This window comes from Mustelus asterias, chromosome 13 (assembly GCF_964213995.1).
Source record: "Mustelus asterias chromosome 13, sMusAst1.hap1.1, whole genome shotgun sequence".
NCBI lineage: Eukaryota > Metazoa > Chordata > Chondrichthyes > Carcharhiniformes > Triakidae > Mustelus > Mustelus asterias.
In genome coordinates this window covers 105,328,224-105,400,312 of record NC_135813.1, presented here as the reverse complement: position 1 = coordinate 105,400,312, position 72,089 = coordinate 105,328,224, and the positions used below count along the sequence as shown (strand labels likewise).

Here is a 72,089-nt window from a genome sequence, read left to right as displayed (position 1 = left end):
CCTGGTTTGGGTCACTGTGGAATTTGCATGTTCTCCCCGTGTCTGCGTGGGTTTCCTCCAGGTGCTCCGGTTTCCTCCCACAGTCCAAAGATGTGCAGGTTAGGTGGATTGGCCATGCTAAATTGCCCCTTAATGTGAGGGGGACTAGCTAGGGTAAATTCATGGGGTTATGGGGATAGGGCCTGGGTGGAATTGTGATCGGTGCAGACTCGATGGGCCAAATGGCCTCTTTCTGTACTGTAGGGATTCTATGATTTTATGAATATTTCATAATGAGTTACAGAAAAATGTTTAATCATTTGTATATTAATAGAACTGTCAATTTCAAGTGGTAAAAGGAAAATATATACTTACACTTGATTGGACACAGAGGGAGTGCCCGGCTCTCACAGTCAATATTGTGAGCAATCAGCACACACCTCACTTCCATCGCCCTTGCTTTGCGTATGTTTCACTCCAGTCATTATTTCCAGGGAAAAAAACTACGCGATGGAAATCAGCGGAATGGAGCAAGTCTGCATGTGGGCAACAGTCAACAAAATGCCTAGTGGGCCACACTCAGAATTCAGATGAGACACATGTGGCCCCTGGGCTGCAGATTGCCCACCTCTGCCTTAGAGAAGAAGTTGAGAGGACATTTGATAAAGGTGTTCAGAATCATGAGGAACTTGGACAGAGTAAATAGGGAGAAGTTGTTCCCATTGGCAGAAGGGTCGAGAACCAGAGGACACCAAATAAAGGCGAACAGTGAAAGAACCAGAGGCAACAAGGAAAATCTGAATGTAGTTAGAATCTGGAATGCGCTGCACGAGAGGATGGTGGATGCAGATTGAAATCATGGCTTTCAAAAGAAAGTTGGATAATTAACTGAAGAGAAAAGACATGTTGGACTGCAGGATGGAGGCAGGGGAGTAGGAGCAGGTGAGTTGCTTTCAGAGCTGGTGTCAACATGATGGACCAAATGGCCTCCTGTGTTGTAACCATTCTATAAATGGAGAGTTGCTTGTCAAAGGTTGTGAGGGCACAAAATTAGGAGGAGCAGCAAGTTGCAAAGAGTCCAAAGTTAAGTGACAGGGCAAAACGCCGGCTAATAGATTTGTGAAGAGATGTAGGCAGATGGAACATGGAGAGGAAGTGGGAACTCTGGAAGAACAAAAATTTGGGTGTCCAGACAACTAAAATGCTAACAGTTACAAAAAGTAATCAGAAACGCTAATTGAATGTAGAATTATCTCAAGGGAGCTGAATTATAAAGGGAAGGAAGTTTTTCTTCAGTTGTACAAGTCCAAAGATGTGCGGGTTAGGTGAATTGACTATACTAATTGCCCCTTAGTGTCCAAAGATGTGAAGGTCAGGGGGATTAGCCATGGCAAATGCGTGGGGTTACAGGAATAGGGCAGAAGGGAGGGCCTGGGTGGGATGTTCTTTCAGAGAGTCAGTGCAGACTTGATGGGCTGGGTGGTCTCTTTCTGTACTGTATGGTTCTATGATTCTAAGAGGCTGGTCAGACACTATCTGGAGTAGTGCATTGTGTTCTGAGCATCACATCTCAGGAAGGATGTATTGACTCGGGCATAGAGTGCAAAATCACCAAAAATCATCCAAGGCTCGAAAGGTTAAATAATGGAGACAGATGTCATTAATATGGCTTACATTGCTTTCAAAAATTGAGGACTCGTTTATTAGAAGTTTAAAATGATCAAAAGGATTTGATAGGATAAAAGAGAAACCCGGAACAAGGAGAAAGTGCAATAATTGAGGGGGGTAATACCAATACTAATAATTATGGAGGAGAATAGTAACCATTGTTAATAACAGTGTTGAGTGAAAGGGTTAAAAGAGATAAACCACAAAAAAAAGCCTGCACATTGTTTAACAGCAGAGCCATGCACATCAGGATAGTAAGCTGCTCATGCCAGACAAAGGTTGACTATCCGAGTACAAGCGTTTCAGATAAGCAGAAAGGGAGGAAGATGTAGAATCCACAGAATCCCTACAGTGCAAAAGGAGGCCATTTGGCCCATCGAGTCTGCACCAACCACAATCCCACGCAGGCCCTATTCCCGTAACCCCACATATTTACCCTGCTAATCCCCCTGATACGAGGGTCAATTTAGCATAGCCAATCCACCTAACCCGCACATCTTTCGACTGTGGGAGGAAACCCACGCAGACATGGGGAGACTGTGCAAACTCCACACAGGCAGTGACCCGAGGCCGGAATTAAACCCAGGTCCCTGGTGCCGTGAGGCAGCAGTGCTAACCACTGTGCTACCGTGCTGCCTAAGATAGTTGGAACAATATCCAACTGATGCAATTAAAACCTCATGCTGATTGGATACTATCATTAAGCAAGCATAAGGTGATTGTGATTGGTTTTAATATCTATACCTAATGAATGATGTAACCTTAATCAATAACTGTGAGTGGATTGGGATAACTCCTGTACCTTGATTGGTATATGCTAATTACTCATAATCAAATTTGAAACTATAACTACTTGTGTATTTCTGAATTCTGTACTCTGACTGGCCTTCCTTTGCTACGACAACGGATGAATGAACACCGCTCAAGCATCACCAGGCAGGAATGTTCTCTTCCTGTCGGGGAACACTTCAGCGGTCACGGGCATTCAGCCTCTGATCTTCGGGTAAGCGTTCTCCAAGGCGGCCTTCACGACACACGACAATGCAGAATCACTGAGCAGAAACTGATAGCCAAGTTCCACACACATGAGGACGGCCTCAACCGGGATCTTGGGTTCATGTCACACTATCTGTAACCCTCACAACTTGCCTGGGCTTGCAAACTCTCACTAACTGCCCTGGCTGGAGACAATACACATCTCTTTAACCTGTGCTTAACCTTCTCTCTACTCACATTGTCTGTACCTTTAAGACTTGATTACCCGTGAAGACTCGCATTCCAACAATTATCTAGTAAATTGAGTTTGTGCCTGTATATGTCCTGTTTGTGAACACAACTCCTCACTCACCTGAAGAAGGAGCGACACTCCAAAAGCTTGTGCTGCCAAATAAACCTGTTGGACTTTAACCTGGCGTTGTGAGACTTCTTACTGTGCTTGATGATCGAAGTCAGAGTCCTATGGCTATAGTCCTTCAATAAATCATTTTGAACCATTCTATATCTGGTTACAAGGGAACGATAGTTATAACTACTTTAATAAGCGCAGCATCAAAGAAGCCCTGCAATGGATAGCACTTCTAACATCAGCAACGACTCAGTCTCCCATTGATTTGGGTAGGTCAGATGCTCCCTATACAAAGGATACCAACATCTTTCCCCATTGGGCAGGGTGAAACAGGACTAGAGAAGGTCATTGCAGGTTCCACAGGATGCCAGGTATCATAGACTGCATTCACATGGCATTGTGTGCACCCCCTTCACCAACCTGGCATCTTTCTAAACCAGAGAACCCATTCCTTCAGCAGCCAGCTTCTGTGCCCATGGGCTGCATTCATAAAGATCTCAGCCAGTCTCTTTGCAGCAATCATTGTTCATTTGTCCTGCAGCAGTTATGTGTTTTATTCCAACCAGGCTCTCAGGTTACCGAGTGGCTACTGGGTCAGATAGACTCCTTAAACAGCACCTTCCAAACCCACGACCACCAACATCTAGAAGGACAAGGGCGGCAGATACATTGGAACACCACCACCTGGAGGCTCCTCTCCAGACATGATGGCACAGTGTTTAGCACTGCTGCCTGACAGCGCCAAGGACCTGGGTTCAATTCCTGGCTTGGGTCACTGTCTGTGTGGAGTCTGCATGTTCTTCCTGTGCCTGCGTGGGTTTCCTCCGGGTGCTCCGGATTCCTCCCACAGTCAGAAAGACGTGCTGGTTAGGTGCACTGGCCGTGCTAAATTCTCTTTCAGTGAACCCGCACAGGCGCCGGAGTGTGGCGACTTGGGGTTTTTCACAGTAACTTCATTGCACTGTTAATGTAAGCCTACTTGTAACACTAATAAATAAACTTAAACTTTAAGTCACTCACCATTATGATTTGGAAATATGTCGCTGTTCCTTCACTGTCGCTGGGTCAAAATCCTGAAACTCCCTAACAGCACTGTGTGTATATCTACATCACATGGACTGCAGCGGTTCAAGAAGGCAGCTCCCCACCACTTTAAAGGGCAATGAGGGATGGGGAATAAATGCTGGCCTTGTTAGTCAAGCCCACATCCCTTGAACTAATACAAAATAGGGCAACAATAGCTATACCCTTTAGATTTGACCCAAGTCCAAGTATAGCTGCAGAGCCAGCCCTAGAAAAAGTCGTATTTAAATATTTCTCAATGGGTGGGGCACAGCGTTGTGTCAGCTTTATTCACTGGTAACATGTTTGTCTTAGTCAAAGGTTCATAGGGTTCAAACCTCACTTCAGGCCTCCAGTGCTTAATATCAGCCAACGCTGTCTTAGCAATTAGCTGTTTCCTACCCTTATTTTATATGCTTTTTCACAATGCCATCCTGCGCCACATTCTAATATACATTGTCAGCATTACAGATTGTCATTTTGATTTGATTTATTATTGTCACATGTTTTAGCAAACAGTGAAAAGTATTGTTTCTTGCGCGCTATACAGACAAAACATACCGTTCATAGAGAAGGAAACGAGAGTGCAGAATGTGATGTTACAGTCATAGCTAGGGTGTAGCGAAAGATCAGCTTAATATAAGGTAGGTCCATTCAAAAGTCTGATGGCAGCAGGGGAGAAACTGTTCTTGAGTCAGTTGGTACGTGCCCTCAGACTTTTGTATCTTTTTCCCGACGGAAGAAGGTGGAAGAAAGAATGTCCGGGGTGCGTGGGGTCCTTAATTGTGCTGGCTGCTTTGCCGAGGCAGCGGGAAGTGTAGGTAGAGTCAATGGATGGGAGGCTGGTTTGCGTGATGGATTGGGCTACATTCATGACATTTTGTCGTTTCTTGCAGTCTTGTGCAGAGCAAGAGCCCAGACCAAGCTGTGATACAACCAGAAAGAATGCTTTCTATGGCACATCTGTAAAAGTTGGCGAGAGTTGTAGCTGACATGCCAAATTTCCTTAGTCTTCTGAAAAAGTAGGGTTGTTGGGTTTTCTTAACTATAGTGTCGGCATGGGGGGACCAGGACAAGTTGTTGGTGATCTGGACACCTAAGAACCTGAAGCTCTCAACCCTTTCTATTTCATCCCCAGTGACGTAGACAGTGACATATTCTCCTCTACGCTTCCTGAAGTTGATGACAATCTCCTTCGTCATTGTTCTGTACATTGTATAATCCTAACCTTGCTAAAATAATCATGAAACAGGAAGCTGGGAAACACCGTGGCTTGTCATGAGGTTTTGTGTGCTGCTGACCTGTCTGATAAAAATAGGAACAGACCATACATTCCCTCGAGCTGTGCCACCATTCGATATTACGGCTTGTCTTTAACTTGAATTCCATTCTATCTCCACATCTCTTGGTATCCAAAAATCATCAGTCGGAATCCTGACTGAGCACCCACAGCCCTCAGGGGTTCAGAATTCCCAAGATTCACAAATCTCAGTGAAGAAATTTCTCCTCAGTCCTCAATATCTGACCTGTATTTCTCGACTCTCCAAAAATGGGAAACAGTCTCTCGGTATTTGACTCCCTGTCAAGCTCTCTAAGAGATCTCTCAATGAGATCACCTCCCACTCATCTCGAAACAAAAGTCCCAGAAGACCATAGGACAATTGGTGGTGATTTAACCTGAGGGTTACCACACTGCAGGCGAGGGACAAGGTTGAGAAGATAATGGATAACCATGGATAACCTCAGCTGGCCCAGGAATTGAACCTGAGCTATTGGTGTCACTCTGCATCATTAACCAGCCTCCAGCCAACTGATCTAACTGATCCCTCTTTTACGATCTGTTTTCATCTTTTTAGCATTTTTCCTCTCATACTCTAAGGGATGGCATGGTGGCACAGTGGTTAGCAGTGCTGCCTCATAGTGCCAGGGACCTGGATTCGATTCCTGGCTTGGGTCACTGTCTGTGCAGAGTCTGCACGTTCTCCCTGTGTCTGCATGGGTTTCCTCTGGGTGCTCCGGTTTCCTCCCATAGTCTGAAAGGCGTGCTAGTTAGGTGCATTGCCATGATAAATTCTCCCTCAGTGTACCCGAACAGGTGCTGGAGTGTGGCAACTAGGGGATTTTCACAGTAACTTCATTACAGTGTTAATGTAATCCTACTTGCGACACTAATAACAAATAAATAACTTTCCCTCCGTTTAGTATTTTAGTCATCCTTTGGCGCTCCTTATATTTTAGAAAATATAAACCAATTGAATAGACATCTGAAAGGAAATTTGCAGGGCTACAGGGAAAAGGAAGGGGGAATTAACTCAGTCACTCCTGCAGAGATCTGGCATGGATATGACTGACCTCCTTGTTCTGTAACCATTCTATAGGTTTCATATTATGGTGAAAGGACAAAAATCTTTTCAAGTCTCCACCTGCAGAACGAGCATGGAATTAAACTCATTGCTCCACATATCGTTGGACTTGAATGTTTTTTGTTTTCTGATAATTACCTGATGGCATGTTCCTTTACAGCATTGAGTTTCAGACCATAATCTATAATTAAAATACACTGAACTAAAGATAGCACAACGGAACACGCAGAGGTTTGTGCCTCGCTTCCCAAATGTCAAATTCTAATCCATGTTGTTAACTTTACCAGCGAGAGGCTGAGAGGGGGTTGGATGACTCCCAACAATGGACACAAAAAGGAACTTAATGATAGGGTAGACCTAACCTGCTCTTACCTCCTCCTACTGGCCATTGTATCGTGCCAACAAACAGGTGTATCTCAGTCAGACATTGCTTGTGGTCTTTGCCTAAGAGTAGGAAAGTAATCACTATCACCAGTGAAAGTAACAACGTAATTGCGGCCAGAGGTATCTGCTTTTAGCAACACTGTGCCAGATCTTTGCAATGCCACGGCTGAGCAGACAGTCCTTTAAGGGTGTATTTGCCCCCAACTTTACCAGGAATGTGAAGCAGAAATCCATTAAGATGTAGATCAGCTGGAGAGGTGAGCAGCACGAGCTGTACTGGCAGGGGAAGGGGACGGGGCTAGCCCACTGCACTTGGGGCATGCTGATGCCTGCAGTGGTGCTTTGCCCAGGCGAGGGTAAGGCTTCAGGTTAGCAAGTTCAATTGTTTCAACACTGCTGAACCGTCCTCCAGTGCTCCCAGGATCAAATGCCACCCCCTTCCTTTCAAATGAGGTTAAAACGAGGCGTCGCCTGATGCAATTTTTCAAAGCCATCTCGGCCTTCAGAGAACCTGGGTAAGATGCTCTATCGGAGTCACTGCAGACTCGATGGGCTGAATGGCCTCTTCTGCACTGCAGGATTATAGATTTGATTTATTATTGTCACATGTATTGACATACAGTGAGAAGTATCATTTCTTGCGCGCTATACAGTCAAAGCATACCATTCATAGAGAAGGAAACGAGAGAGTGCAGAATGTAGTGTTACAGTCATAGCTAGGATGTAGAGAAAGACCAACTTAATGCAAGGGAGGTCCATTCAAAAGTCTGACAGCAGCAGGGAAGAAGCTGTTCTTGAGTCGGTTGGTGCGCGACTTCAGACTTTAGTATCTTTTATTCGATGAAAGTGCTGAAAATACTGAGCAGCAGAGAGACGAAGTTATCTGATGAAAGATCATCAACATGAAACCCTGTTTCTCACTCCCCACAGATGCTGCCTGACCAACTGTGTGGTCCAGCATTTTGGCTCGATTCCCAGCATCTGCAGTCTTGGGGACAGATTTCATATCCGTCTGCAGTAAGTGTGCCATCCTCCAGGAGCCTGGAAGCATTAAATGTGTGTACACTTTTCTATTTTTTAAAGAAATGGACTGATTGAAATTTAATCACCTGTTTACGATATATAGACTGGCTTCTCTCATGGCACCCTCTGCAGCCAATGAGCAGTAGCAGAAAGTCCCTGCCAATTACAACATGTGGAGATGCCGGCATTGGACTGGGGTGAACACAGTAAGAAGTCTCACAACACCAGCTTAAAGTCCAACAGGTTTATTTGGTAGCAAATACCATTAGCTTTCGGAGCGCTGCTCCTTCGTCAGGTAAGTGGGAGTTCTGTTCACAAACAGGGCATATAAAGACACAAACTCAGTTTACAAAATAATGGTTGGAATTACAACATGGCCAGCAGAGGGTGCCTGAGGAACAGGAAGTGAAGGAGAAAAGAACTATCTACCTTTTCAATGTTACAACATCCAGAAGGTGGCAGAGTTATGGAATGGGCAAATACAAGCCCTAGAGAGAGACACCTGCCACATGAAGAAAGGACACACACACCTTTTTTGCATCTTTCTGTTCATGTTTAATTAAGTTAACCCCTTCCCCACATTGCTGGAGAGACTCACTCAAAGGAAAAGTGAGAACTGGCTCAGAGCCAATGAATTACTTGTTCTGAATGTAGCCCTTGTAAACAAATACAGCAGCCAAATAGCAATTGGAGATACGACTAGGAAATCTTTGGTGTTATTTGAGGGACAAAATGTTGGCCAGAACACCAGAAATAATCCCCAGCTCAAAGCGATATTCGGTCTTACAGCTCCTTGGTTCAATGTCTTTGCAAGAATTCTATTAAATGTAAAAGTAATGCTGTGTGTAAAAGCAATATGAAGAGGTTAGGGGAACTGCTAGCGACCAGCATCCGAAGGGTTAATGGACAAACAGTACAATACGTATATTTTAAAGTTTATTTATTTGTCACAAGTAGGCTTACATTCACACTGCAATGGAGTTACTGTGAAAATCCCCTAGTCGCTGTACTCCAGCGCCTGTTCGGGTACACTGAGGGAGAAGTTAGCAGGCCCAAATCACCTAAACAGCATATCTTTGAAACTGTGGGAGGAAACCGGAGCACCCGGAGGAAACTCCACGCAGACACAGGGAGAACGTGTAAACACTACACAGACAGTGACCCAAGCTGGGACTCGAACCCAGGTCCCTGGCGCTGTGAGGCAGCAGCGCTAACCACTGTGCCACCGTGCCCGGGTCCCTGGCGCTGTGAGGCAGCAGTGCCAACCACTGCCACCTGGCACAAACAGTAAAATAATTACAAAGCCCTTTAAGCACATTTAATGATGAGACATTTTAAAATCAATTAATCTAAGAGACTGTGTAATTATGATCAACATCATGAGTCTCGCCTGCAGAGATATCCTTATCTAATAGATAAAAAAATACATCAGTTGACCCCAGGCTAGTATTTGAGAAATAATTACTTCCACAAAAATGTGCAACACGTTTATCTATTCCTTTATTCTGAGAGCTGAACTCTGCAATCAGGTTTTGTAGCTGCGTACTTAATATATATCGTGTTGCATCTTACTACTGCAGCTTTAACATCGATTTGTCCTTGTGCACTGAGATGTTTTTGGTATGAAGTGAGCCCATAGTCTCAGAATCAGGTCAGCGCGTAATCTGAGTGAGGTCAGCATGCGCCAGGTTAGACTCTTAATTAGCCTCACTCCCAAGTACTAACAGTCACTGAGTTAACAACATACTGATAAACACCTGCATTGATGGAAATTCTGCAGGGTTCCAATACATCAATTAAACATTTGGGATGATGGGCCCAGGAGTTAATTAGTACACGGACATCACATCCTGCTCATCTCAAATAAGCAAATACCAAAAATACCTTGCAGTGCCCTTGGAAGAAAACTTAGTGAAGTAACAACAAAAAACCATGAAAGAGACATTCCACAGGTTAAGGTAACAGGCACCTTGGGGACAGCCAATGAGGCAACAGGAAATGACTAACTCAAGAAATCAGAGACTGATCATGTGCTGCCTGAACTAATGAACTCAGAAATACCACTGATGTGTACACGGGCTGGGTCTAAGAGTGTAAAGGAGAACTATTGGGACCATTGACATGTAGCTCAAAGACAACGAGCAGTGTTTTTCCTAAGTGGGAGGTGGTATCAAAAAGCTTAAATCAATAAATTCCAGAAGAACAATTCTCTTCAATGCGAATATTAAGATAACAGCATTCACCATCCTAAAATCAATGAGTCAGCCGACAAGTCAATTGTCAAATATTTAACCTAATGAAGGGGACGTTCAGACCCACGTTTATATTGATACCAACTGGTTAGTGTCCCAACATCGTGCTTTCATTAATCCTGCTTTCACTGTGTATTAAATCATAATGTGGAGAATTGTTAGAAAGGATTGCAAAATCATTCATACAAGCAAATCATGTAGAGAATTCTCATTCACCCAAAGAGCATTAAACCTAAATGTGTCCATTGCACACCAAAAGCCAGGATTCGCTGAAATATAACACTGGAAGTGTAAGTAATTGACTATCAAATGTCACTAACAATTTGAAAAAAAAGTTCTCGATTTCTATTTAAGCCACTCACTCTGGTCATTATGTTCATTTACTTTAAAAAAGTGTAAGTGGAGTTTTTTGAAGAAGTGACTAGAATGGTTGACGAGGGAAGGGCTGTGGATGTTGTCTATATGAACTTTAGTAAAGCGTTTGACAAAGTTCCTCATGGTAGGTTGGTGCAAAAGGCTGGATCTCATGGGATAAAGGGGGAGATGGCTAGATGGGTGGAGAACTGGCTTGCATCTCCACATCTTGGTCACAGAAGACAGAGGGTGGTAGTGGAAGGGTCTTTTTCCGGCTGGATGCCTGTGACTAGTGGTGTTCCGCAGGGCTCTGTATTGGGACCTCTGCTGTTTGTGATTTATATAAACGATCTGGAAGAAGGTGTAACTGAGGTGATCAGTAAGTTTGCGGACGACACGAAAATGGCTGGACTTGCAGATAGTGAGGAACATTGTCAGAGGCTACAGAAGGATATAGATAGACTGGAAATTTGGGCAAAGAAATGGCAGATGGAGTTTAATCCAGATAAATGCGAAGTGATGCATTTTGGTAGAACTAACGTAGGGGGGAGCTATACGATAAATGGCAGAACCATAAAGGGTGTAGATATGCAGAGGGACCTGGGTGTGCAAGTCCACAGATCCTTGAAGGTGACATCACAGGTGGAGAAGGTAGTGAAGAAGGCATATGGCATGCTTGCCTTTATAGGACGGGGCATAGAGTATAAAAGTTGGGGTCTGATGTTGCAGTTGTATAGAACGTTGGTTCGGCCGCATTTGGAATACTGCGCCCAGTTCTGGTCGCCACACTACCAGAAGGACGTGGAGGCTTTAGAGAGAGTGCGGAGGAGGTTTACCAGGATGTTGCCTGGTATGGAAGGGCTTAGTTATGAGGAGAGATTGGGTAAACTGGGGTTGTTCTCACTGGAAAGACGGAGGATGAGGGGTGACCTAATAGAGGTGTATAAAATTATGAAAGGCATAGATAGGGTGAACGGTGGGAAGCTTTTTCCCAGGTCGGTGGTGACATTCATGAGGGGGCATAGGTTCAAGGTGAGGAGGGGGGGGGGGGGGGGGGGGGGGGAGGTTTAACACGGATATCAGAAGGACATATTTTACGCAGAGGGTGGTGGGGGCCTGGAATGCGCTGCCGGGCAAGGTGGTGGAGGCGGAGACACTGGGAACGTTGAAGACTTATCTAGATAGCCACATGAACGGAGTGGGAATGGAGGGATACAAAAGAATGGTCTAATTTGGACCAGGGAGCGACGCGGGCTTGGAGGGCCAAAGGGCCTGTTCCTGTGCTGTATTGTTCTTTGTAACCAACTATGCATTGAAAATCTTTGCAATGATAAATGATTACATGCATTGGATGTGAAGCCAGTGTCTTTCAACATCAGAAAGGTAGATGTTCATCGCAACAGGACCATGGTGAATAGTGACGTCAGTTTCCTGGACTATTGAGCAACAACAGGAAATCTATGAGTAACTGAGGCATACTTAAAGCAATGTCTTTTTTGCATCATGGACAAGGTGTCTGGCAAAGTTTCAGCAGGGAGTGAAGCAAGATCAAGGTACATGGAAAGGGTTAATGACGCAGATGCAATGATGTGCTAACGTGTGACTGAGCAACAGATTTGGATAAAATGCCAACCTCAAAATTCCTAAGATATACATGGAATTGTAACTAAATAGTTGTAACTGCATTCTCAATCAGCTTACTTTGGGAGAATAGACAAATGCCATCCAGATCCTGAACACATGAGAAAGCAGCTCACACACCAGTGAGCATAATTGAAATGTGTTATTTAATATTCATTACTTCGAGTAGAGTCTTGCATGTTTCCCATATCATGCATCTGGTGAATCTTTGGCCTCATTGTCACCCAAATCAAAATCATGAACTCTACAGTGGCTCTACCCACTGTGGCCCTTAGGGGGTGCTGAGGGACACATGGACTGGCAGTTGGAGCCTAGGAGTCAAGAGCAGTCACATTTGTAATTGAGTCAAGCCTCGTTATAAAATGTATAATTATCTGTTGACAAAATACTTTATAGTTCAAGTCACATTGAACTACCCTCTATTACATTGGCAATGAGACAATATCATTTGCAGTGTCCAGTAGGGTTTAAGCTGAAATGGGAGAAAAAGTATGTTTCAACTAGAAGTCACCTTAGGATTCAGGGTTAGCTTTGTAAGGAAGCTAAAAGCCATCAAGGTGGTCCCGTAGCCAAAAGATGTAGCCAAGCCAAAATCATTTCTGGACATGGGGAAAGGCTGAGGGGCTTGAGGCTGTTTTCATTAGAGAGAGAAGAAGGTTAAGAGGTGACTTAGAGGCATACAAGATGATCAGAGGATTAGATAGGGTGGATAGTGAGAGCCTTTTTCCTTGGATGGCGATGGCTAACATGAGGGGACATAGCTTTAAATTGAGGGGTGATAGATATAGGACAGATGTTAGAGGTAGGTTCTTTACTCAGTAGTAAGGGCATGGAATGCCCTGCCTGCAGCAGGAGTGGACTTGTCAACATTAAGAGCATTCAAATGGTTATTGGATAAACATATGATATTGGAATAGTGTAGGCTAGATGGGCTTTAGATTATGTTGCACCAACCAGTGAAACCAGAGGGCTGAAGGACCTGTACTGTAATATTCTATGTTCTATGGGCAATTAACTACCATTTTAGTCCCACTTCAACTGTTTAAAAAAGATGGAAATGGGGAGAAGAACAGGAGGGAGCGGTCAAGACTCTGCAGTTGGCGTATTTTGACTCAGACTTGCAATGCTACATTGCAGTTTGGCTGTGAGCTATGCAGATAAAAAAGTACTGTCAGTACATTATGGCGAACATTTTACAATTGTCTCAGACCACAAGCCATTGTTGGGTCAGAGGACAAACATGCCACTGAACTGAGGCACTTTAAACTGTCAAAGCTCTTCACTGCTTGAACATGTAGTGGCCAGGGCATGTTCTGAGGGCCATGTGATCAGTGAGGGCATGTTCTGAGGGCCATGTGATCAGTGAGGGCATGTTCTGAGGGCCATGTGATCAGTGAGGAGCCTATTGGATCACCCCAGTGAGAAATTGAGCCAATCAGCAGAAGGGTGCAGACCAAGGATGGATTTGCAGTTGGAGTGTGGGAGTCAAAAGGAGCAAGTTGCATCGTAATCTTGTCTAACCTTGTAAATGTATACAATTATTGCTGACAATAAAGCCTTAAAGCTGCATCAAGTCACCCTTGTTTACTACAATCTGCATCAAGAAAAATGCATTTAAATTGATATCAGTAGCTCAAGGCACTACAGACAAAGAGTAAAACAAATGACCAAGTCACAAGGAGATAAAGCATGCAGAAAAAGATGTTTTGGAAAATGTGTTTGTGTTAAGTAGAAAGATGGGTGGGGAAAATAAAGGGGAGTGGGAATTTAAAATAAAAGTAGTCAAATGCCCAGCAATGCAGGGCAGGAGACTTTCAATAACTACAGTATTGTTTTTAATTACACCTCAAGACTTCCAAGGAAGTTCTTGCTCTCCACAGAGAAATCAAGTGACTAGGTCAAAAGTGCAAGAGGAAAGCAAGGGTATGTGATTAAAATCCAGGCACCTGAAGGAATGGCTACTAGGGATGTACAAGGGGAAAAATTAGATGACCACATCTAGGATTGTTGGAAAGATGAGATCAGAGTCCCTGCAGTGCAGATGGCCATTGGCCTATCAAGCCCACACTGAATCCCACTGAGGCTATCCCCATAATCTAATTTACCCTACGAATCCCCTGACACCCAGGAGCAATTTAGCATGGTCAATCAACCCAACCTGCACATTTTTGTACCATGGGAGGAAACTCAGAACGAGCAAACTCCAGTCACCCAAGTTGTGAATTAAACCTGGGTCCCTGGTGCTGTGAGGCAGCAGCACTAACTGCTGCTGTTAAAAGGAAACTGATAAAGGATGAGAATTGGGAGCTAGTATTGGCCAAGCAGCTCAAGGTAGAGGGGAAAACCAGGATATGGTGCAAGTTAACACAGGTGGATGATAGAATGAGATTGAGGGAGAGATTTGGGAAGGATCAAGCCTAGGACTTACAGAAAAGGAGGACTTCCATAATTAACAAATGGAAGTTGGTCAGTTACAGAATTAGAAACAATTTGTTACAGCATTAATGTGGGTGAAAGCTCAGCTTGGTCAAATATGATACAAGGTTACAAACTGGTGGTAACTATTGATAAGCAATTTTGATAGTGGAAGGGAGTCAAAAGAAATAAAATGCAAGTGGATTTTGTCAGTATACTTACCAAAGCTAATATGCTTTCAGATCAGCAAGGAAGGAAAGGGACAAACCTGGGGTACACCAAAGTATAATGCAGGAGGGGAAATCATTTGGTTGTAGTTAGATAATGGAGTCAGGAGGGAGAAACTCTTGTTAATGCCATGGTCTTCTGTAGATTGAGAATAGATTAGTCAGGATGGAAGAATGTGGGTTGTGTAGAAAGACTGGGGTCAAAGCCATTCTAATGTTGTAGACCAATTTGACAGGTTGCTGTTCCATTTGTCACTGGGGACTAAGATGATTGATTTTGGTAATTAATCATCAGGGATTGATGTGGGACATGTCAGAAATAACTGGTTGCCAGAACTTAAGCCCCTATAAACATACAAGAGTGGTTTTGGAAATACATTCAAAAAGTCCACAGCCCCTTCCAAATTTGAAGTATTGGGTCCAATTCTTACATTTCCTCTTCATAACTGGTTCCCTGCATGCCAATATTCAAGGATCAATAATTCCCATTTAAATCATGTGGCCTTGGCAGCTGTTAGCAGCTAAAAGCCTTGCATTCCATACCCGTGTTAGAGATCAGCTAGTGGCATTTCGAGGACCCACCAAGAGTACTACAGAGGACACTAAATATTGGGACTATGCACAAACTTGCAAAATGTAGTTTTATTTGAATAGTTCTGGAGTACATTCAACATCCATTTGCTTCAGTAATTCAACACCTCCAATTTCCTCTTCCCACTAATGTACATGACGACTCTTCCATTTGTACAGGCTGAAGAACAGGATGCCCAAAAAGCAAGCCAGCAGTGGGGTGGCCAAAAGCATTACTCTTTCATTATCTGTGGAAAGGAGAATTAAAGATGTGATAAATGAACAATTCTTGATTAAGAGCACCATAATATAAACAAGAGTTGGGAGCAGGCCACTCAGTTCATTCCAGCCTGTTTTTTTAATTAAGCTTACCTCTGCCTTGAAGACTAGACTTTGATGGGAGCTCCAAAGACTCACTAACCTCAAATCTAGTGTAAATGGGCAGCCCCTTATTTTTTTTTTTAAAAAGTGACTTCTACTTCTAGATTCTCTCCAAAAACATGCTGCCACATCCACCCAGTCAGGAACTTTAAAGGCCAATTGCAATTTTAGCAGCTAGAAACCCAACTTGTTCCATGTTTCCTCAAGACAGCCAACCATTCTGATACTAGTTTTGCAATCTTCTCAACTTCATGTTTTAGATTCTTTGAATGAGGCCAATACTGTACACACCATACTCAGATGTATAGATACACTAGTGCCCTGTATAACAAGCACAACCTACCCACATTTAAACCCCCCCCCCCCCCCCCCCACTGGTTAGGTATGCCTTTTGTCTAGCCAATTTCATATTTCCCATTGCCAGATCTTTGCCCACTTAACCCCGAGGACACCGATCCATGGCACACTTATGTCTGGTTAACCAGAAAACTTATCCACTTATGACTACTCACTTTCCAATTAGCTGCCAATCTTCTCTATCCATACTAATCTGCCACATTTTCTATCAATTCCCCAGACTCACTTATAGGACCAATGTTTACTGACTAGTTTAAAAATCTGGAGAAACTTTGCTTTAAATATTCTGACCCGTTATCCATCTTGTACAATTTTAAGATTTGATATTGTCTAGTTAACCAAAGATGCTGGGTCCTCAATTTCCCTCCACCTGCTCTTATGCATTGTGCAAGGATTTAGTTACTGAAAATATTGGCAATTTCTAGGTTGCATTAGTGAATGAGGTTGGAGATCCAACATGATCCTGGTGCTATATCAATGTAAACCCGCTTGATGTTTTGGGCTCAGGCATTTACTGTTCTCACCTGTTGGATTGAAAGTTCTGGATTCAGACTGAGCACTGTGCACCCTCAATGGACCAACTTTAGTTATGTGAGTAATGCCAGTTTTCAATTCTGAAAAAAATTTGCAAACACAAATTAAGCACAAAAAAGCTCTGATATACATCTATTTAACCATTTGATGGAATTGTACCTCGTTTATGGCGAGATTGAGTAGTCAGGCAGATTGTGTCACAGCAGTCACACAGGGAACTTGGTAATGGGGCATCCAAGAGCTGCCAACTAAAGAACAGAATGATAATCAACATCTCACCATAGGCAAATTCATAATGCATTTAGCTTCATTGAGAAATACAAGGGAATGATTTCTAATGAAGGGATGAAGTCTATGGTAACCAAGTTTGCTGATAAGTTGACATCAGAAGTCTGCACACTGGCAGAAATTTGAACTTGCCCACTGGAAAGGGAAAGATTTTAGAATCTAGAATACTAGACACTCCAAGGATAAAGATTAGAAGTAGCTCAAAAAAAAGGTTTTGATACCTGGGATTGGGTGATTCTGCAAGGATAGGGTTGGACCTGTATCCATTGGATTTAATATGGTGACATTGAAGCATATGAGATCTCAATAGCATTTGAGACTGGATGCTAAAAGGACATTTCCCCTTGGAAAGAAATAGAACCAGCTGACAGAAGAGGGTCATGAATCTTTGGAGCACTTTCCCCAGAAAGGGGAGGTAATTTCAAAAAAGGGGAAGAGGTAGATAGAAGGGGCATAAGATCAGCTATGATTTTATGGTGGAGTATACTTAGAGGCTGAATGGCCTATGTCTTAACATGCAAGCTTGTATGATTGTGGGGAAGCCCAGTTGTCTTCATTCTCTAGAAGGTAAACTAGCTATACATTTGTCAGTTAGGAATCCCAAGTAGATTCATATTAGCAAGTAAATGTTCAAGGTGGTGCAACAATCTCAAATAAATAAGACTGGAGGTGGGTTAGGAACACATGAGCAGGGACAAGTCAGGAAGTGCACTGGACATTGCTATTGTTTTTTGTTCGTGTACAAGAACAATTAATCAGTATTTAAAATCATGACTTGACCAAAGTCCCATTGCTACCCACCTTTCAGTTTGCTGGTCAAAAGAACATGCTTTGAGAGACTGATGTGTATCCCAGTTAGGGTCCCATACTACAACTTTACAGTGTATATATATCTGCAAAAAAACACAAGCTACATTAAAATGCAGTCCATGTTAATACACAATACTGTCATAATTCAAACAATTTACTCATCCTGCAAGCTTAATTGCCAATTGCAAAATTGGCCATGGATGATCATCAAACCTAGTTTAAGTTGGATGATTGAGCTTTTTTGGTATAAATTTCAATTAAAAAAGTGAAGGCAATTTAAAAATCTGTTGCAATTTTATTTAACGACAAGATGAGGGGCCAGAAACCCGTGGAGCAAATGTCAGGTTCACAATTTGAACTTTAATACAGTTCATAATTTTAAGTGAACCAAAGCATGTTAAGGATATGCATGTGGTTTCATCAAGTTAATAACTTCAGACTCACATCAGCACCCTCCAGACTGACAAATTTAAATGCCTGCACAACAAATCGAAGATGTGACTCTTCACTTCTGGGCAAGTACTTGGAATTTCCAGTTTTCCCATCAATAAGACATCTATTAGGAACAGGGGAGAAAGATTAACCCACAACCAAAAGCATCAGTTTTTAAATATCAATATCCTTTCATGATCATACCCATAGTTGTTTATGATGGTATAATTCTCTGGAGATTTGACTAGTGAGCTGGTTGGGGTGGCAATACATTCTTCCATGTATAGGCGGAGGTCTTGATGAAATGTTGCAATGACAGATGCTTCCAAGTTAATGGAAGCTCCCAGGAAGAATACAGAGTCCAGCCTCTCAGCAGTCCAATCATCTACAGCAGAAATTTATATATTACCAGTGTACAAAGGCATCTGTTTTTAAAAACATAAAGGGGCAGTGTAATACTATTGTGTCTATGACTGCTGAAAGGCATGTGATGAATTGTCAGACCTCATGGAATAAAAGGGATAGCAGCAATGACATGGCTATATAATTTAGACAAAGTAGTGGGCAAGTGGTTATTTTTACAGTTGGTGCTTCTCTCTACATAGGTGGATTAGACTTGTGTACAGGGAGGGCAACATTTCAAAATTTACTAGTGACAAAGCACTGTCTTCAAGTTAGTTGAACTTGAAGGGCATACAGGATGTGAAATTGAAGATGCACAAAATGATTGTTAAGAATGCAGCAATAGAGTAACTGGAAAGGGGAAGAAGTGGGATTACAGATCAAAAGTGGCAAGTAAGAGTTTAGAACACATAAAATTCTGGCTTTAAGGGTGTACCAAAGCAAGGAAGTTACAACTGACCTGCATAAAGCACTAGCCAAAAATCAGCAGGCATTAACAAAATTAACCCACAAAACCAAAATAGGCATCTACAAAGTCTATGTAACACACCGAGAAGGCTCAATTGACTCATGTCTTGATGCATCCTTATCACATGGAAAGAATCACCATTAGGTGAAAGATGCTAGTGTTAATCAAAAAACTGGCTTTACTGGCCTGGGCACATGTGCTGGAGCTACATTGGAGGACATACTATAGAGGGAGGTCGCTTGTGCCAAGAGGTTAGCAGGGCATCCAAAACTGATTCAAGGAGGCAGTCAGGAAACAAAAGCTCTTCACATTAATCAATGCGAAACCCTAGCTGACAATAATGCAGATGGTGACACCAGCTGTGGTTAGGAGTTTGCCACCATGACATGTAGCTTCAGAATGAGCAAATTCTAGCCCTGCTGACAAGATTAGTTCAAGGCATACAAGCATCCTTTTGAAATCAAGTCAGCCAATGAGAAACTAATCAGCACATTTTAGATGAAGGACTAAGGACTAACAGCATAAATTAGGGGGCCAATGTATGGAAGGGAGGTGCAGGTACATCTCAGATAGTAAATCTGTCTTTATTGGAGAAAAAAGAAAACTGATAAGCAGAGCACAGATAATTGGAAGTCTGTTAGAAAGGAATTCACAAATGGCAAGTACTCCCATGTGGCAAAGTGCCACAAGATTCATGTAGGGGAAATATCCAACTCATTACAATATAACTACTGCCAAGGAGATAGTGTTCACCAAATCTAGTTGGTGATATTCTTGTTTGTGTCAACACATCACCTCCAGTTACACTTGGACTATAAACCAGAGTCAAACAAAGGTCAGAGATATAAACTGAATTAGAAAATTTTGGGCAAATCAAAAAAGTCAGTGACTTAGAAACATTTAGACATGCGATTTCCCCCAGGCTTTGGAACAATATCCAGAGGATGGGTTACAGGTTACAAGAGTTCATATGGATTGGACACAACTGGTTATCTGCCATTGAAGTGATAAATACCACCCAATCAACTTGAATTCAATGCAGAGATAGGACAAGAAAATTGGTCTCACTGGCTGTTCTATGTGAAAAGCGAGATTCTGATGTTACTGCATAGAGTTCTTCCCTCATTATGGGCAAATAACTTACCATTCATTGTCTTCATAGAAAAGACCAAACTACCATCACCATCCAGATGGTCAACTAGTGGAAATGTTGTTAAAGGCATTGACACATCATCCCTAGGAAGAGAAGGAGAATTATGCATTTGCAGAGGTTCAGCACTGTGCTGGGGCTGTATTTGGACAGAGACTTTTAACCAGTGTTGGGGCAGCAGGTATCAGCCATGGAGCAAGTGACCAAATAGTGATGGCTCCATGGATTTGTGTGACTCGGTCCCATTAGTTAAACTTAAGTTTCCAATGAAGAGTTAAGCGACAAAACAGTAACCAGTATTTAAATATTGGAATGTTGAGACTCCCGCCCCCCAGATGGTCATTTGGCCAGAGCAAGTGGCACGGATGTTAAACAGCGGGGGTTGGGTTAGATTCTTACATAGGATAGCGACATTCCAGTCGGGTGTGGAGCTGGGGCGCCTCCATCGCCGGGGCTGCACTGGCTTGGTATTTCAGGTAATTCCAGTAAATTATTTCTCTGTCGGTCACCTGAGAGAAAGAGCAGCAATTAGGGCAAGACTTAGAGCGAGAGCGAGCAAGGGTGGTAGAGTTTCACCCACCAGTCTGCCAGCCCTACAGTCCAGCAATCCATACTGGAAAGTGAGGACTCGGGGCGAGCGAGAGCTTGGAGGACAGTCTCCCAGCCGGAAAGTTGAGGCATTAAAGCCATTGAAGAAATCCATCGATACACGGACCGTCAGGGTAGCATTGCCGCAGGAGTGAATGATCCCATATGGAAGAACTAAAATAGAGAGAAAGTTAAAACTAGAAAGGAGAGAAACATATCGATTCAAGACCACAAATAAACACACAGGACCTGTTTCTTGACCTCCCAGAGAGGTGAACACCATCAATAACGCTACACTCCAGACCACAATCATCTTTTTTCGCAGTGAACTGGACTCCTAATGCAGCATAGGTAAAGGTGAGCAGTTTTATAACAAGCCCAATGAACCTCTTAACATGCAGCTCATTCAGGATCCCGAGTAACCCATTACTCCCACACTGGATCCAATTTACAAGCCTATTAAAAATCTCGAGACTTATTATTGTGGGTGGTTGGTTGGTTGGTTGAGGCGGGGTGGGGTCATGAAAAGCAGGAGAACGCACATGCAGACCCAAATTCAACTTTATTAGATTGTGAGGAAAATACATTTTAGAAATATCCCCCAAACTATCCAATGTTACAGAAATTTCAGGAGCTGCAATTGTCACAGTTTTGTGAACCTTGAAATGAGACCATCTAGTGCCCATTGGCTTGTTCGGAGAACATTCATTGTCATCAGAATGAGAACAATATTAACAATTATAGCTTTACAAGAATGGTTCCAGGGATGAGAAACTTCAGTTAGGAGGATAGATTGGGACTGTCGTCCTTGGAGAGAAAAAAGGCTAAGAGGAAATTAAAGGTGTTCAAGCTCATGAAGGGGGCTAGACAGATTTGAAAGGGAGAACGTTCCTGCTTGTAATAGGATCAAGAAGGAGAGGACACACATTTAAGATAATTTGCAAAAGAAGCAAATGTGATGTGGTTCGGGTCTGGAATGCACTGCCCAGTAGTGTGGTCGAGGCATTCAGGAGGGCATTAGATGATTATTTGAATGGAAACTGTATGCAGGGATATGAGGAAAAGGCAGGGGAGTGGCATTAAATCATCATGCTCGTTTGAAGAGCCAGTGCCGACATGATGGGCCAAATGCCTCTTCTGCGCCGTAACAATTCTGTGAAATAATTCATGCATGCAACTTTGTGTTAATTATGCCCTGCAGTAGAGTCACACTTGGCGTGGTGACTTAGGGCACACCCAATGTACATACTCAAGCAGAAATAGATCATAGTAACATAGGAAATAGGAACAGGAGTAGGCCATTCAGCCCATCAGTCCCCATTCAAACAGATCTACCTCAACACCATTTTCCCCACATTATCCCCATATCCTTTGATGTAATCTGTATCCAAAAATCTCTCCGTTTCTGTCTTGAACACACTCAATTATTGAGATTCCGCAGCACACTGTGATAGAGAATTCCAAAGATTCATCTCTCTCCGAGTGAAGTAATTCCTCCTCATCCCTGTCAGAAATGGTCTGCCCCTTATTCTGAGAGTGTGTCCCCTGGTTCTAGACTTAACAAGCAGGGGAAACATCATATCCACATTTACCCTGTCATGACCTGTAAGAATTCTGTAAGTTTCAATAAGATCACCTCACATTCTTTGAAATTTGGGGGATACGGGTCCAGTTTCCTCAATCTCTCCTCATCAGACAATCCCGCCATCCCAGGAATTAGTCTAGATAAACTCTGTCGCACTTCCGCTTTGGCAAGTATATCCTTCCTTTGTTAAGGAGACCAAAACTGTGTACAATGCTCCAGGTGTGGTCTTATCAAGGACCTATGCAGTTACACCAAGACATCTTTCCTCCTGTACTCAAATCCCCTTGCAATGAAGGCCAACATACCATTGTCTTCCAAATTGCTTGCTGCACCTGCATGCCAGCTTTTAGTGACAAAGCGGCACGGTAGCACAGTGGTTAGCACTGCTGCTTCACAGCTCCAGGGTCCCGGGTTCGATTCCCGGCTCGGGTCACTGTCTGTGTGGAGTTTGCACATTCTCCTCGTGTCTGTGTGGGTTTCCTCAGGGTGCTCCGGTTTCCTCCCACAGTCCAAAGATGTGCGGGTTAGGTTGATTGGCCAGGTTAAAAATTGCCCCTTAGAGTCCTGAGATGCGTAGGTTAGCGGGATTAGCGGGTAAATATGTGGGGTGGGATTGTGGTCGGTGCAGACTCGATGGGCCGAATGGCCTCCTTCTGCACTGTAGGGTTTCTATGATTTCTATGAACAAGGACACCCAGGTCCCTTTGGACACCAACATTTCCCAATCTTTCACCATTTCAGAAATACCCTGCCTTTCTGTTTTTTCTATCAAAGTGGATAACTTCACACTGTTCACATTCAATAGATCGTGAACAGCTGTGGTTGTGGCTATCAATCCAATCATATTATTATTTTCTAAGTGTCTCGTTATCACATCCTAAAAATAGATTCTAACATTTTCCTTACTACTGATGTCAAGCCAACAGGTCTGTAGCTCTCTGTTTTCTCTCTCTCTTCATTATATAGTGGGGTTGCATTTGCGACTTCCAGTCTGCAGGAACCCTTCCAGAATCTGTAGAAATTTCAAAGATAACCACCACTGCATCCATCATCTCTAAGGACACCTCTTTCAACACTCTGGGATGTAGCTTATCTGGCCCAGGGTATTTATCAACCTACAATCCAATTAATTATTCATGTACTACCTCTTTATTAATACTAATTTCTCTCAGTTCCTCATTTTTACAAATCCCATGGTCTCACCCACATCCGGGATCTTGCAGACTTTTGGCTGACTAGTTGCAACCCCCCATGGCAGGTCCTGCCATAGCGGAGCTGGAAAATCCCAGCCTGGGAGATTTTCTGTAACTTCCTCCGTGAAGACAAACACAAAGCAATTGTTTAGTTTCTTTGCTATTTCCATATGTTCCATCATAAATTCTCCTGTCTCTCTCTGTAATGGACTCACATTTGTCCTTTCTAATCTTTTCCTTTTCACATACCTAACGAAGCTTTTACTCCACCTTTCTGGTTTTTTTTTGCCAGCTTGCATTCATTTTCTCTTGCCTTATCAGCTTCTTGATTCTCCTTTGCTAGATTCTAAATTGCTCCCAATCCTCAGGCTTTCCACTGTACCTGACAACCTTGTAAGCCACTTCCTTTGATCTAAAGCAATCCTTTACTTATTTTCTTAGCCATGGTTGAGTCACTTTTCCTGTTTGGTTTTTGAGTCTTAGGGGAATGTATATTTATTGTAGACCATGTAATATGTCTTTAAATACCAGTCCAGAACCAGGGGTCACAGTCTGAGGATTCAGAGTAGACCATTTAGGACGGAGGTGAGGAGAAATTTCTTCACCCAGAGTGGTGAGTCTGTGGAATTCATTACCACAGGAAGTAGTTGATGCCAAAACATTGAATGTATTCAAGAGGCGGCTGGATGTAGCACTTGGGGCAAATGGGATCAAAGGTTATGGGGAGAAAGCAGGATTAGGCTATTGAGTTGGACAATCAGCTATGATCGTGATGAATGGCGGAGCAGGCTCGAAGGGCCAAATGGCCTCCACTTGCTCCAATCTTCTATGTTTCTATGTTTCTACCATCAAATATTTTAATGAATTTTCCCAAACCACCATAGCCAACCTTCCCCTCATACCTTCATCATTTCCTTTGTTCAGATTGACCGTAATTTCAGAATGAACTATATCACTTCCAAACTTGATGTAAAACTTTATCATATTATGGTCACTATTTCCTAATGGCTCCTTTACAGCAAGGTTATGAATTAGCCCGTTCTCATTAGATAACACTAAATCCTTAGTTGGTTCCTCAACATAATGTTCCAGAAACCGGGCGCTTGAGAGTTACAAGTTAGCCAGGGAGGACCTAAAGAGAGAGCTAAGAAGAGCCAGGAGGGGACATGAGAAGTCTTTGGCAGGTAGGATCAAGGAAAACCCTAAAGCTTTCTATAGGTATGTCAGGAATAAAAGAATGACATGGGTAAGATTAGGGCCAGTCAAGACAGTAGTGGGAAGTTGTGCATGGAGTCCGAAGAGATAGGAGAGGCGCAAAATGAATATTTTTCGTCAGTATTCACACAGGAAAAAGACAATGTTGTCGAGGAGAATACTGAGATACAGGCTATTAGACGAGACGGGATTGAGGTTCATAAGGAGGAGGTGTTAGCAATTCTGGAAAGTGTGAAAATAGATAAGTCCCCTGGGCCAGAGGGGATTTATCCTAGGATTTTCTGGGAGGCTAGGGAGGAGATTGCAGAGTCTTTGGCTTTGATCTTTATGTCGTCAGAAGACTGGAGGATAGCAAATGTTGTCCCCTTGTTCAAGACCAGTGAGTCTTACTTCTGCTGTGGGCAAAGTTTTGGAAAGCATTATAAGAGATAGGATTTATAAGCATCTAGAAAGGAATAATTTGATTAGGGATAGTCAACACGGTTTTGTGAAGGGTAGGTCGTGCCTCACAAACCTTATTGAGTTCTTTGAGAAGGTGACCAAAGAGGTGGATGAGGGTAAAGCAGTTGATGTGGTGTATATGGATTTCAGTAAAGCATTTGATAAGGTTCCCCACGGTAAGCTATTGCAGAAAATACGGACGCATGGGATTGAGGGTGATTTAGCAGTTTGGATCAGAAATTGGCTAGCTGTAAGAAGACAGAGGGTGGTGGTTGATGGGAAATGTTCATCCTGGAGTTCAGTTACTAGTGGTGTACCGCAAGGATCCGTTTTGGGGCCACTGCTGTTTGTCATTTTTATAAATTACCTGGATGAGGGCGTAGAAGGATTGGTTGGTAAATTTGCGGATGACACTAAAGTTGGTGGAGTTGTGGACAGTGCGGAAGGATGTTGCAGGTTACAGAGGGACATAGATAAGCTGCAGAGGTGGGCTGAGAGGTTGCAAATGGAGTTTAATGCGGAAAAGTGTGAGGTGATTCATTTTGGAAGGATTAACAGGAATACAGAGTACTGGGCTAATGGTAAGATACTTGGTAGTGTGGATGAGCCGAGAGATCTCGGTGTCCATGTGCATAGATCCCTGAAAGTCGGCACCCAGGTTGATAGGGTTGTTAAGAAGGCGTACGGTGTGTTAGCTTTTATTGATAGAGGGATTGAGTTTCGGAGCCAGGAGGCCATGTTGCAGCTGTACAAAACTCTGGTGCGGCCGCACTTGGAGTATTGCGTACAGTTCTGGTCGCCGCATTATAAGAAGGATGTGGAAACATTGGAAAGGGTGCAGAGGAGATTTACCAGGATGTTGCCTGGTATGGTGGGAAGGTCTTATGAGGAAAGGCTGAGGGACTTGAGGCTGTTTTCGTTAGAGCGAAGAAGGTTAAGAGGTGACTTAATAGAGGCATACCAGATGATCAGAGGATTAGATAGGGTGGACAGTGAGAGCCTTTTTCCTCGGATGGTGATAGCTAGCACGAGGGGACATAGCTTTAAATTGAGGGGTGATAGATATAGGACAGATGTCAGAGGTAGGCTCTTTACTCAGAGAATAGTAAGGGCGTGGAATGCCCTGCCTGCAACTGTAGTGGATTCGCCAACATTAAGGGCATTTAAATGGTCATTGGATAAACGTATGGATGATATTGGAATAGTGTAGGTTAGATGGGCTTTAGATTGGTTTCACAGGTCGGCGCAACATCGAGGGCTGAAGGGCCTGTACTGCGCTGTAATGTTCTATGTTCTATGTAAACCCATTTCACACACACTCCAGGAATTCATCCTACACAGCATTTGTGCTAATTAAGTTTAACCAGTCTATATGTAAATTAAAGTGTTCCGTTATTGCTGTTTTACCCATGTGACATGCAGCTGTAATTCCCTGATTTATTCTGTGCCCAACATTACAGTGTAATGTCAGGACTGCTGCCTGTGCCACGGGAGGGTGAGGGCAGGAATGGAGTGAGGTGGAGGATGAATGTGTGGCTGAGGGACTGGTGCAGGGGGCAGGGATTCAGGTTCCTGGACCATTGGGACCTTTTTAGGGGCAGGTGTGACCTGTACACAAAAACGGGTGGCACTTGAATCCCAGGGGGACCAATATCCTGGCAGGAAGGTTGTCTAAGGCTACTGGGGAGAGTTTAAACTAGATAGGTTAGGGGAAGGGGATCGAGACGAGGTGACTGGGAGCGAGGAAGTTAGCTCGCAAACAGAGAAGGGTGATAAACAGTGCAAGAGGGAGGATGGACGGGGGATAGAGAGGGAGAGAGCTCAGACCAAAGGATTGAGATGTGTTTACTTTAATGCCAGGAGTATAGTGAATAAAGGGGATGAGCTCAGAGCGTGGATCGATGCCTGGAAGTGTGATGTGGTGGCCATTATGGAGACTTGGATGTCTCAGGGACATGACTGGATAATACAGGTGCCGGGATTCAGATGTTTCAGGAAGGACAGGAAGGGAGGCAAGAGAGGGGGTGGAGTGGCACTGCTGATCAGGAATAGTGTCACAGCTATAGAGAAGGTGTATGCTGTGGAGGGATTGTCTACAGAGTCTCTGTGGGTGGAAGTTGCTGGGAGTTTTCTATAGGCCGCCCAATAGTGACAGGGAGGTGGAGGAGCAGATAGGGAAACAGATCCTGGAGAGTTGCAATAATAGCAGAGTTGTTGTGATGGGAGACTTTAATTTCCCAAACATAGATTGGAATATCCCTAGGGTAAGGGGATTGGATGGGGAGGAGTTCGTTAGGTGTGTTCAGGAGGGTTTCCTGACACAGCATGTGGACAAGCCTGCAAGAGGAGAGGCTGAACTTGATCTGATACTGACCAATGAGCCTGGACAGGTGTCAGATCTCTCAGTGGGAGAGCATCTTGGGGATAGCGATCATAACTCTATCTCCTTTATGCTTGCATTGGAAAAAGAGAGGATCAGGCAAGCTGGGAAAGTGTTTATATGGAGTAAGGGGAAATATGAAGACATAAGGCAGCAAATTAGAGGAGTAAATTGGAAGGAGGTATTCTCGGGGAAATCTACTGGAGAGAGGTGGCAGTTTTTCAAGCAATGGCAGTCTAGAGTTCTACAGGACAACGTTCCGAGCAGACAGGGAGGAGTTGGTAGGTTAAAGGAACTGTGGTGCACGAAAGCTGTGCAGGACCTAGTCGAGAAGAAAAGGAAAGCATACAAAAGGTTCAGAGAGCTTGGCAAAGATAGGGATCTAGATGAGTACATGGCTTGTAGGAAGGGAATAAAGAAGGAAATTAGGAGAGCCAGAAGGGGTCACGAGAAGGCCTTGGCAAGTAGAATTAAGGAAAACCCGAAGGCGTTCTATAAATATGTGAAGAGTAAAAGGATGAGATGTGAAGGAATAGGGCCTATAAAAGGTGAAGGCGGGAAAATCACTACGGAACCAGTAGAAATGGCAGAGGTGCTTAATGAGTATTTTGCCTCGGTTTTCACAGAGGAGAAGGACCTGGGTGGATGTACTGCGGGCGTGCGGTGGACTGAAAAGATTGAGTATGTGGACTTTAACAAAGAGGTTGTGCTGGAATCTTTGAATGGCATCAAGATAGATAAGTCGCCGGGTCCGGATGGGATGTATCCCAGGTTACTGTGGGAGGCGAGGGAAGAGATTGCAGAGCCTCTGGCGATGATCTTTGCGTCATCGATGGAGACGGGAGGTGCAGGAGGATTGAAGGATTGCGGATGTGGTTCCTATTTTCAAGAAGGGGAATAGGGATAGCCCAGGAAATTACCGACCGGTGAGTCTAACCTCAGTGGTTGGTAAGCTGATGGAGAAGATCCTGAGGGACAAGATTTATGAGCATTTAGAGAGGTTTAGTATGCTCAAGAATACTCAGCATGGCTTTGTCAAAGGCAGATCATGCCTTACGAGCCTGGTGGAGTTCTTCGAAAATGTGACTAAACATGTTGACGAAGGGAAAGCGGTAGATGTGGTTTATATGGATTTTAGCAAGGCGTTCGATGAGGTCCCCCATGCAAGGCTTCTAGAAAAAGTGAGAGGGCATGGGAACCAAGGGGCTGCTGCCCTGTGGATCCAGTACTGGCTTGCCCAAAGGACTTTGATTTTGACTTGATTTTGTGTCTCTGTGCCCTGTTTGAGAGCACATTTCCACTCCATCTGACGAAGGAGCAGCGCTCCGAAAGCTAATGGTATTTGCTACCAAATAAACCTGTTGGACTTTAACCTGGTGTTGTTAAAACTCTTACCGTTGCCCAAAGGAGGCAGAGAGTGTGTATAGATGGGTCTTTTTCTAAATGGAGGTCGGTCACCAGTGGTGTGCCCCAGGGATCTGTTCTGGGACCCTTGCTGTTTGTCATTTTCATAAATGACCTGGATGAGGAAGTGGAGGGATGGGCTGGTAAGTTTGCCGACGACACGAAGGTTGGTGGGGTTGTGGATAGTCTGGAGGGATGTCTGAAGTTACAGTGGGACATATATAGGATGCAAGACTGGGCGGAGAAGTGGCAGATGGACTTCAACCCAGATACATGCGTAGTGGTCCATTTTGGCAGGTCAAATGGGATGAAGGAGTACAATATAAAGGGGAAGACTCTTAGTACGGTAGAGGATCAGAAGGACCTTGGGGTCCGGGTCCATAGGACTCTAAAATCGGCCCCGCAGGTGGAGGAGGTGGTTAAGAAGGCGTATGGTGTGCTGGCCTTTATCAATCGAGGGATTGAGTTTAGGAGTCAGACCCCACTTGGAGTACTGTGCTCAGTTCTGGTTGCCTCATTACAGGAAGGATGTGGAAAAGATTGAAAGGGTGCAGAGGCGATTTACAAGGATGTTGCCTGGATTGAGTGGCATGCCTTATGAGGTTAGGCTGAGAGAGCTCGGTCTTTTCCCCTTGGAGAGACGTAGGATGAGAGGAGACCTAATAGAGGTATATAAGATGTTGAGATGCATTGATCGGGTGGACTCTCAGAGGCTTTTTCCCAGGGTGGAAATGTCTGCTATGAGAGGACACAGGTTTAAGGTGCTGGGGGGGTAGGTACAGGGGAGATGTTAGGGGGAAGTTTTTCACACAGAGGGTGGTGGGCGAGTGGAATCGGCTGCCGTCAGTGGTGGTGGAGACAAACTCAATAGGGTCTTTTAAGAGACTCCTGGATGAGTACATGGAACTTAATAGGATGGAGAGTTATAGGTAGGCCTAAAAGATAGGGATATGTTCGGCACAACTTGTGGGGCCGAAGGGCCTGTTTTGTGCTGTAGTTTTCTATGTTTCTGTGTAATATGGGGTGGGGCGGGGGAGGTGGGGTCATCCAGTGTACTGAAACCTCGTGACGTGAGATTCTTTACAGAAGGTCTCCCACATGGGGTTGTCTTCACCCCAGTCTCAAGCTGCTTTTACACTGAGTTTAGTCAGGTGCTGGGGGGCAAGTGGCTGCAGCAGATCAGTCACACACTGCTGATGGCAAACCTGAAATAAGCTTGCCGGATTAACTAAAATCAAAGGTTGGGAAGACGCCAAAACCAATATACAAGTAAAGATAAGGGTAACTTGTAACTCTAATTATCAGGTAATTTTTTGCTGCCAGGGAACTTTATCTGTTGGCAGCCTGCAATTAGAAAGTCAAACCTTTTAGACTCTTGGCATAGATTTTTTCCTCTGCAGTACCATCTGTACCTTGTACACTGCGGTAACCATCATACAACCAACAGGACATCAATACCTGCTCTACAAATCAATAAATGCAAAGTAATCAACATTCCACTGTTATTCTCAAAGAAATTGCATATTTTAATTAAAATGAGGTAACTTTATGAATCTTTCTTCTGCTTGAGAATACTGATTTTTTTTTTGTATGTGTTTTAGTTTATTTTCATGGTGGGGATGTTTTTAGATCCATCTGCAACATGCGGCATTCATAGGTGAATGAATCAGTAAACATCCGACTCACAAACTTTCCATTTGGCATGGGACATCGGAACGCTATCGTGCTGTGCCATTCCCCAGTTTATTGCTTAGTTTGCCAATAATCAAGTCTCTTGTTGCTTTCACCTCCTTCCACCGTGGCTCTGGATATGATGATAATCTTGATGATAGTTGGCCACAATTGTCTGTACTCATGTAGTACCTGGAGAATGGAGTCAGAGTACAAATGAGAATCAAACAACTCCTGCTGGTCTTGAATGAATGACGATGCCACTGTGTATTTTGTTATTTTGCAATTGTGATAGGTTGCAATTTCAGTCCATCAGCCCTATGTTAAGGAATAACACTCCTTTGACATTAGGAGTAAGGAAAAAATGAAACATGTTGTCATGACCATGTAGAAGGCGTTTCCTCAAAGTTGTCCACTGAACTAAAACTTTGTGTGTCTTGGGGTGGCACGGTGGCACAGTGGTTAGCACTGCTGCTTCACAGTGCCAGGGACCTGGGTTCGATTCCCAGCTTGGGTCACTGTCAGTGTGGAGTCTGCATGTCCTCCCCATGTATGCATGGGTTTCCTCCAGATGCTCTGCTTTCCTCCCACAGTCCGAAAGACGTGCTGGTTAGGTGGATTGGGCATGCTAAAGTCTCCCTCGGTGTACCTGAACAGGTGCCGGACTGTGGCGACGAGGGGATTTTCACAGTAACTTCATTGCAGTGTTAATGTAAGCCTACTTGTTACTAATAAATAAACTTTGACTTTTGTCTGCATGCAGCCCCTTTTTAGTTCTGAATGGTTCAATTCAAAGATAACCCAGCAGCAAAGCTTTAGTCTTAAACCAGAAAAGGTTAGTTTATTTACAAAACACTGCTATTAGCTACTTAAGTAAATTTAATTAAGTTACTAATTAAATTCATACAAAGATTAATGCAGATAAGGATATTTATAAAGATGCAATTGCATTTTGTCCTTTCAAATTTAGTTGTAGGCCCAGAGCTTTTAGATTCAGTGTTGGTTGTCTGCGTTGAGGTTAACAAGTTGTGTTCAGCAGCTGTGAGGGCTTCTATAGTTGAGTAGTCAGAGTTTGCCTTTGTAGGTGGACTCAGCTGCTAGAGCAGCTTTGGGGAGCAAGTGAATGTCCTCTTTCTTTCATGGTTCTGCCAACATGACACTTGAAGATTGCCTGGATTCCTTTTTCAGCAGAACAGTGATTTTCTGGACAGCTTCCTCTGTGAATCCCAGTGGCAGAGAGAAACCTAGCTCTTACACGTTGTTTATAGTTCATTCAGCAGAGAGCTGTGGGCCAGAGCTGTCTTCTGAAGGTCTCCTGTGTTCTCGATGCACAGATGGTGGTTTGCAACCAAATTTATAGTTTATAACTCAAAATGACTACTGTCCCAAACTGTTAAATCATGATTCCATATTAGGCATCGGGTTAGCCTAGGTCTGGGGGCCTAGTCCTATCCATTGTCCTTTGGCAGAGGTAATTAACCTTTTAAATGTCTCAGCCATTACCATGAATGGTTCCTATTCTTCCAGGTTTCGTGAGATAGGAAAGCACTATTCACTCCTTCAGGGAAGACAATGTCAGTGACTTTTCATTTACTCTTGTGGAAATGCACTTGAATTTCAGATGTCTTCACATTTCTGGATGGGTCTCTTTTTAATGCACTTGGAGCCTCCTAGAAACTTGACAAACATTGCAATTGTAAAAGATCAGGTGACATCTGGCAGCCATTTTTAAGGCTCCTTGTGCCCGTTCAATAAAAAAATTAGCTTTTTTACAAAATCTATAATATCACAACGACACGGTTGTGACACATATTCCTCCATCATTCATCCCAAGGAGCTGAGCTTCAACTGATCAGTTCACACTGGAAAGGAAGTATTTACATTTATATACCACCTTTCACATTATCATAGTACATCACAGCCAGAAAAGGAGTTTCAAAGTGCAGTCACGATTGTAATGCAGGTAAACAGGAAAACCAGTCTCCTTGGGTTACGGAGAGTCCTCAGTGAAATGAGTTTACGCAATCTCCACCCTGTCACTCGAGGACATGAACCCACTGCACATAACTCCTGATAACTGGTCACAGAATCACACTGAACTATCAATCTGACTGAAGGCAGAAAGGAAGATGCCGCATGGATGTGAAAAGGGGAATTTATTTCAGTATTCCATGAAGTATATCCTTTAGAGAAAATCTTTGGCTGGCACCTGATTTCTGGGGTGGCACAGTGGCTAGCACTGCTGTCTCACAGCGCCAGGGGCCCGGGTTCGATTCCTGGCTTGGGTCACTGTCTGTGTGGAGTTTGCACATTTTCCCGGTGTCTGCGAGGGTTTCCTCTGGGTGCTCCGGTTTCCTCCCACAGTCTGAAAGACGTGTTGGTTAGGTGCATTGGCCATGCTAAATTCTCCCTCAGTGTACCCGAACAGGCGCCGGAGTGTGGCAACTAGGGGATTTTCACAGTAACTTTATTGCAGTGTTAATGTAAGCCTACTTGTGACACTAATAAATAAATAAACTTCAACAGATATATTTGATTCTAATATTGAGTAAAGAGCCTTTCTATTTAGTGGAGCCTGAATACAGACCAATCTTTACAAAAAAAAATTCTCTTTTTTCTATTAGCAATGTTCCTTTAGATGAAGCTATGTCATGTGAAAACAGTGGCAGCTGAAGCTTGTCTTGGTGATATTAGGATCAAAACATCGTACCTACCTGACCTGAATGTGGTTGCTTCTCATTCTCTGCCTATTGCTGTTCTGAATCTTTTTCTTACTCTTTGTTATGCTGTACGCATGTTTCTAGATGGCGGCATGTGGGATCAGGCCCAGGGTAGGGCGTAATGCCTTATCTGGTCAGCTTGGATCATTTTTGTCTCTTTTGAGGGGACCATGAATTGGATTCAATTGGATTTTGAATTTGGTTTTGGAGCAAGCAGGGAATGGATTTGAGTTTGCCCGGTCCACTCTGAGCATTGGCTTTGCAACTTTAAGGATGGAGTAAAGAAAATTAAATGACTCACTCTATATTTTGTTGGCTGCATTTTGCTTCATGGAGATCAGGGTGAACGAATTGTGCAAATTAGTGAAACAATGGTACTTTACCTGGTGACTTATCATCTCAGTTACAAAGGTTTGATAAAGAATGAGAGACTATTTCTTTTGGTAGGAGGATTAGTAACCAAAGGAAAGCGATTAAAGATTAAATTGATAGAGGGATTATGACAAGAACTTTTTCGTTGACACAGCATGTTAGGATTTGGAATGCACTGCATGGCTCTTCAACCAATATTAGAAAATATTATATCCAGACATTAGTTGAAAGCTAAAGATTTTTTCTAAAGGATATACTCCATAGAATACTGAGCTAAATTCCCCCTTCTACACCCATGCGGCATCTTAGTAGTAGGAGCAGATTCAATAGTAATGTCCAAAGAGGAACAAGATGTATACTTGAAAAGGAAAAGGCTGCAGGACCATGGAAAAAGAGAAGGGTAGTCGTTAACATGATATCCGGCACATGTACAGTGGGCCGCATGATTAAAGTTTATTCATTAGTGTCACAAGTAGGCTTACATTAACACTGCAATGAAGTTACTGTGAAAATCCCCTAGTTGCCACACTCCGGTGCCTGTTCGGGTACACTGAGGGAGAATTTAGCATGGCCAATGCACCTAACCAGCACGTCTTTCGGACTGTGGGTGGAAACCGGAGCACCCGGAGGAAACCCACGCAGACACTGGGAGAGAATGTGCAAACTCCGTTCAGTCACCCAAAGCCAGGAATCGAACCCGGATCCCTGGCACCGTGAGGCCGCAGTGCTAACTACTGTGTACTGCGCCTCCCTAAGGAACAGGACAGACAGAATAACTCGTTCAAATAGCCAGCACAAGCACCACAGCCCGTACACTCTCATATTCCACCTTTACTGCATTTGTAATTTATTGCCTCTTTAGGATTGTTTACAGTTTGCAAGTATCAAGCTTCATTGCTCAAGCATGACCATCTGGTTCTGTTCTGTTGGGGCATTGTTCCAGAACCTGTGATCAGCCACAGGAGGCTGAATCTGTCAACTTTTCCTCTCCTTTGGCTGTTAGGACTTAATAGACACGAGCTAATGAAAACAGAAGCGAACTCCTGCGTCTTTACCAGACGCAGAACCCTTAGCGAAAGCAGTCTGAATTTAGAATGTGAGCAGCCTCAAGTGGCACAGGTGCCAGAGCCGGGAGCATGAATGTTCCCGAAGGAATCTCTAAAGATCTGACAAGTTCACTTTTCTCTTTTTGGAACGATTGACATCCTCACATTGAGGGATTGCTGTGCTGGGAGATGGAACATTTCTCCAGCATTTCCAGGCAATGTTTTCATCACGCGCTGTGTTCTAATTCTGTTCATGATGTGGAGATGCCGGCGTTGTACTGGGGTAAACACAGTAAGAAGTTTAACAACACCAGGTTAAAGTCCAACAGGTTTATTTGGTAGCAAATGCCATTAGCTTTCGGAGCGCTGATCCTTCGTCAGATGGAGTGGAAATCTGCTCTCAAACAGGGCACAGAGACACAAAAAAAACTTTTTTTGTGTCTCTGTGCCCTGTTTGAGAGCAGATTTCCACTCCATCTGACGAAGGAGCAGTGCTCCAAAAGCTAATGGCATTTGCTACCAAATAAACCTGTTGGACTTTAACCTGGTGTTGTTAAAACTCTTACTGTATTCTAATTCTGTGCCATAACTCCCGATTCTAAGTGCATTCCTGGTAGCACCAAGAAAGGCTTTTTCATTTTCCACATCAATACACTCTTTAGCTCCAATCAGTGCTTGTTCAGAGACAGCTATACTTTGGAACCTGTGCTCACTAAATATTTGATTCATTGAGGAGGCTTTTGAGAAGGAAAGAAAATTGGTTGCTGCAATTAAAACACTGTGAGATGCTCATGGGATAAAATATATTCTCACTGCAGTAGAGAAACTGCAAGAGGCTGTACCTTTAACAATGACAAGAAATGCACTACTTATAAAATGTTTTAAGAGAAACTAAAATCTATTCAATGACAACATTGTTTTGCGCAGACATTAGAATGTCCATATCTGTGATGAGTGCCAATGGAAGGCTGCAACTCATTGATTTTGATTTGATTTATTATTGTTACATGTATTGGGATACAATGAAAAGTATTGTTTCTTGCGCGCTATACAGACAAAAACATACCGTTCATACAGAAGGAAACGAGAGAGTGCGGTGTGATGCTGCTTAAAGGTCATTTGAGCAAAATGATTTAAAATGTAATCAGCCAGTGACAATATGGAGGCATATTATTTACCTGTCAGACAAATTTAATGCCGATATGGATAGCTTATCTTTCGTAAACTGTGACTCTAGCAGCTATTTACCAAAACTTCAAAGGCAGGCAGAGATCTCTGGGTCAAGGTTGCTATTTCCTCTTCTCTGCACAGGAGATATCCGGCCCAATCGGAGCACCAATACAAATCAGAAATTTCATAAATCTGGAAAATCCTCCTTTCTTAAGTCCCAGATACGAACACTGGCATCACTTAAAAGGTTTTTGCAGTTCAAGCTCTCTCTTAGGAGGGAGGCTTTGGGGTGGTTAACTCAGTTGGCTAGACGCGAGGTTCAGAACGGTACCAACAGCACAGGGTTCAACCAATCCCAGTTCAGGCTAAGACAAACAAGGGACCGGCCTCTCCACCCTGTCCTGTGTTTTAAAACTATAGTATGGTTCTCATCGTTGAGAATGCTGCCTAGACAAGAGAGAGAGAGTTTCTTTGGTTTTGACTATCTGTCTATCCCACAAATGGAATGTACATCCCTCGATGAACAAGGGTGTATCTTTTATTATCCAGTAACTAGTTAAAAAAACCATAATATGGGAATTTTAAGAGCTAATCTGTACTCCATTACTACCGAAATATTGCACTTTTGGCTGACATTGTATAAAATCTATGAATAGACAGTTCATTCTTTTCACAGTAAATTTTCCAATGCTTTTCAGTGATGGTAAATAATATGGATGCAAATTCTTATCTTTCTAGATGTGGACTCACTTTTCTAGCTAAGCTAGCTAAAGTGGGTTGGCTTAGAATCAACTTTGAAATGTACATATCATTGTGTTGTTGCCATAGAGAGCATGGCTAACTGTGTCAGTGAGTGGTGCCCCCCCTCCCCCACCTCCCCACACAAGGCACCCAGCACAAACTACAAACACCATTGTTTCCGAGACAGTTGGACCAACAATCTTTCTTTCCAAGGACCATCCCACAATGGAACATGCTGAAAAGAAATAGTCACAGCCCCACCTTCAAGACCCATCTTTAGATTGTTTCCATTTAAAAGTTTCAAAAATTAGTTTGAGCATTCATTTCAGCAGATCGTGCCTGTTTTAGTTAGCACTAGGGTCATCGAGGTTTACAGCATGGAAACAGGCCCTTCAGCCCAACTTGTTCATGCCGCCCTTTTTTTTAAACCCCTAAGCTAGTCCCAATTGCCCGCATTTGGCCCATATCCCTCTATACCATCTTACCCATGTAACTGCCTAAACGCTTTTTAAAAGAAAAAATTGTACCCGCCTCTACTACTACCTCTGGCAGCTTGTTCCAGACACTCACCACCCTCTGTGTGGAAAAATTGGCCCTCTCTCCCCTCTCACCTTAAACCTATGCCCTCTAGTTTTAGACTCCCCTCTAAAAAATCTTTTGGGAACATATGCCAGAGGTAGTAATAGAGAATGCAGCATGGAACAGTTAACTGCCCAGCTTTGTTCAAACCGGACAGGTTGACTCTGATTATTCAAGGTATTGTCTTGGGGAATTACCCACGGAAGGGCTGTTCCCTCAGCCTTTCTTTTTGATGAAACAGGTGTAAAATATGCACATGTTCCTTCTGTCTGCAAAGGACCAGGTAAAAATACACAAGTCAAAACAGAGGGCTGATGTATAATGTTTACCAGATAGAACCGCCCCCCCCCCCCGCCCCATCCTCCCCCTCCAACCACCCAGTAGTCAGAAATTAGCATGCAAACACATGAACCGGTGACTGAATGTGAGTCATGTGCCTCCCCTAAAGCAATCTTGAAAGATTTAACCTAACATGTGTATCTCTCCAACTGGTGAAATTATTTTAGCTGCACCATTCTGTACCTGCCTGTTCCAAGAATCTCAGAGCATCTCTTTGGAACAGGTTATGCCTTAAGAAGCTAATGGCTATGCATAATTCTGTAGTTGCAGTGTTGGCTCCAGCCAAGGAATATCTCGTACCCTTTGGAACATTTGGAGTGGCCCCTGGTTCGATCGCTCATTGCCTGATACAACCGAGGGCGGAATCTTACCAGATCTTTTCAGTGTCGGTTCCGATGAGAAATCCAGTGTGAATCGCACTGGCAGGAAATGGCACAGAATACTGAACCTCTTCAACAAAAAAAAATCTACCCTTGCGAATCACGCTTGTATTAGCCTGGGGCAACTTAATCCTTGCAATCAGTGGGGCGCCTCTCATAAACACTTCCCCAGCACGCGTTCCAGATCCAGTTGGGGGGATGACTGCCAGGAAGTCAACGCCAAGATTCTCAGAGGGAGCCCAACTCCTGGATGGTAAACAGCAGAGGCGGGATGTCCTATACCCACATCCTTCCACCAAGTTCACCAACCCCACCTGGGAGGCAGTAGCAGTCTTGGTGCCAGCTCGCCACAGAAGAGGACAGGGCGACAATGCCACAAGAAGATGAATGACCTTTGTTGTGTCTTGTCACACAGTGTGTTATTAACCCTTATACGGTGGACAAAAAACTGTGAGTCAACTTCTTATTAATACAATAACATTTATTCATTCACATGATTAATATTAGTTACGGTAGTTACTTTTACAGAACAATTAAGATTCAAACTTAACGCTGGACTTTGACTTAACTTTGAGTGACTCACAAGTACCCGAGCAGATACTGGCCTGTACCCACACGTTCGTCTCTGCAGTCTCCTCGATATGGTCTGGTCTTTGGTCTGGCTGATCCTCTTCTTCTGGGTCTGGTCTGTTCTTCCTTCTTCTCCTTTGGATGGTCCAAAGGTTGTGCTTCACGGTGGTTGGTCTCTGGGAGTTGCCGCTGATGACAGTGTGTTGTGTAGCACCTTTATTCATTGATTATTTCGCACCCTTTAGGGCAGGCACTCAATCATTACCAATCAATCAATCAGGGCTTGATCACCCTGATCGATGGAGTCCAATCAGGTGCTGCCACACCGATTTTGGGGTGTGTTCCAAGCAGCCATGCCTGTGGGTGCTGGAGGCATATAGGTCACATACCCCCCTCCCAAATACGGAGTTAAGGCGCCCCTTTGTCTGGTAAGCAAGTATGTTTGACCAGAGAGTGCCCATTGTCTTTGGGATGGCCTACTTCCTGTGTATTCCCGATGTCTAAGGCTGCGGCCTGTTTGTCTCGGTCTTTATGCACACTTGGCCATCATGCTTTGCAATCGCCATCTTTGGTGGCCCGTTTGGCCACATCTTCACGGCACACCTTCACAGCACAGTCTGCCTCTTTAAGCCTCCTGCTACATCCCTTCACACTCCCTTCATACTTTCAAGGTCATCTTTCGCCCAGCCACTCGTGGGTTCCCAACACCAATCATGCGGCCCTCTCCTCCCCACCCCACTCCCCATGGTCCCCCCAGTAGCTAATGTGCTCTTCCCATCCACAGGTCCCACGCATGCCAGACTTCATCACCATCTGAGCTGACAGGGCTCCCACTACACTCTCCCCATCTGTCTCACTGCAGGATAAACTTGAACGTAGCTGTGTGAGCGGATACAGCCATTCAGAATCATGCCTAGGCTCAGATGCCTCATGCCCGTTGAGGAACAAGCCCTTGAATTGGCCAGCGGGGGGCAGGACTGCACCTATGCTGAGGGGGCAGCAGACAAAAGTGAGAATCCTCAACACGCAGTCACAGTTCAAACCTCACATGAATTAACTTTCTCCCATCAGTTATTCCCCCATGATGCACTGATGCAATCTCGCTTCCCTTGCAGGTCAATCAGTCGACCAGCCCGGACCATCCTCGTGCCCTCTGGGCACCACAGACATAGGAAGCTCCAGGGAGACCAATATAGAAGAGGTGTCACAGCTGTCTCCTACACACTCCACCAATGCAAATGCTCACACCTCGGTGGGATTAACCTGTGTCACTCACTGATGAGCCCCTCACTATAGAAGATTCACAGCAGGCGGAGGCAGGGACATCCGAGGGAACCAGCACCCGGAGGAATGCCAGGGCCCAGGATTCTGCTGAACCCCTGGTCGATGACATGCCCCTGCGCCCGGTTGCCCCAGAGTTACTGGAGCTGCAAAGGCAGAGTCGCGAGCATCAGGAAGGTAAGTCACCCAGTCCCTCTGAACCCCTTGATAAACCCATTCGATGGCAAGACACGTTCAGCTCTCTGTCAGGCAGGACTCAGACACATCGCTGAGGAAGAGGAGCATCGCTCTGTCTTCATTGCAAGTCATCATCATTTTCCTGCAGCGTGCGGTCAATGGTTTTAGCGCCCTGCCTGTGAATGTGGGCACCGTCAGGAGGACATGTCGCTGGCACCGCGTGAATGATTTGATGTCACTCCACAAGGTGGTAGAGCTCCTTTCACTCCCCCATCCTGGTTGTGCCCGTACCGAGATGCCACGAGGGCGTCTCTAACGCTTCAGCCCATGTGGGCCCTGGCCATCGCCTGAGGTTCTTCCCCTCCTCCACTGTGTGTTGATCCTTGCCACCCTTCTCGCCACCCTCCTCGCCACCCTCCTGATCTGAGAAGATGTGACGCTCCCCCATCTCCTCCTGGTCCAGCTGGTTACCCCGCCGCTGCACCAAGCAGATCGCAGTGATGTGGGAGACCCTCTGGGGGCTGTATGGGAGGGTTCCCCCTGACCGGTCCAGGCACCTGAAGTGCATCTTCAGCAATCCAGCCGCCTGCTTAACCAGCACGCGCATTGCAGCATCAGCCTCATTATAGCGAGTCTCCGCTGGTGTTTGTGGCCTTCGTACTGGTGTCACCAGCCACTCCTGAGTCCCCGAGGAACCATCTCTCCAGCCGCCGCTGTCCCTCAAAGACAGCTGGGATCTGAGAGCACCCCAAGATGTAGCTGTCATGGACTCTCCCAGGGAAACGGGCACATACTTGCGTTATACGCGTTGTGTGGTGATTTGGATGTTGAGGGAGTGGTTTCCCTTGGGGTTCATGAATGGTGCTGCATGTTGCCATGGAGACTGCAGGGCCACGTGGGTGTAGCTGATTACAGCCTGCACCTGGGGCAAGTCCGCTAAGCGGGCGAAACCCATGGCCCTGGCACCCTGGCTCACCTGGTCTCGGTCCAGGTTGATGTACATGTGAGTTCTGTGAATAGGTCATCTGTTACCTCCCTTACGCACGTGTGGCTGACTGGGAAATGCCACATAGGTCACCCGTGCTACCCTGAAATGAGGTGTTGGTATACAGATTCAGAGTGGCAGTAGCTTTAACGGCCACAGGCAATGGGTGATCTCCCAGTCCATGTGGTGCCAACTGTTTGGTCTGGTCTGATCCTCTTCTTCTGGGTCTGATCTGTTCTTCCTCCTTCTCCTTTGGATGATCCAGGGTTGTTCTTCACGGTGATCCAGTGGTCCACTATCTCCCATGACAGATGCAGTCTTCTCTGGCACTGCAGCTCTGACATCTGGAGGTAGGAAGTTCAATGTTGGAAGATCCTTTGCTGGCATTGTCTCCTATGAGGCTCCACCATCTATGTTTTTGCTTCCAAAAGAGCTACAGACCCAACCTCCCCCTCCTCTGCAGGGCGCTGGTCCTGGCTGGGTGCAGCCATCAATGCCACTTTCTGGTCGATTGCAGTGAGTAGAATAGCCAACTCAACTGGCTCCATGATTCTCCAGAATCATAAATTGAAAGGAAGAGAACATCAAAATGAGCGATGAGTATTCCTGTCAGAACCCTGACACTCAACCCTCCATGCTCCTAGGACATCCACCCATGCACTTCCCCCTAAGACTCACTCCCTCCCCTTCACACAATAGCCACTTTCCCACAGTTGTCTCTCTCAACTCCACCAGGATGAGGTGCGTTGATCCCAGAGAGTCTCAGTGGTACCTCCAACCATCCCTCCCCACAACCCTAATGTTAGATGGTAGGGCAGTTCAGTGCATGCACTGGTCCAGAATTAGCACCTCATGGAGGACCTCATCAATGCTCCTACTAAAATGAGTGGCAGAGAAAAGTGTGCAGAGGACACTGAAAGTCTGCAAAGGGATATAGATAGTCTAAGTGAGTGGGCGAGGGTCTGGCAGATGGAGTACAATGTTGGTAAATGTGAGGTCATCCATTTTGGTAGGAATAACAGCAAAATGGACTATTATTTAAATGGTAAAAAATTGCAGCATGCTGCTGTGCAGAGGGACCTGGGTGTCCTTGTGCAAGAATCACAAGGAGTTGGTTTGCAGGTGCAGCAGGTAATTAAGGCGGCAAATGGAATTTTGTCCTTCATTGCTAGAGGAATGGAGTTTAAAAACAGCGAGGTTATGTTGCAGCTGTATAAGGTGCTGGTGAGGCCACACTTCGAGTACTGTGTACAGTTTTGGTCTCCTTACTTGAGGAAGGATATACTGGTACTGGAGGGGGTGCAGAGGAGATTCACTAGGTTGATTCTGGAGTTGAGAGGGTTGGCTTATGAGGACAGACTGAGTAGACTCGGGCTATACTCATTGGAATTTAGAAGGATGAGGGGAGATCTTATAGAAACATATAAGATTATGGAGGGAATAGATTAGAAGCAGGGAAGTTGTTTCCACTGGCGGGTGAACTAGAACTAGGGGGCATGGCCTCAAAATAAGGGGGAGCAGATTTAGGACTGAGTTGAGGAGGAACTTCTTCACACAAAAGGTTGTGAATCTGTGGAATTCCCTGCCCAGTGAAGCAGTTGGGGCTACCTCATTGAATGTTTTTAAGGCAAGTATAGATGAATCTTTGAACAGTAAAGGAATTAAGGGTTATGGTGAGCGGGCGGGTAAGTGGAGCTGTGTCCAGGAAAAGATCAGCCATGATCTTATTGAATGGCGAAGCAGGCTCGAGGGGCCAGATGGCCTTCTCCTGCTCCTAGTTCTTATGTTCTTATGTTCTCCCCATCATGACCTTGAATGGGGTAAGTGATGAGAGACATCACCATCATGCTTTGCACTGGGGCACACATTAGTGTAATCTGTCTAAAGTAGATGTTTGTTTGAGCATTGGAGTTCAATGCTTGGGGTCATCGCTTCCAACTCTTTTGTTAAAAAAACTATTAAACTAAGTTAAACAAGCTGAGGGACAAAGAGATTAGAGGCAGCCCCTTAAAGGAAGACAAAATCACAAATGAAACTTAAGAAATCAAATTAAAATGTGATTAAAGGGGTCAATAACGCACTCCAGTTCCGGCAATGCCCAACGGGCACGGAAGGCCTCAACGGTATCTGTGGGCACAGCATGCTTCCTCTCCAGAGACATGCGGCCACGAATATCGCTGCGGTAGAGGGGCAGTCAGGTTGGACGATCCCCTTGCTCACCCACTAGATGGTGACACTGACCTTCCCCCCCACCCCGGCCCCGGGCCCTGAGTTGAACTTAGCTAGGTGCCCCTTATCCTCTCTGCTGCTCCCTCTGGAATTTACATCCCTCCGGAGGTGAGGTCGCCAGGTTCATCTTTATATGAAGCTGTTGTAAATTGTGCAGACGTGGTCACGGTGGTGCCCGCTGAATATTCAGTGAGTGGGGGGGGGGGGGGGGGGGGGGGAATGCCAGGAGTGAGTGCTTGCTAATCAAATGCTGGGTTCCCAAACTCCCGCGGCATTTTCCATGTTATTCCGGCGATGAGGGGGGTTTGAAAATCAGAAACCGCAATCTGGCCGGCGAGATTCGTGTTTTCCGATTCTCTCTGGATTTTGCGTCTGCGTTGACGATCCCACGTACGGCTAATGTGGGCTCAAAATCACCTTCGTAGACAGAGCGCACCCAATCTTTGATTGTTGGCTGTCAAGTTTTCAGGTGCAAAATGGCTGTTGGGTTTTGAATTCCCCCCTTCCCCTCCCCTCCCACCCCACCTCCTCCAAAAATCATTTTGGACCATATCTCTAGCTTTGTCATGGAGATCCTTCAGCCCATCGTGCCTGCGCTGGCCATCAAGCATCTATCTACTCTGAAATAGAGCAATGTTGCTAGTCTGCTGCGGAAAGCAGCTTGTGGCACCTTGAGTCATTGCTTTGCCTTCTCTTTTTACCCTTGATGTTTGGCGGCTTGCTATTTTAATTAACTTGCTTTAGCTAACTTCAGTGAACTTGATGTAGATTATTTGAGGTTTTCATCCTCAGATCTTCCTATTACTTTGCTGTGTTAGACATTATCTAGGAGTACATTTGCCAGATGAACCATCAGATGGAATTTGAATTCAATTTAAAAAATCTGGAATTAAGAATCTACTGACGACCACAAAACCATTTTTGATTGTCGGAAAAAAACCATCTAGTTCACTAATATCCTTTAGGGAAGGAAATCTGTCGTTCTTACCTGGTCTGGTCTACAAGTGACTCCAGAGCCACAGCAGTGTGGTTGACTCTCAACTGCCTTCGGGCAACTAGGGACAGGCAATAAATTCTGGCCAGCCAGTGACACCCATGTCCCACAAATGAATAAAAAGGTGAGCACCACTGTGATTCTTTTAGTAATAACACTGTGATAAGAAAAGAGCAGCACGGTGGCACAGTGGTTAGCACTGCTGCCTCACAGCGCCAGGGACCCGGGTTCAATTCTAGCCTCGGGTCACTGCCTGTGTGGAGTTTGCACATTCTACCCGTGTCTGTATGGGTTCCGCCCGGATGCTCCGGTTTCCTCCCACAGTCCAAAGATGTGCGGGTTAAGCCATGATTGGCCATGCTGGATTGACCCTAGTGTCAGGGGATTAGCAGGTTAAGTATGTAGGGTTATGGGAATAGGGCGTGGATGGATTGTGGTCGGTGCAGACTCGATGGGCCGAATGGCCGCCTTCTGCGTTGTAGGGATTCTATGAAAATTGAAGAAAGCTGTTTTACACAGAATTAAAATGGCTTTGTATTATTAATAGAAATGTACACTCTATATCGCTATAAAAAAGAATCCCCTCACAACATTCTTGTTATTGGAAAATATCATTTTTATTGAATAAATTACATTGCCTATATACATGCAAACAAAAAGTGCTTAAACTGCAGCTGCTCACAAACATTAATACTGTTGACATGTTTGGAATGAACTCTTGGATTAATATCATATAGCAGTTCATGGAAGTGCTGGGCATCAACCAGACACAAATCAAAAAGCTTTGTTTCCTTTGTTCATTAGCAAACAGTTCTTCAGAATTTAAATGGAATGATCTTAAAGCAAAGAAAATGTGACACAATCGTTTACATTGACAAAAATAGGAGTGTGATTGTGAATAGTTGGACATGTGTATCCTTTGTGAAGCTATGCTGTTAGATTGCTGCCTGATGTTAGAATCAATGTCACAATAACTAATGTTTGTTAAATAGTTGGTTGCACTGATACATGTATGAAGCGATATTTACATTTGTGGAAATGTTAAGGCAGATGGGATTGATATAGGACAAGTGCTCAGGTGAATGACAGTCTGTAGTTCCAAGCTGGTTTGAAACCAATCTATGCAAGAATAAAGTAACCTGTGACTGCAAGCGAAACTCTCAAATAACTCGCTCCCTCCTCTCTACTGCAATGTGATATAATCATAAATATCATTTCAGTGCACGAAAATAATGAACGTACAGTATATTCATGTCTGTAATGTCAGACACTAAGCACAAAACATAGGACGGAATGTTTTGGGGCCCGTTGCGGCAGGGGGTGGGGCTGGAAAATACGGCAAGCCGTTCAAACGTCCATTGACTTTGGCGGGACTCGAAAATCACGCTGGCAGTAGGGACTGGAAAATTCCACCCTTAGAATGGAATTGAAACTCATGATTACAAATTTACTCACCATTACAGATTCTACTTTACATGTTCCATGAACACATCAAATCTGAACACAGAACCTTCCTTACTTTTGTATAATATGGTGTATAGGTCACACCTTTTGTAATATTTTTGTGTCCACTAAAAATAAGGGAGAAGTTTCTATACTGACACAGTATAGAACTTGTTGGGTTGAAGTGAAATGGTAACTCCAAATGGAACAATGACTTACACATAGCTGTGACTTACACTTCTAGTACACTTGCTATTTTTGGTCTTGCATGTTATTTATCTTTTTTAAAAGCCTCACTACAATAATTGATCACTACCCTAGTTGCAGCATGTATGGGTGATCCGAATAGCAGAGAAAACTTCAGGCATAGTTTCTCATTGCAAATCAAATTGAATATTACGTACCATGCCATTATGGTACGGTACTGTTTTGTAGCAGATGATGATACATAGCATTTCAACCACAGGCTGCATTTACAGGAAACTAGATTATCTGAATATTTACATTGAAGTTAACCAGCAGATACATTCAGTGCAGACATGGAAAATTACAAAATGTGCTAGTTTTTTGAAACGTCTAGTGCGAATTTTGATAGATTATTGTTGGTTTGAAATGTCCTTATTTTTGGTTCATTGTGCTGTTTGTTATCACATTTGAAATTTTCAAATTGGGCTGTAAATATCATTAAACTGACGATATGTCGCTCGAAAAGCCAATTGCTCCAATATTTTTGCAGGGCACTTGGCCAAGTTTTATATTTGTCATTGTTGCAAACTAATGGCAGGAGAGCTAGATTTGACCATGGCGAATAAACCTCCCCTTCCCGTCCTTTCTGCTTTTGTCACTGGCAGGGTTCTGCAGTTTAGGCACATTTTGGGGTTGGTTGGCAGGATGAATGATCCATCGACTTGAATTCTTCTTTCCCTCATAAGCTAAGTGCAAGTGGAGGAAAACCTACATAGAAAGTAGACTTGTGCTTGCTTGAAATTTGTTATAACTGCAATGAAAAGTAAAATACTTGAAATAAACACAGTAAGCAGTCTCACAACACCAGGTTGTTATTTGGAATCACGATTCCAAATAAACCTGTTGGACTTTAATCTGGTGTTGTGAGACTTCTTACTGTGCCCATCCCAGTCCAACGCCGGCATCTCCACATCATGAAATAAACACAAAATAGAATGTAAAATTTGATGTGAAAATATTCCATTTCACAGTAATACAGTACATTTGAAGAGAAAGCGGTGGACAAATTTACTGACTCAATGCACTGGGCATCAACTGAGGGAGTGGGGGAGATTGAGGGATGAATGGAAAATGAATCACTGACGAATGCAAGGCAGCCAACAATACAATTGTCAACCGTCGCTGGTAGTCAATTGCATGCAGCACTAACCTTGTCACAAGTCAGTGCTACATTTGTGGTTGCAATTTTTGAAAACTGCTTAAATAATTCGCTCAGCTTGGCTTCTCAAAAGCAGTATTTACTATTCAATCAGGTTCACGGAACCTCGTGCAGTTTTTCAGCTGGAAGGAATTCAGATGAGATGAGACAAAGCATAATATTTAACGTTAGCCCTTTGTGGAAAAGATTTGCTGGATCAAAAGCTGCAACACATTGGACTCAGTAATGTCTATAATGTCTATGTGATTCAACGATAGCCATTTATAACATGTACATGTGTAATATATTTGTAGAAAGGCATTTTAGTGCCTTTTTGTTCCATTATGATCATATTAAGGGATCATTTTCCCTTTTTAATTAATCACCATCCATTAAGTACAACCATCAGTTTTAAAGACGGTGTTGTAGCCAGAACTACAACAATATATCACGCCTCAGTGTATTTATTAATTAAACAGAAATCCAGTGTACTATATATTTACATAGTCCAACTGTTGAGCAGTGTGTCATTTTCATTGATTAGCACCATATGTTTATATTTTTACAAAGTCATTGTACTACCTCATTCATCAAAATGATAAATGTAACTTTTTCAATAGTATCAAAATAAAAAAAATAAAAGTCCATACGATTGACTTCTTAATCATATGGAAACGTTGAAGCTTTGCTTTACAAATTATATCAAACTACCTCGTCCTGTTGTGTTTCTCTTGTCTTAATGTTTACATGTTTTGCTATTTCAAAGGGAGAGCACTCGAGTCAAATTAGGGATATCTCCCATGTCACAGGATTAACAAAATTCTGACCAAAGACCCACAAGTGGCAGCCCAGAACACCGACAAATGAATGGAATGTGTTCTCCATTGCCTGCCTACGGCAGACAATAGGGAAAAGCAGAGCCCGGGAACCAGATCTGAACCTGAGACTTTTTATACACTGTCCACATTTATAAAGAAGAATATTTAGGTCAGGGTGGAGTTCAAACTTTCATCAGGTCCATTGATTGTGTGCAAGCCATTGAACAGACTTCAAATCAACTGTCGCATCACTAATGATATTCATTTCACAATAGTGTTCTCTTTTCCGCCACAATTATTATATACAAATAATTAGTGCCTCTGCCTTTGAAGGCAAAGTACTGAGTGGTTGATACAGAAATGGTAAACAGTAAGCTACTGTTACAAAAACTGCTTGTGTATTTTAACAGCATTCACAGAGAGCTCCCTTTGCTTGATTAGCCATATAATCACACAGGAAAATTAATCCTTTTAAAATGATCTTTTTTCTCTTGGCTTATGCGTCCTGGTCTCCAGTTAATACAGTACATAGATGATCATGTCTCTCACTATTTGTCGCGGTAAGAGTGTGTTTAGATGGTCTCTAAGGTGAACGCCCTGCTGATTTCTATCCTGCAGACTAGAAAATTCACCTTCATGCAGAGCTGACCTCTGATAACAGCACCTACATGTTTGTCTGATTATGCTCCTATGAAGTGTAGTGTCTTGGGATACTTTGCTGTGTTGAAGACAATATGGAAATGGAACTTCTTGTTGTTGCAGGCTGATAGCATGAATGAAAATAACTCCTGTTTTCTTGCTAAATATTTGTGTAAGAGCAGAATGGAAATAATTAGTGATAATTAGTGATAATCCCATATTAATGAGTGTCACTTTCTACAGGATCAAAAGTTGATTTCCCCCCTGACCTTAAGCCAATTCATTGTTCACCAGATACTTAGATAATCACAGAGATTTGACAATATGGGCAGTAAGTACTTTTTGCTCTCAGTGTAACATGGCAGTTAAGAGGCAATCATTTTTTATTATAATGAGAGGTGGACAATCCTGGACATTCCCATTGAATCAATTTGCATAGATGAAAGCATTCAGCGCATAGCGTTATAACTGAGAGCTTTACGATTGAATGGGATATATAATATATATATATATAAAACAAGTTTTATTCAGAGGCCTATACATTCATCACCTTGCTTCACACAGCCAAATTATGAAAACTTCATTAAAAATGATGTTGCATGGGTTTGTTACTCTGCAATGACAGAAAGCATTGCCACTGATATGGTCAGGCACAGTAACAATGCAAAGTCTCCAAGAACATGGTTGTGTTTTTAATAGTATGAGAAAAGGCAGATGTGAATTCCTTAAAATAATTTAAGACTATTGGGTATGTAAAGTACATTCTGGATTCTAGGATGAGTAGGAGGTTCCTTATAAATATGTTATTTGAGAAGCGTCAAGTGGGTGATTAGTTGCTGCCTTTCAGGAATAGTCCCTATGGCCACACAATGGCATTGGTCAGAGTTTGCTCAGCACTTGGTCAGTGTTCTAACTTCTGCGATCGTACTTCTAATTCACAGTTATTTCATTTGCATCCTCCACAAATCATAGTTGCAACTGGAAGTAGGGATTGGATATTTTATAGAACATTGCATAACCTGGAGCTCCAAAGTAATGGCAATTTTACCAATAGAAATTTAAAGAGAAAAAGCAAAATCTTGAGCGGCGCCCTGGGTGAGCTACATTTTACACATATTTGAACGATTGCCTGTGGTTGCATGGCAATCTGGAATGGCAGCAACACAATGCCCAAGATCTGTGGCATTAATTGAATTCTGCTATTCCCTGCGGCTGCCATAATGACAGCATTGTGAATAATAAGCCCCGTCACATTTCTAGTTGGCCAGCTACCATTTTAACCAACCCCTGATATGGGACCATAACTTTGTTATCCATAGATTAACTCCTAATTGACTCAGATACTGGAGCTCAGGGGTGAGCATTTTCCTGCACAGCTTCCTGTGCTTTCTGCTGATGTTCTTCTTGAGGTTGTAGCCCATGATGGAGCGTTCGCCCAGTGGTTGCCATGGCTTTAGGGAAGCTTCCTGAATGGCGTTGGCATCCACCAGGTGCCCGCCATCGATGCAAATTGACTGCATGTTGTCATTGCGCCTGCGCAATTCTTTCACATCATGCTCCATGCGGTCAAACCCATATCTTTCCACTTTCCTCCAGAAAGTAGCATTGAAGTATTGGTACAACAGGGAGTCAATGTTGTTCCAGTTTGTTGCCTTCTTGTACAATTCTCCAGTCATCCTTGACACAGTGGAATCTTTCCGTACATTTAATTTAAAATACAGGATGTCATCCAGGTCCCAGCACATGACATCCTTCAGAAGAATCAGGGATTCGTCAAAATGTTCGAGGAGCATGACCAGCTGGAATTTTTCATCGATAGTTTTAATGTGCTTCTTTACTTTGGGGTCATTGATATCCAAGTTATTATCGTAGCCAAAGTCGAAAAATAGCAGATTTTTCAAGTAATGGGAGTTAAAACCACTTGGGTCATAATATCGGTCAGGTTCCCTGAGGAATTCAGCCAGTCTGTCCTCTCTGCTTATTTTCCAGGTGAATGGGATCACTCGACCAAAATAATGGAAGGATGACTCAAATAAATAGGCAGGGTTCCTGAGGATGGTGAAGTAAACAGTGTCTTCGGGGAGAAGTTTGTGAACCTCTTCATAGTTAAATCTCATGTGATTACAGATGATATTGAAACACATGCCCGGCCTGTAGTCCTTCACCTGGCTCCTGTCGAAGTAGGATGGGTAGTAAAAGTCATTCCTGCCATTGGGAAAGGCAAACTTCAGGCGGTGCTTCTGGCCAAAGCGGAAGAGGATGTTGAGGATCGTACTACTGGCAGTCTTGTGTGTCTTCATGAACATGATATCTTCCTTAGGGGTACAGATTTTGCCGAGCTCGGAGGTGGATTGGGAGCCATTTATCCGGGGGGCATTCCTGGCATGTGCAGGTTTGTAAGAGCAGGAATAAGGAACAGGAACTCTAATAAGAGAGGCAAAATATGTTAGGAACACAGTACTGATGTTAACAATTTTCGTAAACAAGATTTTTCAATATTTTGCTGACCTGCTAAGTGCCGTAAATCCCCCATTCATTTTGGTGAAAGAATTTACTCATGCCAAAATGCCACCATGGGCGGCATGGTGGCACAGTGGGTAACACTGCTGCCTCACAGCGCCAGGGACCCGGGTTTGATTCCCTGCTTGGGTCACTGTCTGTGTGGAGTTTGCACATTCTCCCCATGTCTGCTTGGGTTTCCTCCCGGTGCTCCGGTTTCCTCTCACAGTCCAAAGGTGTGCGGGTTAGGTGGATTGGCCATGCTAAATTGCCCCTTCGTGTCAGGGGATCTAGCTAGGCTAAATGCATGGGGTTATGGAGATAGGGCCTGGCGATAGGGATTGTGGTCAGTGCAGACTCGATGAGCCGAATGGCCTCTTTCTGTACTGTAGGACTCTATGATTCTATACAATACCCCCAAGGGTAACTGGGGTCACTACTAGTAATCTTAGTGCAACGGATGTTACTATTCTTTATGATCTTTCTCTAGGCTTCTGATTAATCATTTACTGAAAATAGAGCATTTCTTAAACCAACTTTTCATTCCCCTGCTGTCCTGAGCAATGATGAACGAAACAAATTAAATAAAGGCACTCAGAAACTGCATTGACATGCATCCACATGGGAAACAAGGCAATGTGAAGGAAGAGTTCCTAATAATACAAAGAATTGTATTATTGCAGCACGGTAGCACAGTGGTTAGCACTGCTGCTTCACAGCTCCAGGGACCTGGGTTCGATTCCCGGCTTGGGTCACTGTCTGTGTGGAGTTTGCACATTCTACCCGTGTCTGCGTGGGTTTCCTCCGGGTGCTCCGGTTTCCCCCCACACTGAAAAGATGTGCTGGGTAGATTGGTTGGCCATGCTCAATTGCCCCTTAGTGTCCCGGGATGTGTAGGTTAGAGGAATTAACGGGTAAATATGTGGGGTTACTGGGATAGGGCCTAGGTGGGATCGTTGTCGGTGCAAGCTTGATGGGCTGAATGGCCTCCTTCTGCACTGTAGGGATTCTATGATTCTAGTTATCCTTTCAGCAATAAGATCCGAATTGGAGATTGCAGAGCCAGCATTGATGGAACATTATAATCATCAAAATAATGTCAGTGGCCCGATGGTGCTGTTCAAACTGCAGAAAGAGGCCATTCGGCTCATCGAGTCTGCACTGACCACAATCCCTATCGCCAGGCCCTATCTCCATAACCCCATGCATTTAGCCTAGCTAGACCCCCTGACACGAAGGGGCAATTTAGCATGGCCAATCCACCTAACCCGCACACCTTTGGGCTGTAAGAGGAAACCGGAGCACCGGGAGGAAACCCAAGCAGACATGGGGAGAATGTGCAAACTCCACACAGACAGTGACCCAAGCATGAAGTGAATCAGTGCAGAAACTGCTGGAGCTGTCCTTGTTAGTAAGAAACTGCATTTTACATTTAACACAGAATTGTGAAATGATTCATTTTTGGTAGGAAGAATGAAAAGAGGCAAAATAAACTCAATGGTAGCATTTTAATGGGATGCAGGAGCAGGAAAACCTGGAGTGTAAAACTTTTTATTTATTGATTAGTGTCACAAGTAGGCTTACGTTAACACTGCAATGAAGTTACTGTGAAAATCCCCTACTTGCCGACCTCAGCATTTCAAATTAAGCGAGGACTCCTTCAATCAAGAAATTTGGTATAAAAGTCAAGAGCTGCTATTTTTTCCAAATATAAACCAGTATAGCTGGATTATTTAAACCATATTGGATCAGAGCTCTCTCAAAAAATATGGCCGAAATTTTCCAGCCGTTCCCACCAGCAGGTTCCCAGCAAACAATGGGAAAACCTGTCGGCAGTGGCAGGATTGAAAGATCCCACTGATACTAATGGTGGGTTACCTCTGCCACTGCAAAACATGCATGGGGGGCAGGGGTGGGGGTAGTGTGGGGGTGGGGATGGGGGGGATTATTACTACATCTGAAAATCTGAAAATGCTTTATAAAAAACATTTTAGGAAGCCTACCTGTTATCCCTGCATATGTGTTAAAAGAAGGATCTACCCTCCCACACCAGTGTCATGGTACAGCACAGAAGGAGGCCGTTCAGCTTATCTCCCTGTTGCTGGCCCTTTGGTAGAGCCGTCCAATTAGTCATGCCCCTACTCTTTCTCTTCAAATACCTATCCGATTCCATTTTGAAAGGTTACTCCCGCATCCGCTTCTACCACATTCCAGTTCTTGATCATAATTCACGATGGAGAAATGAATAGAAGAACATGTTGATGAGGTGAGATGGCGGGGGGTGGGGGGGTGGTAGGGGGAGGCTTGTGTGGATCATAAATGCTGACATTAGGTCAAATGTCCTGTTTCTGTGCTGCCAACTTGTTTTAACTCAACCTTCATCTGAATGTCCCCTGAAGGTTTAATGAGGCTGCATCCCTTATGCAACTTGCCACATCGGTGTGCAAGGTCTCCGATAATTTCCACCTGATGGGTGACATGCTTGACTAAATTTTAGAAATCTTGTTCACTAACACAGGCGGGATACCAAGGCCATGTACAGCACCCCTAGTGGAGACTCAACTGAAAACGCTTTAGCACAGAACAGTGAATGAATCTGACATGTGGTTCTGAAAAGAAACTTAAATGTCTCTTACTGATTGAATGTTGACATCATGGCAGTTAAGGTTTTAAATCCTTATTTCAAATGGTCCAAGTTACATACCTGGTTGGAGATTTTAAACATGTTAAAACTCTGAGTCACAGAGTGGGATTTTATAGAGTCCACGAGAGCAGGAAATGTGCCGCTAAATGTAAGTTAATGAGGTGAATGTAAAATTTTGGATTTCTTGGCAGAGGGTTTAGATACAGTGGTAAAGTCAGCATAGAATCCCGACAGTAATGAAGGAGGCCATTCGGCCCATCCACACTGCACCGACAACAATCCCACCCAGGCCCTGTCCCCGTTATCCCATGTATTTTTTTATTCATTCGTGGGACATGGGCTGGCCAGTATTTATTGCCCATCCCTAGTTGCGCTTGAGAGGTGGTGGTGAGCCGCCATCTTGAATTGCTGCAGTCCATGTGCTGTGGGTTGACCCACGATGTCTTTAGGGAGGGAATTCCAGGATTTTGACCCAGCGACTGCGAAAGAATGGTGATATATTTCCAAGTCAGGACAGTGAGTGGCTTGGAACAGTACCCTGTTAATCCCCCTGACACTAAGCGGAAATTTAGCATGGCCAATCAACCTAACCCATATATCTTTGGACTGTGGGAGCACCCGGAGAAAACCCATGCAAACACAGGGAGAATGTGCAAACTCCACACAGACAGTCACTCGATGCCAGAATTGAACCTGGGTCCCTGGCGCTGTGAAGCAGCAGTGCTAACCATTGTGCTACCGTGCCACCCCAATGTGTAGTGTGTTTGTGACACACCGGCCTGGCTAATACATATTTGCAATAAATTTGCATGCCATTTGATGTAAAAGTTTTAAAATTACGTCCTATTTTCAAGATAAAGTCTGTGGCACACAAGAATCTTGCGGCATCCGTTCATAATCGTTTAAAGGGGCATTCACCCATCAGCTTTGTAGAGTTGGGCATAAGGGCAGCGGATTTCTGATTTTGCTCAATGGCACAAGGGAGGGGAGGAGGAAAATGGCAGCTTGCATGGAGGCTCGGGAAGGGAGTGGTCAACGGAGGAGTGAGAAATAGACCCGGGGGAGGGCAGAGGGCGGGGTTGGGGCATGAAGGAATGGTACAGGAATTAGGGGAGGGTGGGGTGAGGGGTGTCAGGGGCATTGAGGAATGAAGTAGGAAGGGCCTGGGGGTGGTAGGGAGTTTCTCAAGGTGAGAAAATTAGTGGGCTACAGAGTGGTGTCATTACTGTCCAATAGTGTGTCCATCTTAGGGTATGGCTGGCACTGTCCTTACAATGTATTGAATTCACCTATAACATTTCAATAATCCCTACTGAGATTGTGCTCAAACAAGGTCCTCTACAATGCATGAAAGGGAAGGCCAGCTATATTCCAGAGCGGTAAGTACAACATTGGACACAAATAAGAACATTCAATTAAAGAAAAACACGACACTGTTTCTTCGCAATAATGGAAATGTCCCTAACTCTCCCATAACCATACATGAGGCGTGCCAATGCACTTAGGCCTCTGACTAAGCTAATCTCATCAAACAAAGATGACAGTAAGAAGACTCACAACACCAAGTTAAAGTCCAACAGGTTTATTTGGTATCACGAGCTTTCGGAACGCTGCTCCTCCATCAGCTGATTGAACCCTGCCCTCCCCTGGGTCTATCTCCCACTCCTCCATCCGCTCCGAAAGCTCGTGATACCAAATAAACCTGTTGGACTTTAACCTGGTGTTGTGAGACTTCTTATTGTGCCCACCCCAGTCCAATGTTGGCATTGCCACATCAAACAACGATGATGCGCACATGGATAAAGTGAAAGTAATGTGGGGTGAAATACTTCCAAGTGAATTTAATTTTGATAAAAAACTATGTCACTTTTGTGCTCTCAAGTCTTATGTTAATGGCAGTTGTGCCATTGGTGCAGGAGGGTCTTTTGTAGCCCGCCCACACCTGGCCTTATTCTTTCATGGGATGTGGGTATCACCGGTAAGGCTAGCATTTGTTGACCATCCCTAATTGCCCCTGAACTGAGTGGCTTGCTTGGCCAGTTCACAGGGTAGATAAAAATCAATCACATTTTTGTGGATCTGCTAATTGAATTTAAACTCCACCAGCTGCCGTGGTGGGATTTGAACTCATATTAACCTGGGCTTCTACATCACTAGTCCAGTGACATCACCACTACATCACCTTCTTTCTCCCCCAGGGTTTGAACAGTGAAAAGCTTCCCCCATCGCTGAATCGCAATTGTTTTGCAGGCATGCTGTTGGAACTAAGAATTTTCATTGTAATTGTGTGGGACATGGGGAAAATAGTGAAAGGTGTAAGTGGCTCACAGTTCTGGTTACATCAGAAACAGCACGCTGTTTACAAAACCCCAGCCAAAGAGTCATAGGGTCATTGATAGCACCATGCAATTCAATCCCAGAACCCATATTCCACTTATTTGACCTGTGGACTGTGTATAACCCTTTCCTTCTGGTCTAATCTGGGGTGGACAACAACAACTTAAATTTTTATAGCATCCTGAAGGTAAATAAATAGATGTTTTACACATGGCAATTGGAAAATGAGCAACTAGCAATGGAATGGGATGGGAAACCTGGCCAAAATGATCGGGTTTGGGAAGATCTTTAAAATTAAATCAGGTCCCGAGAGAATTCCCAAGAGGAGCGTTGATGCACTGTGACCGCAGGCACCAATGAAATCTTCCCCTCCCTGCCACCTGCCTTTCAGCACGGTGATACGTGACTACTGCCCAGACAACGGCATTCAGCAGAAAACAAAAATATTTGGCAGGATTTTCCAGCCCCTCCTGCCAGGATTTTCCAGTCCTGTCAAAGTCGACCCCTTGCGGTGGGTTCCCCGGCACCAGAGCTGGCAAGGCATGCAAAAGCCCATAGACTTCGGCGGGAGTGGAACATCTGGCCGCCAGCCAATGGCTCGCATGCTTCTACCGCGTGAAAACTCATCGCGGAGAAACCGGAAAATCCCAGCTATCCTGCTCATTCCAATCTTACCCCTAGATAAATATATTTAGAAAAATTTCAGAGCTTTCTTGTGGGATTGTCAGATAAAATCACAAGAGTTGGTGTCTGTGCCTATATAAGCCTTTGAAGGTGCCCGGACAGGTTATGAAGGCAGTTAAATAAAAGACATGGGATCCTTGGTTTTTTAAAAATAAAGGCGAAAGCAAGGAAACTGTGCCTAACCTTGAAAATTCCAGCTGCAATATTTGCTGGAATTTTACCGCCTCGCCCGCCCGAGGCTCGTAAGATCCCGCCCGAGGCCAACAGAGAATGCCATTCTGCGAGCCCCGCTCGTCCCAGAATCGGAGGGGGGGGGCGGGCAAGGTGGTAAAATTCCAGCCAATGTGTCCAATTCTGGGCATCACACTTTAAGCAGGATGTCAGGGCCTTAGGGAAGGTTCAGAGGGGATTTACTGGAATGGTATAAGGATCTGGGACTTCAGTTAAGTGGAGAATCTAGAGAAGCTGGAGTTGCTTTCTTGGAGCAGAGAACACTATGTGACAATTTGGTAAAAATGTCCAAAATAATGAAGGGTTTTGAGTAAATTTCCTTTAACAGCAACTGTCCAGAGGATGCAGATTTGTCAAAAGGAGCAGAGATGAAATGAGGAGATTTTTTTTTACACAGTGAGTTGTTATGATTTGTAATGCATTGACTGGAAGGATGGCAGAAGTAGATTCAATAATCACTTTCCAAAGGAAACTGGATAAATACTTGAAGTGGAAAATTTGCAGCATGTGAGGAAAGAGAAAGAACAGGGGATTGGGATTAATTGGCTAGCTTTGCAAAGAGCATGATGGACTGAATGGCCTCTTTTCTCATTTTAGGATTCTACGTGCGGACAGCATTATTGTAGTGGCTCATATTTACATTAAAAGAAAACTGTGGTGGAACCCAAAAACTGAGATAACATTGCTTATTATAGTTGCCTCGAACTCCATCTATACGATCTTTGCAAACAACATCAAACCAGTTTTGGAACGGAGAAATTGAGCACTGCAAGTGGAAATGACAAGCTCACTCTCAGTTGAGCTATCCTGGAAGGCTGCGCCCGCACTAAGCGCGGAATTTTCCCATCCCACCCACCATGAGAATTGTAGTGGGCACGGGCGCACCATGCAAAGGTCCGTTGACCTTGGGTGGGACTTTCCTTGGGGCATGTGGTGGCCAGAAAATCCCGCCCTAAAGCTTTAGTACGCTAGGGAGTGATCCATGCTTTGCACAAATATTAAACAGAGGTATAAACCCAGAGTTGGTATAAGAGTGAATTTCATCATTTCCAATTTCCTTTACCCCAGTGAAGGCCCTAAGCTCTGGGATTCCCTACCTAAGTCTCTCAGTCTCTTTCTTACTCCTTCGACCAAGCTTCTTCTTTGACTTAAGATCAATTTTTGTCCGCTTGCACTTCTGTGAAGCACTTTGGGATTGCGTGATATGTTAAAGGCACCTTTTAAATGCAAGTTCATCTGTATCTATCTAGTGATATTGCCTGGTGTTGAACAGATACTGTTCCTGTTGTAAAATGACAAGCTATCTTCCTTTGTGTTTCTCAGACATTGTGACTCAGTGCTGCAGTCCACTTTGAAACACATTACTGGACCCAAAATGTAATTGGAACTAAAATAAAAGTAAAATAGTGCAGATGCTGGAAATCTGGAATAAAAACAGGGAATGCTGGAAATCTCAGCAGGGCTGGCAGCATCTGTGGAGGGAGAAACAGAGTTAACGTTTCGAATCCATAAGACTCTTTGGAGTTAAAGAGATGTAGAAAGGTGATACGAGGGGGTAGAGCAGGTGAAGCAAAATAGAAGGTCAGGAATTGGTGGGAGCTTCTTCTATGCAATTTCTTTTGGCTCAACTCCCCACCCCCACAGGACCATCTACCCCTTGTTCTTATGTTTTGCTTTCACAGAGCACTGACCCTTGTTCTGCTATCAACACATTCTGTGACTTATCCTGGATGTAAAGACAGTTACTGCTGCTTGGATATAAAGACATCGGCACGATCTGACTCCTCTGCCAACCAACTGAGGAGATAGCCCTTACTGGTATCTGTTCAGCTGTAGCCAGAGAATCACCTGCAATGGTTTCTTTGCTTGTTCTCACACACTAATCTCTGCAACCCCTCTATCTCCCCTTCCTATTTCTCATCAACATACCGCGCCCCATGACATCTGATCAATGCCAAGATCTGGTGTATGCTGTGACACCCAGCTCTACCTCACCATCGATGCTCTCAACCTTCCCCCTATTTGGAATTTATCATGCCCTTTGTCCAACATTGTTACAGGATGAGCAGAATATTGGGAATATTGGGAAGACTGAAGTCACTGTCTTCAATTCATTCCACAAACTCCATTTTGTCCCTGGCTAACAGCTGACAGTGGGACTAGACTGCTCGCAACCATGTTATTGTGTTTGACCCTGAGATAAGCTTCCAACCACCTACCTGGTCCATCACCAAAATCACCTAAATTCACATATGGCTGTAGCATTACCTATCTCCAATCCTGCCTTAGTCCATTTGCTGCTGCACCCTCATTGAGAGCTTCAAGTTTCTAGGTGTCCAGATCACCAACAACCTGTCCTGGTCACTCCATGCTGACGCTATCGTTGAGAAAGCCCACCAACACCTTTACTTTCTTTGGAAGCTAAGGAAATTTGGCATGTCCGCTACGAGTCTCAACAACTTTTACGGATGCACCATGGAAAACATTCTTTCTGAATGTATCACAGCTTGGTATGGCTCCTGCTCTGCCAAGACCACAAGTAACTACAGAGGGTTGTGAATGAAGCCCAGTCCATCATGCAAACCAGCCTTCCATCCACTGACTCGGTCTACACTTCCCACTGCCTCGGAAAAGCAGCCAGCTTAATCAAGGACCCCACGCACCCCGGACATTCTCTCTTCCACTTTCTTCCATTGGGAAAAAGATACAAAAGTCTGAAGTCATGCACCAACCGACCCAACAACAGCTTCTTCCCTGCTGCCATCAGACTTTTGAATGGACCTACCTCGTATTAAGTTGATCTTTCTCTATACCCTAGCTGTGACTGTAACACTACATCCTGCACTATCCCTTTCCTTCTCTATGAATGGTATGCTTTGTCTGTATAGCGCGCAAGAAACAATACTTTTCACTGTGTACTAATACATGTGACATAATAAATCAAATCAAATCAATGCTTTTATTACTTCTAGACTTGTCTATTCCAATATTCACCTGGCCATACTCCCATTTTCCATTCTCCACAAACTTTAGTTAATCTAAAACTTTGCTGTCCCTATCCTAACTTGCAGCAAGTGCCATCCATTTACCATCCCTGTGCTCACTGACCTACATTAGCTCCCGGTCAAGCAATGTCTGGATTTTAAAATTCTCATGCTTGTTTTCATGTCCTTTCATGGCCTTTCCCGCCCCATCTCCATAATCTGCTTCAGCCCTACAACTATCTTAGATCTCTACGTATTCCAATTCTGATCTCTGGCACATCCTCAATTTTAACTGCTTCACACACTGGCAGCCATGCTTTCACCTGTCCAGGCCTTAAGCTTTAGAAATCCTTCCCTAAACCTCACCACTGCCTCCCCACCTCTCTTTACAACGCTCCTTAACACCTATCCCTTTAACCAGATTTTTGGTCACCTACCCAAATACTCCTTTCTGATACAGATCACAGACCTGAAATGTTAACTCTCTTTCTTGCTCCACAGATTTTTTTTAAAAGTTCATTCATGGGATGTGGGCGCCGCTGGGTAGACCTGCATTTATTGCCCCATCCCTAGTTGCCCTTGAGAAGGTGGTGGTGAGCTGCCTTCTTGAATCACTGCAGTCCCTAAGGTGTAAGTACGTCCACAGTGCTGTTAGGGAAGGAATTCCAGGATTTTGACCCAGCAATGGTGAAGGAATGGCGATATATTTCCAAATCAGGATAGTGAGTGACTTGGAGGGGAACTTCCAGGTGGTGGTGTTCCCAAGTATCGGCTGCCTTTGTCCTTCTGGTCCTGGGTTTGGAAGGTGCTGCCTAAGGAGCCTTGGTGAACTCCCGCAGTACATCTTGTAGATGGTATACACTGCTGCTACTGTTCATCGGTGGTGGACTGAGTGAATGTCTGTGGCAGAAGTACCAATCAAGCGGGGCTGCTTTGTTACTTGGATGGTGTTGAGCTTCTTGAGTGTTGTTGGAGCTGCACTCATCCGGCAAGTTGGGAATCCTGACTTGTGCCTTGTTGATGGTGGGCAGGCTTTGGGGAGTCAGGAGGTGAGTTACTTGCCACAGTATTCCTATCCTCTGGCCTGCTCTTGTAACCACAGTATTTATATGGCTCGTCCAGTTCAGTTTCTGGTCAGTGGTGAACCACAGGATGTTGATAGTGGGGGATTCAGCGATGGCAATGCCTTTGAATGTCAAGGGATGATGGTCAGATTCTCTCTTGGAGATGGCACTTATGCAGCATAAATGTTACTTGCTGCTTGTTAGCCCAAGCCTGGATATTGTCCAGGTCATGGTGCATTTGGAAATGGATTATTTCAGTATCTGAGGAGTTGTAAATGGAGCTGAACATTGTGCAATCATCAACAAACATCCTCACTTCTGATCTTATGCTGCCAGACCTACCGAATACTTCCTCTTTTTATCTCCTTATGTGAGTCCATATTAAATGTTGTTGGATAGCACTCCTGTGAAAGGCTTTTACTACCTTAAGGGCGCTGTTTAAATGCAAGTTGCTGATTGTCCTGTGACTCAGTAACAGAGGGCTCTCTCACCCACTGAATCTTTGGAGTCAAAAGAGAAAATGCTGGAAAAGCTTAGCAGGTCTGGCAGCATCTGTAAGGAGAGAGAGAGGAGCTGATGTTTCGAGTCCAGATGACCCTTTGTCAAAGCTAAAAGGTATAGAAAATGGGAGGGGAATCAGCGATGGTTCCAGATTCCAGCATCTAGATTCCAGCATCCGCAATAATTGGCTTTTATCGAAATTTTGGAGTGGTGACACTAGGAATTGTGTACACTGGTATGTAAAATGACAAGATTTTAATTTTATGATTGGAGTAGAATTATGCTGGAATTTTCACCCCAAATTTAACAGTTTAAAATACAGGTAATAATACACTCCTTGTATGTTTAACTACATTCACTAGAACTAGGAGGCATAGCCTCAAAATAAGGGGGAGCAGATTTAGGATTGAGTTGAGGAGGAACTTCTTCACCCAAAGGGTTGTGAATCTGTGGAAATCCCTGCCCAGTGAAGCAGTTGAGGCTACCTCATTGAATGTTTTATAAGGCAACAATAGATACACTTTTGAACAGTAAAGGAATTAGGGTTATGGTGAGCGGGTGGGTAAGTGGAGCTGAGTCCACAAAAAGATCAGCCATGATCTTATTGAATGGTGGAGCAGGCTCGAGGGGCCAAATGGCCTACTCCTGCTCCTCGTTCTTATGTCCTTACATTTCCCCAGAACATTCCAAATATATGTGTCAGAAGAGGGCGCTCGCTGAGCATGTTGAATAGTAAAATGAACATGTTTCTCTTAAATTACAGAGCGAGCTTGGGGTACAGATTGTCATGAACCTCTGTGGAAAAATTAATAGTGAGATATGCATTGTGCAAATAAAGTCATTGCGACAATGCTATCTCTCACTTCCTCTTTAAAGATAAAACTAAATTACTCATTGCTGCATCACCCAGAAACTTTAGCCCAATAAATTTAAGAAGTGAAATATTAATTAATAAGCCCTGTTCACATGTTACTCATGACATCGCTCTTGAAACTGGAAACAAGCCCCATCTGCACAAAGCGAAGAGGTAAAATGATAAGAGAGAGACTTACTCCTGCAGGCTGAACTGGTGAGGAGGCGCTGCGTACGAGTAGAGTAGGATCATGCAGGTTGTCAGCAGAGTTCCCAGGATAAGCCCCTTGCACATTGACTTCCATTGCTTCACCTGCTTCAGCATGACCTGCAGTGGCCCTTTGCCTGACTGGTGGAAAGAGGACAGCCCAAAGGTCAGTTACTTGGAAGCGATGCAGCTGTAAGCCCGCAGCGAGGTGGCCGAGCCTTCATGTCCCTTCCTCAGCCGCCTGCCATCCATTGCCACCTCCCCCAGCCTTTGGGATGAGAGAGAGAGAGAAAAACCAGTCGCCCCCCCCCCCCCCCCCACGCCCCACACACACCCACACCCCCGGCTTCGGACAGAGGTCACAGAACTCAGGGGTGGTTGAGAGCTGCTTGCTTTCACTGTGTGCTCAGCTGGCTGCCTCTAATTGTTATGCTCCCACAGTGAGCTGCCCCAGTTACACACAGCCGCCAGATTGAACCGCTGGAGACCCAAACACACATCACACCTCGGCGCCATCCACTTTCTGCTCCAGTGATCGCAAGTCGCAACTTTTCACCATTAGCCGGTGAAAAATAAAACCCTCCTACCCCCGCCCCCCGGCACGCCAATACCGGAGAGAGATGGGTGAGACACTTTAATCTGCGCGTCCAAATGAGGGAAAAGTTCCCTTTAAAGTTTTTCCTATCATTTATCCCTTAAACAATTGACTTTAAGCGAAGGCTGATCCGATCAAAGGTAACTCTCACGCATAAATACTAAATAATGCCTAAAATACTGCCTAAATACTAAATAACAACCTGAAATGAAAGCAGAAAAAAGCTGGAAATATTCACCTGGATAGCAAAATTCCAGCTGAAATGTTAACATTTATTTCTCTCTCTCTCCATAACCGCTGCCTGACCTGCTGAACATTTCCAGCATCGCCTGTTTTATTTAACTTTCTCCCCGGGCTATTTGATCTGGAAGCCCCATAGAAGAGAGGCAATTTCTCTATTTTGGGGCGGGATTATGTTTTTTTGTTGTTTAATCATATTTTGGCTCTGGTGGAAGCGAAGTAGCAAACTGAACATCTGAAAAAGAAACCCCGAGACATCCCGATATTCAGTCTTCAAAGCGTCCCGTCTCCTGATGTAGCCGCTGTATGACACAGCTGGATAGAAAGGTGTAAATCCCACTATATAACTCTGAGCACTGTACGACACAGCTGGATAGAGTGTAAATCCCACTTATATAACTATAAGGTCATTGTATCAGTCAGTTAAGCTAGTCGCTCGCTCACAAAATGTCCAATCCCTGGTTTATGCTGAACTGACTGATCTGAACCAGGAGAACAATTAGAAATGTACAGTTTGCCTCAGCACCTTCTCCTCTTCAATCGCCTCCCTGACCTGGAGGACGGTGGCGGAGGTGGGGATGGTGATATTCGTAGCGATCCCTTTTGGAAGGATATAAGTGTTTGGGGGTGCCCCGCATGTCAGGTGTGTGGGAGTACGTGTGTGTGTCCCCCACATGTCTGTGTGTGGGTGTATGTGAGTGTGTGTGTGCCCCACATATCTGTGTGTGGGAGTACGTGTGTGTCCCCCACATGTCTGTGTGTGGGTGTATGTGAGTGTGTGTGTGCCCCACATATCTGTGCGTGGGAGTATGTGAGTGTGTGCCCCACATGTCTGTGTGTGGGTGTATGTGAGTGTGTGTGTGCCCCACATATCTGTGTGTGGGAGTATGTGAATGTGTGGGGATACCCCACATGTCTGTTACTGCTCTACCCAACACACACATATTGTAGAGAGAACTAACATTAACCTCATCCGTGTAAATAGCCAATTGGTATTTGATACAAGCAGCGATGGAAACCGGCAACTGGGGGATGGAAAACTGTTCAGAAAAAAATGAGAAGTGTTACTCACAGGAAGAAAAGATTAGTATGAGAATATAATGACAACTATCATTACGAAACATTGAAGTCAGTGTCGGAAATTAGGGGCGAGTCTTTTAATTCAGACGTGGACGAAGAAAGTGATATTTGTAGATCAGCCGGAGGATACAGGTATATGCAATCAGTTTCAAGGTTACAAAGGGGAGTCCCTAATGTATTCGATCAGCAGGTTACAGTGCCCGGGGCAACATCTTCTCCCAGATACCAGACATAACATGCAACTGTAATCAAGTCAGTCCTTTTAAAAAATGATCTTGAACCAATCTTGTTTTACTCCTTTTAGCGCAGAGACACGCGTTCGGCATTCTCTCTACACGCGTCAGCAGCTCCATATATTTGGCAAATCAGTACTTTCTGGACATGCCATCATCCCCCCTTAATCTTCAGCATTGAAATAAAACATGCTGTAGCATCATCGTTTTCTTAGCAATGATGTTGTATTCTGTAGGCCGGTTAGAGCTTCGGAATTAGGAATTTCATAATAAAAATAAAAATAAATCATTATTGAAGGTGGGACATTTGAGCCAAGGAGTGTAACGAGTCACGCGCCTGTGTGGAGTGAGGTGCAACTCTTACCATGAATGGCGATCACAGGCGGGAACTTGGAGACATGTCCTCACGCCCACTCCCGCGGCTCTGACATCCAAAATCCGCCTCTGCTCACGGGAAAGACACAGAATGAGAGGGTGAACTGCGGCCCAGGCAGGTCTTTGCAATAGGAGAAGCAGCATCTTTCTGGAGAGCCATGGGCTCTATAAATTATACATGCTGCCGAGTAAATGGAAACTTCTTGGGTTACACCTCGCCCCAGAGTGTGACATAGAGGCTGAAGTCATGGCTACACGCAAACAAGTCTGCCACACGTCAGAAAGGCCGAAACCCTCACCCCAGTGACCAGAAATGACCGCATAGATCACAGTAAGAAGTTTAACAACACCAGGTTAAAGTCCAACAGGTCTGTTGTTAAACTTCTTACTGTATTTACCCCAGTCCAACGCCGGCATCTCCACATCATAGATCACTGCAGCTCCTTTATCTGTCTCCTGTAATTGTCACCGACACAAACTCCTTAAAAGCATTAGGTAGGAAACCATACATATGATTAGGGAGACAAAATGTGCCGGATTTTAACTTCCATTCTTAATTATGATGTGGAGATGCCGGCGTTGGACTGGGGTGGGCACAGTAAGAAGTCTCACAACACCAGGTTAAAGTCCAACAGGTTTATTTGGAATCAGGAGCTTTCCGAGCGCTGCTCCTTCATCAAGTGAGTGGAGAGGTGGGTTCACAAACACGGCATATATAGACAAAGACACAACTGCAAGATAATTACAGATTAGAATGTGAAGAATGGTTGGAATGCGAGTCTTTACAGGTAATCAAGTCTTTACAGGTACAAACAGTGTGCGTGGAGAAAGGGACAATCACAGTTAAGAAAGCCCACCAACGCCTCTACTTTCTCAGAAGGCTAAGGAAATTTGGCATGTCAGCTATGACTCTCAGCAACCTTTACAGATGCACCATAGAAAGCATTCTTTCTGGTTGTATCACAGCTTGGTATGATTCCTGCTCTGCCCAAGATAGCAAGAAACTACAAAAGGTTGTGAATGTAGCCCAATTTATCACGCAAACCAACCTTCCATCCATTAACTCTATCTACATTTCCCACTGCCTCGGCAAAGCAGCCAGCATAATTAAGGACCCCATGCATCCTCGACATTCTCTCTTCCACCCTCTTCCTTCAGGAAAAAGATACAAAAGTCTGAGGCCACGTACCAACCGACTCAAGAACAGCTTCTTCCCTGCTGCTGTCAGACTTCTAAATGGACTTACCTTGCATTAAGCTGATCTTTCTCTACACCCTAACTATGACTGTAACACTACATTCTGCACTCTCTCATTTCCTTCTCTATGAACGGTATGTTTTGTCAGTATAGCACGCAAGAAACAATACTTTTCACCATATGTTAATACATGTGACAATAATAAATCAAATCAAATCAAAAAAGGTTCAAGAGGTGTGAATTGTCTCAAGCCAGGACAGTTAGTTGGATTTTGCAAACCCAGGCAGTATGGTGGGGCTTATAAATAGTGACCAGAAAGAACCCTAGATCCCGGTTGAGCCTGTCCTCATGTGTGCAACTTGATTACCTGTAAAGACCCACATTCCAACCATTCTTCACATTCCAATCTGTAATTATCTTGTAATTGTCTCTTTGCCGATATATACTGCGTTTCTAAACCCACGCCTCCACTCACCTGATGAAGGAGCAGCCTTTCAAAAGCTCGTGATTCCAAATAAACCTGTTGGACTTTAACCTGATGTTGTGAGACTTTGTACTTTTAAAAGTAAAGTTTATTTATTATAAGAACATAAGAACATAAGAAATAGGAGCAGGAGTAGGCCATCTGGCCCTTCGAGCCTGCCCCGCCATTCAACAAGATCATGGCTGATCTGAAGCGAATCAGTTCCACTTACCCGCCTGCTCCCCATATCCCCTAATTCCCTTATCGATCAGAAAAATATCTACCCGTGATTTAAACATATTCAACGAGGAAGCCTCCACCACTTCAATGGGCAGAGAATTCCAGAGATTCACTACCCTCTGAGAGAAGAAGTTCCCCCTCAACTCTGTTCTGAACCGGCCCCCCCTTATTTTGAGGCTGTACCCTCTAGTTCTGGTTTCCCTTCTAAGTGGAAAGAATCTCTCCACCTCTACCCTATCCAGCCCCTTCATTATCTTATATGTCTCTATAAGATCACCCCTCATCCTTCTAAACTCCAACGAGTACAGATCCAATCTGTTTAATCTCTCCTCATAAGCTACACCCCTCATCTCCGGTATCAACCTGGTGAACCTTCTCTGCACTCCCTCCAAGGCCAATATATCCTTTCGCAAATAAGGGGACCAAAACTGCACACAGTACTCCAGTTGCAGCCTCACCAGTGCCTTGTACAGTTGCAGCAAGACCTCCCTGTTTTTATATTCTATCCCCCTCGCGATAAAGGCTAACATTCCATTCGCCTTCTTGATCACCTGCTGCACCTGCAGACTGAGTTTTTGCGATTCGTGCACAAGGACCCCCAGGTCCCTCTGCACAGTCGCACGATGTAATTTTTCTCCATTTAAATAATATTCCAATTTACTATTATTTCTTCCAAAGTGGATAACCTCACATTTGCTAACATTATATTCCTTCTGCCAGATCCTCGCCCACTCGCTCAGCCTATCCAAATCTCTCTGCAGGCTTTCCACGTCCTCCACGCAATTCGCTTTCCCACTCACCTTCGTGTCATCAGCAAACTTGAATATCCTAGATTCAGTCCCCTCCTCCAGATCATCTATGTAAATGGTAAACAATTGAGGCCCCAGCACCGATCCCTGCGGCACGCCACTGGTCACCAACTGCCAACCAGAAAAGCACCCATTTATCCCAACTCTCTGCTTAGTCACAAGTAAGGCTTACATTAACACTGCAATGAAGTTACTGTGAAATTCCCCTAGTCCCACACTGAGGCGCCTGTTCAGGTCAATGCACCTAACCAGCACGTCTTTCAGACTGTGGGAGGAAACTGGAGCACCCGGGGGAAACCCAGACAGACACGGGGAGAACGTACAAACTCCACACAGACAGTGACCCAAGCCGGGAATCAAACCCAGGTCCCTGATGCTGTGAGGCAGCAGTGCTAACCACTGTGCCACCTCTTAGTGTGTCCACCCCTGTCCAATGCTGGCATCTCCACATCAGTTTATATTGGTAGCAGTGGAGTCATGCCCTGCCTTTTTCCTGCCCAGACACAATATAAAATCTTATCACCGAGAACTGGTCCACATTGAAGCCATCTCAGCTTGACTCCACCTCCCCCCTCCCGCCCCTCCCTCGCCCTCCCTCCACCCCGTGCAAGTCTGGCTGGAAACTCGCCTGTGCCTCACCCACTCCCGCACAACTCAATGTTCAACTCGGCTTTCTGAAACTCAGGAATCATTGCTCCCCAAATAAAACCTTAAATGGCTTAGAGATGCTTCAGCGGTATGGAGAGAGGAGAATACCCCCAGTGCGTTAAAGAAAGGCTACTGGCTAAGGAGTGTGTATTTAGAATTGTATATATATGAATTATTGGAATATGCATATAAATAAATAGGAAGTAGGGAATATATATATATATATAAGCAGGAACTGTTAGAACCCCTCAACGGGTCTGGCAGTATCTGTAGAGAGAAGTTTCGGGAGTGAGGGCTGTGTGGTTTTTCAAACCGCTCTCTGACCAAGGGGTCACACATGAACAGGATGTGGTGGAAATACTCAGCAGGTCTGGCAGCGTCCGTGGAGAAAGAGGGAGAAAAAACAAGTGTTAACTTTTCGAGTCCAATGTGGCTCTGGACCACTGTACATATTACAGTTTTCCAGTTTCCACCGGGATCCTTGCTTCATGTTGAGTTTGTGTTTGGACCCAAATCTGTTCAGGAACCGATGTGTGAAATATATATCAAATAAATAGAATAATGAAACAGAAGTCTGTGAATCCCAGAGAATAAACACTTCTGTTCCCCCCCCCCCCCCCCAGGACTGTGGACTTGTTGCACTCTAATCATCAATAGCCACGTTCTGGAACTACACCGGGTGCTTCTTCCGCTGGTGCATCTTCTCCCACCCAAATTAAACCCCTTCCCGCGGAGAATGAGTCCAGGCACGCACACACGCGCAACACACACACACAGATAGACACACACACACATACACACACACAGAACGCACATACAGAACACACACTGGCGCACAAAGATCACACACAGCACACACACAACACACACAGAACACAGACGCACACAGAAAACATAGGTACACACACACAGGCAGACACACACACGCACACAGAACACATACAGCACACACAGAACACAGACACACACATTCAGACAGACCCACACAGAGACACACACACAAAGACAGGCACACACAGAACACACACACACGCATACATACAGACAGACACATACAGACACATACACAGACATACACACACAAACACATACACAAAGACAGACACACACAGAACACACACACACATACAGACACATACACAGACATACACACACAAACACATACACAAAGACAGACACAAACAGAACACACACACATACATACAGACAGACACATACACAGACATACACACACAAACACATACACAAAGACAGACACACACAGAACACACACACATACATACAGACAGACACATGCAGTCACATACACAGACATACACACACAAACACACACACAAAGACAGACACACAGAATACAGATACAGACACACACGCAGCTCCAGAATAATCGCAGCTGCGTCGGTTCAACCTGGGCCGAAATGGCCCCTTTTCCGGCAGATTGCAAACTTTAGAAAATAACAGGTTGCATTTAAAATCTCGAAGTGAGATTTGACCTTCACAAGGTTTCTAAGTGGCGCGCCGGGACCTCTCTGAATTGTAAGTTTAAGACACGCCGAGCAGGAGCGGGGAAAACGCCTTTTAGACTATGAAAACTTTATCCCTGCGAGATCTTAACCTGGTCAGAATGCCGCTGCATTTTTCAATATCTTTTTTTTGTCTTGATCAGACCATTCCCACTATTTCTCAGTCTGATCGGGGCGTTCTTAGCTAATACTCAAAGGCAATCTTCACTCATTTAAAATGATCCACTTGGCTCCGCTTTCCTGCCTCACTGTCAGGTTCATGTATCCCATGTATGATTCTCTTCGGCTCCCGAACCGTTTTCTGCTCAGGCTGCACTGATTCATTTTTAAATTTCTCTATTGTTTCGGCACGGTTTTTTTTCCCCTCTCGTTGACCTTGAGATATTATTGTGTGTGTCCCGCTCTCTGCAACATATCTCTCTGTGAGGCAATGGAGAGCGGAATTCCGCAGTTTCCTGACTCTGGTCGGAGCTGTGTGCATTGTTAAAAACCCAACCTCAACGCCTCAGGCAAAGGATGTGCGCACTTTCCTGGTTGTATATACTAGCACCTCATATACTATTTAAAATTATCTTCCCACAAATGTTTGGACATTCAAAACTGGAATACATTTGACCCCACAATCCATTTATTCCATTATATGAAATGATATATTATATGTTGTACTTTAAAAAATATATCAATGATCAGATGTCAAAGCATCATGACTTAAGAAATACGCAGATATTCCGATGTCACACAAGTGTGGACATTTGTATTAATATCCTGAATTAATTATGAATGTATCTTCAAACAGGTTCTAGGGAGAGTGAGCAGTAAGTGCCTTATTGTCGCTAATATTTACCTTGTGCTATCAGTGCAGCGGGTAATATCTGGACACTTTCTCTGTGTTCTCCCAGTGCTGCTGAATCCTGGCGCCCAGGGGGTGTTCTCTCCTCAGAGTTCGATAGCAGCACCTTTCACTGGCCAGCTGCCCCGTCCCGAGTCGCCCTGTGGTCGTCAGTGAAACCGCTCTCCCCAAACTGGAGCGGGCAGAGCGCAGCAGAAGCAATTCGGTTGCAGAATTCGAGCCAAAGTTCAATGAAAGCTGGTACAACATGTCACCAGAGCTGTTCGCTGCTCCATGAGCTGAGACCTCCTCCACCCTCCCCCTTCCCCCCTCCCCACTTACTGACTCATTGACAGGCACGACTAACGTCACATCAATGGAGATTTCTTCCTTCACCCAGAGGACTCAATTGTACTCAGTCCCAATTCTCCCTTTAAACTCCCACACACACCACCCGCGGCAGGCAGCTCCCCCAGGCAAGTCAACCACAGCGCCACTTAAGATTCCACCTATTTGCCACTGGGGAAAACCTGCTAAAAGTCTACAGCCGGTACGTGGATATTCCAGCAGCTACGACCCTGTGAGGACTCTCAGAAACACAAAGCGAAGCAAATTTCCACCCCAAATCCACCCAGTGTTGCCCCGAGGTGCGGGCATCCACTTGCACCTTTCCAATGTTTCTTGTTGTCTTTAACACATCGACTTTACTTGAGCTAACTTTGGACTGTAAAGATAAAAAGAAACTTCACAGACTGCAAAAGCCAAAGCCTCTATGACTCTATTTCTTACTAATTAACACAAGAAATGCGAGTAAGATACAGCCCTCCTTGAGTCATCTCTTCCATGTAATAAGATAATCGCTGATACTTGACCTCAACTCTACTTTCCTTGCAGAGTCGCAATCCCCATTTATTTTAATGCAAGGAGTCTAACGGTTAAGGCAGATGAACACATGGGAGTATGATATTATTGATTTGATTTGATTTGATTTATTATTGTCACATGTATTAGCATACAGTGAAAAGTATTGTTTCTTGTGCGCTATACAGACAAAGCATACTGTTCATAGAGAACGAAACGAGAGAGTGCAGAACGTAATGTTACAGTCATAGTTAGGGTGTAGAGACAGGTCAACTTAATGCAAGGTAGGTCCATTCAAAAGTCTGAGGGCAGCAGGGAAGAAGCTGTTCTTGAGTTGGCTGGTATGTGACCTCAGACTTTTGTGTCTTTTTCCTGGCGGAAGAAGGTGGAAGAGAGAATGTCCGGGATGCGTGGGGTCCTTCATTATGCTGGCTGCTTTGCCGCGGCAGTGGGAAGTGTAGACAGAGTCAATGGATGGGAGACTGGTTTGCGTGATGGATTGGGCTACATTCATGATCTTTTGTAGTTCCTTGCAGTCTTGG

At 44.3% G+C, this 72,089-nt stretch overlaps 1 protein-coding gene across 1 annotated transcript; it reads right to left on the bottom strand.

Moving 5' to 3' along the window:
• Positions 1-44,775: 44,775 nt before the first annotated feature.
• Positions 44,776-70,951, bottom strand: gal3st1a (galactose-3-O-sulfotransferase 1a). The gene is made up of 4 exons (XM_078227418.1): positions 70,702-70,951; positions 64,967-65,046; positions 62,447-62,595; positions 44,776-50,874 (listed from the first exon to the last, which is right to left on the bottom strand). Exons 2-4 carry the CDS (start codon positions 64,967-64,969, stop codon positions 49,719-49,721), a joined length of 1,308 nt encoding a protein of 435 aa, XP_078083544.1. The 5' UTR covers positions 64,970-65,046; positions 70,702-70,951; the 3' UTR covers positions 44,776-49,718.
• Between the last annotated feature and the right edge of the window lie 1,138 nt (positions 70,952-72,089).

Excerpts from the sequence above, each read along its gene's own strand:
- gal3st1a (XM_078227418.1), bottom strand. Across the intron at positions 50,875-62,446 it reads CACCAGTTCAGCCTGCAGGA|AGTTCCTGTTCCTTATTCCT; the intron begins GTAAGTCTCTCT and ends CTCTCTTATTAG.